Below are 60,948 nucleotides of genomic sequence, written 5' to 3'. Positions count from 1 at the left end.
CCAGCTTTTGCTGCAGTTCCAGCTGCCAGTCTTTTAGGGTCTGTCTCTACCAGCTTTGCACATCTACAGCCTGAAATCTTTGCCCATTCTTCTTTGCAAAACAGCTCCAGCTCAGTCAGATTAGATGGGCAGCGTTTGTGAACAGCAGTTTTCAGATCTTGCCACAGATTCTCGATTGGATTTAGACACCAGACAGGTCAGGGATAAAGTTACTGAGACATTTAAAGCAGGCTTAGGCTACAAAAAGGTTTCCCAAGCCTTGAACATCCTACGGAGCACTGTTCAAGCCATCATTCAGAAATGGAAGGAGTACAGCACAACTGTAAACCTACCAAGACAAGGCCGTCCACCTAAACTCACAGGCCGAACAAGGAGAGCGCTGATCAGAAATGCAGCCAAGAGGCCCATGGTGACTCTGGACGAGCTGCAGAGATCTACAGCTCAGGTGGGGGAATCTGTCCATAGGACAGCTATTAGTGGTGCACTGCACAAAGTTGGCCTTTATGGAAGAGTGGCAAGAAGAAAGCCATTGTTAACAGAAAACCATAAGAAGTCCAGTTTGCAGTTTGCCACAAGCCATGTGGGGGACACAGCAAACATGTGGAAGAAGCTGCTCTGGTCAGATGAGACCAACATGCAAAACACTATGTGTGGTGGAAAACTAACACTGCACATGACTCTGAACCATCCCCACTGTCAGATATGGTGGTGGCAGCATCATGCTCTGGGGGGGCTTCTCTTCAGCAGGGACAGGGAAGCTGGTCAGAGTTGATGGGAAGATGGATGGAGCCAAATACAGGGCAAGCTTGTAAGAAAACCTCTTGGAGTCTGCAAAAGACTTGAGACTGGGGCGGAGCTTCAGCTTCCAGCAGGACAACGACCCTGAACATAAAGCCAGGGCAACAATGGGACGGTTTAAAACCAAACATATCCATGTGTTAGACTGGCCCAGTCAAAGTCCAGATCTAAATCCAATCGAGTATCTGTGGCAAGATGTGAAAACTGCTGTTCACAAACGCTGCCCATCTAATCTGACTGAGCTTTCACCTGGAAGTCCAATAAAACTGATTCATGTTTGTGGCTGTAATGTGACAAAATGTGGAAAAGTTCAAGGGGGTCCAATACTTTTGCAAGCCGCTGTATTTTAAGAACACACTGCACACCATGCCCAAATATGCCAAGTTCTCTTTGGAAATTACCTTCTTGGTACACAAATACAATTTTATGCCTGTCAAACTGTGCTATCTTGGGTCTTTGATAAATTGCCTGTTAAGTCTAAACAGAGCACTGGTCCATCTTTTTATTTTTTGCTTTTTTTAAGCTTGAATGATTCATAGGTGAGTGTTAAATAACTAAACTGAATTGAAAATGAGCAAAAAGGCAGCCAGAAAAACTTTGAAAGACTTTCAGAAAGTCCAGAGAATTATTGCTCAGGACTGCTTTAAAAATTAAGACAGTGTGGCTCTTTGAAAGGAGAAATGTAAACAAAGGGTGGCTCAAGACGTTTGCAGATAAGTCGGATTATGACTTTAAAGAGTCAAACTATAGTTTAACCCTGTAAAGCCTGAACCATGAAATAATAATCCCAGAAAATTCAAATCTTTCAAAACTGTGTTTATTGAGCACGTAAAAAAGAGAAATTGATTTTGATATTCTTTTTACTATTTTTGCGACATTTGGTATTTGTGCAATTTATCATTTTAAAAATATATTGTGGGATTTATTCAGATTTTTCAAGAGAAAAAAAATAATGCAAACATCTCAAAAACCCCATGTATAAAACATGATAGACTTGGTGTTAATGATACAGGAAAGTTATCATTTATATGGACTTTCAGAATTTGCTAGTTAATTTTTTGAAGAAGAAGAAAAAAAACCACAGTAACTGCAACCAAGATCTGCTTGAAATAAGAAAAATCTGAACCCCAAACAAGTATTAGAGTTGGGAAGGTGTCCAACTTTATTTTTTCCACTAAGCAACAAAAATAAATATTGCCAACGCAACACAGTACTATTTATCTGGTCTAATAATACTGTATAGTCATCTCGCTGGGTTCTGAGCTTTTTAACTGTCTTTGCCTGAAATCCCTTTCAAAATAAAAGTCCACAAAGCTATTGTTAAGACCTTTTATTTCATCAATTTGAAAGAGACAAGTAAAAACAGTGTACAAAGTTTATATTATTGTTTACTAAAGCTGGTGTCCTCAGTCTCAGGAATACAGGAGGGCAGGTACAAAAAAAGAAAAAGAAAAAAAAATTGAAATTAAAAACAAAAGTACAAAATGAATTTCCCTATTTTCAGAAGGTGACAGCAAAGGGCGCGTGCATAGGAAAAAGTAAGATTCAAAAACCAAACAAAAGGTCTGCAAACGATTGAAGAGAAAACATAAAAACCATTACATTCAATAATGTATTATGCACTTTGAAGGAAAAAAAAAAAAAGAAGATTATCTGTCATCTTAAATATACTGAGGTGCTTTCGGAAACTGAGCATGCTTTTAAAAGAAGCCTGAGCCTTCTTTAAAAAGGAAGAAAAACAAAAACCAGACAAGCAAATCTGGTTTTATTTGCATTCACAAACATTTGAATCCATATTATAAAAAGAAGCAAATTTATTCTTTTCCGACCTTAAAGTACAAGTAAGAGTCCAAACGTAATCATTTGGGGGCAGAAAAAGTGCATGTCATTGGCACAGTACAACTTATTATAATCAATGCTGGTCTCATAAATAACTCAGAAGCTTGTGAAGGGATATAAGACCCCGAAAGGGGCGAATCAAAGATGACGGATCCCCTGAAGCCCTGTTTGTTTGCAAAGTATTCCTAAAAGACGTGTATTATGTTAAAGTGACCTCACTGAGGCTGCAGCGAATGCACTGGGTGGGGAAAACACCCAGTAGTGTACTGTACATGAAGGAAAAACCCAGAGGAGAGGATCAGAGACTCTGAGGAGGGTCGAAGCCAAGCGACCCTCACCAGAGGGAAACCAGGTGATGTTTGTGGCACAGCGTGGAGATAAAAAGGCATCAGGAACTATAAGCACTTACTTCAGGAGGAGGCTGCAGAGGCTATTTATTACCCTGAACAGGTAACCGGGGGTCTCCTCAATGACTCTGGTGTGCAAACAGCTACCAAAATAAGAAGAAAAAAAAAGGATTCACTGCAGGCCAGTTTGTGCCTTAATGATTAATCGCGCTGCATTCTTTGCACATTTGCCTTTCCTCGCATCAGACTGCTTTTCACAATCCGTTCACCAGACTTACCATGATGTGGCGTGACAGTACAACACACTGACAAGAGTTGGTTTTTCAGCAGTAGGAAAGTGTTAAAGATCATTTCCACATGATGGCATTTCAGTCTTAGGAGAATTAGCCATGTGTTACACACAAGTATGCAAGGATATTAACTTTATTTAATATGGTACATTCACTTATGAAGCAAAAAAAAAGTCTGAATGGACTAAAACATGGATTGATCACCCACTCAAACAATACTCTCTTCCCACATGATGTATTTGGTCCACAGTATGCCCATTTTCTAACTGACATGGTTATGGTGACATCAAATTGTGTTTAAAAAAAAAAAAAATCTGATTTACAGCAGTAGCGCAAGTTGTGCATAGCTACATCTCCCCATTCATTACGGTGTATGGTTTCCTGCTCAGTATAGTAATAAACAACCAGGAAATGAACAGTAGTGTTATCTCCGTGGTCAGTCTTCAAAGGCCACACAGGTATGTCGTCTCGGATTTCCTTCTTCCTGGAAAAAGTAATTTGGAGATGGCGACTGTTGCATCCAAAGACAGCTTCTGCAGACGATTGTTGGGAGGACGAGGGTTTGGGCCCCCAGTCTTCTGAGAGTGCAGTCAGGTGGGGAGAAGCGAGATGGTCGGACCGGAGGAATGGTTGAAAGTCGTTTAGGCCGTCCCACTGGCAGAGTAGGAGAATTGGGGAAAGTGGGGTCTCCGTTCACTGTCAAAGGACTCCATGCTGTCATCTGTCAATGAAGGGAGAAATAAATGGTCACTTTTTTTCAGGAGAAAATATATATATATATATGAAAGCTTACCAACTAGTACTTTCAATATCTAACAGTACAATACATCCATTTTTTTAAAATAACTGCCTGTCCATGTCAGGGTAATGGAGGCGTGTAAATTATACCAGCTCTGAAAAACATTTTCTACAGATATTCAAACGTCATTTTTTAGTAAGGGCAGCAGAATGGACCAGTGGTTAGCTGTTGTCTCACAGCGAGAAGGTCCTGGGTTTAAATCCACCAACAGGCTGGGCCCTCTCTGTGTGGAGTTTGCATGGGCCCTCTCGTGCAAAAACACGCATGGGTTGAATAATTCTAGGGTCCATAGGTATGAATAAAACTGACAGCGAGTCAACCTATCCAGAGTATACCACACCTTTTGTCCTATGGCACTATATGGTATATGCACATTTCTCAGCTTCATTTCTTGTTTATGTTTCAATAAATAAAATGTATGCATTTCATTTTTCCAGTATCATAGCTAGGAACCCATAATCACTCCATTGCCATCAATATACTAGCTGTCAGAAGTGCATCTGAGAATTTCATGAGGCACAACGCTGTGTTTTAATGGCCCTGACTCTCCAGGAGAGGGCAGGCTGCTCTCAAGGGAGCTAGTTATGCCTGCAGGAAGGTTTCTGCACTCACATTTATGAGCCCTCCTCCACTAAATGAAGCATTAGCACATGGATAGAGTACAAGACTCTAGGGAAAAACCTCTGTGGGTGAATGACTTCCAACTCTTCAAAAAAATACAAGTATAACCTTTTTAAACAGGTGAAGGAACCAGATATCTGCTTTCATCTTTATCAATTTAAAAGTCATAATTGGTACCAAAGTCAAACGAGGTGGTCAGGCTCAAATGCAAGGTCACACAATTGCACAGTAAATGAACAGATTTGATTTAATCATATTTCACAGTAGAAAACTCTGTATGGGTGCCCAGAGTGTGCGTGTTTAACGCTACCTTGTCCCGGTGGCGTAATCGTGATGGTTTGTGCTGTGAACTCCTCATCGAAATATCTCGTGTCCGTCTCCGATGTAACTTGGGGCTTAAATGGTGGGACCAGCTGTTGTGGAGGAGAAGACACACAAAAGAATCAGTACATTAGAGCCTTCAATCAGTTTGGTACCATTTGCCAGTCTGATGACAATCCATGTCATGCCTAAATGGGTGGTGTCACTTTATTGACTTTCGAGATAGCAATAGCTGACCAAGTTTGGTGTTCTTACAGAGACGACAGTCAGAGGAAGCTTTACAGAAACACACCTTCTTCTCATAAACATCTTGCCATTCAATGCTGGCAAAGAACTTGTGCTGCATGATTTCCTTGGCGTCATCAGGTCCTCCACCTAACCTGCAAACAAGTACAAACAGATCAAACCCAGACGCATGATGACAACATTAATTATGTAGATAATTCCAACCATTTTATATCATAGTAGGAACGCATATTTCCTTGCACAAACTCTAAATAGAAAGGTTGTCACCTTTGCTTTGGGTCTTTCTTCAGAAGACCAGAGAGCAGGGAGCGTGCTTCGAGGCCGAGGGTCCGGGGGAAGCGGATGTCTTCCATGAGGATTTGCTCAAATAGCTTCTCGTGGTCTTGGTTGTAGAAAGGCAGTCTGCCACACATCATCTCGTACATCACCACACCCAGACCCCACCAGTCCACAGCACGGCCATAGTCATTGTCTTCCAACACCTGTGTTGGGGAGAAAGGGGAGCAAGATTTTATTTCATTTTTCGGATGTTCGAGTCATTTTAACTTCCTGTCGCAGATTTATGATGTGCTATTATCTTAGAAGTAGTCCTTACACTTCTAATCAACCATAACTGGGTTAGGCATCAAAGGCTGTGAGAACTGCAGCTTTGTAAACCAAATACAATTACTGTAAGTAACTGGGCTGCCCCCGTACACCAACTCACTGCCACCCAACAAAAATCACCTGCTTTTCCCCCTGGTCTGGGCTTCTGAGGCAGCCCCAGCCAACACTGACTCACATCTCACATTAGGAGCAAGGATAGAGTTTCCCCCAGAGCCCTGCATATTTAATCACCACAGGGCCTTCCACACATACAGATCAGCAAGCAGCAGAGGTGTGGGTCGCTTATGTGTGGCACCAAACAGACAAGGGTCTTACAAACAAACCACTTCAATGAACGCAGCCAGAGTCTCAGAAAGAGAAATATTTAGTATTAGTCTTTCCATAAAGTGACTTTCTTGACAGTTCTTAATGAGACAAACTCCTCCAGTGTTGTGCTTAGTGAACAGCAAAACCTGTTGCATGACTAATGTGCTGCTGAGCGGAGTTGTTCCAAGGTCTCCGGGGACATGTACTGGATTCTACCTCACCAGGCGGATGTTGAAGGTGAAATCGAGACAAGGAGAACAGTCTGTTCTCTTAAACCTTCAGCAGTGTGATGCTAGGTAATTCCCACCCAAGAATAGAATCTTAAGTAAAAAGATGAGTGGATTAATAGAATTGGATATGGACGCAACCGTGTTGGACACAGAGGGTCCTGGAAAACAGATGGACGCATGTGTCCGTAAAAGGAACAAAACTACTTTGTATGTGCACGCGCAAGCCGAGTGCACGTGTCTGTGGGCAAACAGCCGGGTGCTGCGGTGAGCGGCGATCATCGAAGAGGACGGCTATGAGGACAGGGGCAGTAACGTGAAGCCGGTGCGGGGCTAGGATTACTGGGCCGTCTCTATTTCCAGCGCTGCTGTCGTGTGATTCACACCGTGCGACAGCTGGGCCTGCAGCTGCCCCATATATGTAGAAGAGCACCACAGCTGTGAAGCTGCCAGGAGCGCAGGAGCCAAGCTCATCCCTCATATACGTAACCAGGACTGTTTGCCTGCCTGCACCCCAGCCCCAAACTAATACTGTTACACTTCCCCAAAGGAGCAGAGATAGTGAGGAGAGAGAGGATAAAAAGCGCACACACTGCTGCTGCTTTGGAGCTCTGCTCTGTATACTGCACTTTTTCTGCTCAAAGCCATTAATTTTTTAAAGTGGTGACTCCAGATCAGTGTCAGTGGCTAGATTAAATCTGTTTACATTTTTCTTTGTAGCAGTTCCCTAAAAGCCAAATCCCAATAATAGTTTTCTATTACTTAATAAAAAGTGACTGAATGAGACTTTCCTACTCCTCACTGAAGAGAGAAACCGATCAGGCTTTTGCAGATCGGGTCTGTCCTCCACCCCCACCCCCTGCTCTGGGTGGAATATTCCCAGACGTTACAGCATTCCTGTGCAGCACACACAACAAGGTCATTGTTTACTGCAGAACAACCTGTAACACTGCCTGGCCCGCACTCCGCAGAGACGCTTGCCAGCGACCCCGTCGCCATGGCAATGCCCCCTGATGTCTCTCTGCTCTTGGTTGCCGAGGTTGGAGCTGTCATGGGCTATGCAACTCGGTGGTGGAGCGAAGTGGGTTAGGTTGAGCTTGGAACGGGCAGAAGTAATGTATGGAAAACGCACTTAAAGCTCAGACTTTTACCTGGTGCTGATGATTAGATGGGAGTTCCATCTGATTCGACAAGCAGCACAGGTACACGTTCCCGAGAGGCGCCCTGAAGCACTCTGTAATAGTGTCCTCACACACCAGCTCTGAGTCAGCCCAGGTCAGGTGAGGCACCCCAGGCAGCATCGGGGGCTGTGGCTCCCTTGGTGCCACACAACAGCTGTAGCCAATGTGGTCTGTCTGTCTGTCTTTCTTCTCTTTTCAGAGTGCGGAAGCTCACGTTTCCTGAAACGCTGCCAGCCACTTACCCTTCCTCCTCCCCCAACCAGAAAATTCCAAATGCAGACTAAAAACAACGATACAGCAACTGTGTCAACATGGACGCCTTCTCCTGGAAAACTTTTTTTCCCCTCTTCCCCTTAATGGCAGCAGGCAAGGGGCTCATGCAAACACACGTACTTAGTGACACCAACCCACCCAACCACCACAAACATTCACAATGAATTCTCGTGTTACACAACCCACTCCAACACTTGTCATACCTGCACGCAACAAGGGTAGCCACACCCCTTGCCATATAACATGAGAGCAGGCTGCCCTACCCTGAGCACACGGCATACTCATTAACACAACCTTAACTGGAGATTAGAAAGGCATTTCAGGATAACAGCCCTTTTCTTCTACTAATGTTCAACACCACACACCATTCCTTTCTCTACAAATGTCACATGCACCACGACTAGCATTCAATCCTGGGCTCCAGCTCATCTTATTCAGTTCAATCAAATACAATCATTTTGTTTTTATTTACTTTAAAGCAAGGTAGAGAGCTCTTGGCTCAGCACATCTGAAAAATATCACCAATATACACACATATTTAAAATTCAAACAGAAACTTGAATAAAAGACCAAAGAAAACCAAGAAATGCAGATTCCTTCCTGTTCTTTCAGTTAGTGAAAGAACAGCTGGACGAGTAAATTAGTCACCAAATGTCAACCCAAGTGAACACCATTAGACGATGTCTTCACCACCATCCAACACACACCAGATTTCAAAGCTGTTTGCAGCTCTAAAGTGGCCTGACACCAAATTATTGCTTCAGCTTCCTTTAATTTGTCACTGAACTATAGAGAACTACAGAAAGTGGGCTTTTCTGCACACACTAAGGTCACTTAAAGTCACCTGCAGGCTGAACCACTGTTGTGTTTTTACCTCAGGTGCAAGGTACTCTGGAGTCCCACAGAAGGTTTTCATAGTGGCGCCATCTTTGATCCCCTCCTTACACAGGCCGAAATCTGTGATCTTTATGTGTCCGTCTTTGTCCAGCATAAGATTTTCCAGCTGAGAAAAATTACTTCTTTGGTTAAACATCCCAAAAACGTGATGTTGATATAAATTATTAAATGATCAAACATATATTTATCTATCAGAAACAAGTCTTTTACAGGAATTTGTGGAAAAATAAAACATCAACTGGTGTCTGTAATTAATTAACTGAAAACTATTTAGTCATTAAACACCTTAGGCTGGAAGTAACTGCGTGTCATCCAAATAAGGCATCTCACGTGGAAGTAAATTACCAATTGCAACATTCACGGCCTTCTTCCTCCCCACTTCTTAGTCATTTGTGCTTTGTGGTGACATGTGATGGTAACTGATGGCTTACAAGAAAGTTTTTCCAGGTCAACCACGTGTGAGGGAAAGCAAAAAAAAAAATAAATTGATCTCTACACTTTAAATGTTCTTTTCTCAGTTCGATACATAAATATTGTGAAAATGCTCATAAAAAGCGTGAATATGGAAAGGTACCTGGTGATACACATACGCAGGTAAACCTGACTGAAAAACATGCACTATGCAGTGTCATGACTTGAGGTTACATGGCCTTTTAATATCAGCATGTCCTCACCCTCCCCTCGCTGTCTCTCTCCCTCAGTTAAAGTCACCTGGCAGCTGTAGCTCACACGTGGCCAGCAGCGCCCGGCCAGAGTCAGCACATCCTCCAATCCTGCTACCCTGGCATTTTCAGGAGAACCCTAGCAGGCTGGGAGCCTGGCTCATAAACCCAAGGGAGAGAGGGAGGAAAGGGAGGGGGGGAGGTAGGGAGTGCTATGCTGACCTGGCTGGTATAGTTTTATCAGCTGGAAGTATTAGGGCTTCAGAAGCCCACTGCAACTGATAACCTCCCCAAAGCCTTCTTAAACTCAAACATGCCTTATCAATTTGCAGCATCCATCTCCGATGTCATCTTCCCTCGCACACTTCTCTTTAGCTTTTAAACTCAAATGCAAAACAAGAAGCAGTTGGAAATCTCAAACTTCTTCATTCTGAGAAGATGTGTGGCTTTTTCCCCCTCCATTAAAGAAAACAGCTAACACAAAGAATGACGTCAATCTCACACACAGAGCGGTGATATCACCCACTGAGAACTTTGTGTGTACTATAATGACTGGTTGGTGGTGATCTGTTCAAAGGGGCCGTGGTAGTTATTTCTGTCTGGCTGCAGCAATGTACAGGCCGGACTTCCATCCAGCTGCAGTGAGGTCTGGAGTTTGATCTGGGGGAGGCAGATCAATAAGGCCTGGCCACTGCTCTAGATGGAGACAGATCCTATTTATATCCTGCCACGGGGAGGGAGAAAGAAAGTGAAGGGGAGGAGGGTGGAGAAAGGGAGGCTGACTACTAGGATGATAGGAAGTGAGGACACATTTCCCCGCCTACCTTGAGATCCCGATAAACCACGTTTCTTTCAGCATGCAGGTAGTCCAAAGCAGACACTATCTCTGCGCCGTAGAACCGCGCACGCTCCTCTGAAAACACCCGGTCTCTTGAAAGATGGAAGAAAAGCTGAGGGGATGTGGGAGAGATTGACAGGGACGCAGAGGACAAATAAGAGTGTTTTTCAGTCAAGAAGGAAGTGAGAAATGAACACACTCAACATCCAAAGTATTTACAGATGCACATTTAGCGATGATTAAACTAGTTTACCTCACCACCGTTTGCATACTCCATGACAAAGCACAGGCGGTCATGTGTTTGGAAGGAGTATTTCAGTCCCTGCAGATCAAAAAACAAAAACCTCAAAGCAGAACTTCATGTTTCAAACCAAGTCAAGCGGAAGCTGGCATTTAAACAGCTAATGGTAACATGAAATATCACAATACATGTTGCGGCTTTAGCTACATTTTCGAACATTTCGAAAGAAGAGGAGGAAAACCACAGCACAGACGATGTGTTGCCTTCACCCACCACTTAGATCTAAAATTTGGTACGAGCTTATCATTACAACCCACCTCAAAGCAAGGGTTAACTGATTAAAAAAAACAAACCCCACTCAACTCTAGCCTTTGTAAGCACAGCACTTCAAAACATTCCTGACAAAAACTGCCTCTTTTTTCTGAATGGATGCTTCTGGGTTAGACTGAAGAGGTCTGAGGATCTGTGCGAGTTAAAATAAGGTTTGGGTATATGGAGGAGCTCCTTACTGTCAAGAACGGATGCTTTGAATTCTGGAGGACTCTGTTCTCTGTGAGTGTGTGCGCCACTTCATCCTGGAGACAAGAAAGAAGAAAAAAAAAAAGACAGCATTTGTGCAACTCTCTCAATCACTATTTAGGTATCAGGCATTGGTTTCCCCCAGACTCCCAGTGCATTTTCACCCCTTCACTTGCTCATTGGCAGCCACTCACTTTTGCTACGATCACCTCCTTCTTTAGGATCTTCATGGCATAGTAGCGTCCTGTGGCCTTCTCCTTTACCAGAATAACTTTGCCAAAAGTGCCTTTTCCCAGGAGTTTGAGGTATTCAAAGTCGTGCATAGTCTGCAAGGCAATGGGGGAGAATACAGCATCTGGTTACAAACAGGAGCATTAACGAACTCAGACTCTAAACAGGACACGCAATCCCACTGACAACAACGCTGAAGCATTTAAGCCACCATCTCACCCACAGAGCAATTTCCACTCCTCTAATGGTTTGACCTATATACGTGGTTGTGTCTCAGTTAACCTTTGACCCCCAGCTCTGGAGAGAATGTTGAAAATGGTTGTGCGGGGGACATCTAATCCAGTGACATTGGACCTTTAAGTCATGACACATGTGGGGGGAGGGGGGCATGTGTGAAACCTAGTGGGCATGCTATCTGGTGCCAAGCCACCCACAACTGATGTTGGGAAAGAAGCTGTGCAAGTACAAATAAGCTGGGGAGGGTGAAGGAGGAGTAACTGTCAAATGAGGAGGGGACAAAAAAAAAAAAAAGCTGTACTAACAGCGAGGAGCAATCTCACTAGTTAAGAACGAGTGAGAGACATTTGTGAGGACATAACCGAACAAAGATACATTGAGTGTAAATGAGCTAGTACCACTTTGAGTCTGGGTTTGGTCAGGTAGACCTCCATGTCCATGGGGTCTGGGGAGGAGTCCATCATCTCCTCCTCTTGTTTCTGTAGGCCTTCAGCCACTGCCTGGATGGCTTTGGTCCATTCTTCCCTGAGGTAGACACAAGCAGCAGAGATTACAGCAGTCCGTTTGCCACCAAGCAACCCCAGCAGCCCAATCATGTAATTGTCTTCTTATCAACAGGAAGGCAATTTCAAGTGTGACCTCTGCCAAGAGCCAGTGCACAGGGTGAAGGTGTATAATGATGATTAAATATGTATGTTGGTTTACGCTTCTGCATGTTAGAAAAACTAAGCTCTTAAACTACTTTGTAGCATTCTGGGCCAAATCTTAGCATGCGGATGATTCGAGCTCAAGTGCTCTGTGAGCAGCGAGGGGTCTGCGTCTCACTTGCCTCTCCTCGGGGGTCTCCACGTGGAAGGTACGCTCGATGACAGTGGTCCACTGCAGGCAGCGGATGATGAATGTGTTGGGCTTGGGCCGTTCCGTCTTCATCAGCTGGCACTCTGACCACAGCCGGGGAGATGGAGACGAAGAGAAGGGCCAGTGTGTAGGAGAGCAGAGGGGAGAGACAGACCCGCAGTTATAGCCATTTATCTTTATCGCCGTCCTAACAGACAATCTCGGCCAATTTGGAAAAGAACAGGTGCACTTTGGTGGGAGAAAACAACTGATGCTTAAATCGTCAGTCCCTTTAAAAATAAAAATGCTTTGTATTAGTAGTGCTTTAAATCCAGCACATATTCCAATTCATTCCCTAACAGTTGTTCTAAAAAGCAACTCTTTACTAGTCATTTTCAGACTGTGATGAATCTGACAAAACACATGTTAAATTATTGGTCTGAATCATCGAGAAATCCCAAAACCCAAGGTCACATTTTGTTTTCTCAGAGCAGAACCTGAGATGATATCACATTTCCACTAAAATGAATCAGCTAAAGGAAACAGAACTTCAAACCAGGAAATGTTTAACTTGCCACGCTGGCACACACCCGGCTTAATCAGTCTTGTTCTTTAAGAATTTCATATCATGCACATCTTCACACCCTTCTTTTATTGCTTCTGCTGAAATTTTCCCACTTTTGGAGCAAATAATTGTCTTGTAAGCAGTTTGCAAAAACAATTACTCACAACAGTCTAATAACTGAATTTACAAAGCAGAGATTTCCATCTGCAGCTCCTTCGCAGTAACATCTGTTCCCAAATGAAACATGTCAGCAAATATGTCAGAACGTGACACAAAATGGCCTGCGTCTGATGGATGGAGGACTCTGAGTGGACCACCACTGAGATCCAACATGGCTCCATCAGGGTGAATATGTAATCCAGCTGCAGCGGCCCCGTCAGCAACGACACACCATGTGTCCTCTGCGGTGGGGTCACAGTGGTGACAAAAGCAAAGCCAGCGCTGATGGAGACAGAACCTCCGAGAGGAGCCCAGATAAATACTTGAAATCAGGCGGCTAATGGCCACGATAACTCAAGAGTGTCGGAGAGGAAACATTTTGTTAAACAAACAGTATGCCGTCTAATTGCTGTGTTCAGTCATCTGCACAGCTTATCGCAGCAACTTTCTCTGATGTGAAGATCGAGTGAGTCGAGCTGCTCTGGGCATTTTTTTGTTTTTGTTATTATCTGTCACAATGCAAACAAAGTTTTGGGGACTGCACAGAGAGAAGAGAGCTGCCATCTGATGCATTAATGTAAGGAGTCAAAACATCTTGCGTGCACGTTCAGTGGCGGAGCTCTCTTTGCTCGGAGCGGTCCTCCTACTGAAAACCGCGCCGCCGTTCTATTAAGATGACAACACAGCAATTTCTCTTTCTATTCAAAGTCATTTAGAAAGCTGCCAGATGAGTAAACGGAGGGGTTACTTGTTCAAAAAGGTCTTCCACATTTTTCCTTATACACTGTCAAACTGTTATTAACTTCTTTTCAGTGCGAAGAAGTATAAAAAACTTTTTTTTGTTTTTTTAAATCATGCATGCAAGTTAAGAAGAGCAGCAAACAAAATAGGGGTGAAAACAAGCTGCCAAGAAACAAGGGAAAAAATGTGGTGGTTTCTCTGAAGCAGATACTCACGTGCTACAGAGAAGTTATTTAAGGGGGTTTCCAGCTGGTCAACATCTTGCGGTCGCTCTTTGTAGCCAATGAATGTACCATCACTCTTCAGGAGAAAATACCTTGGCCTCCAGGTCTTGATGTATTCTCCTGATAAGAGAAAAAGATTGAAAAGGAGGTAAAATTAAACAGCATGTGACCAACTCCTTTTTCTTCCCCCCCTCCGGTGTTGTCTGTTCAAACCTTACTTGCTTTTACAGCCTCGAAAGCTGAGGAATAAACACTGACATTGTGAATGCAACATAACATTTTAGTGATTTCTTTTCATATTAGTTGTCAGCGGTATAACGCATTATTAAATTAGCACTGAAAGCACTAGGGCCTTCTTTTAGCGAGACTCAAAAGTGCTGTTTTTAAGGCAGGAGTCAGGACTCCTTCCCTCCACGTGGTACATCCTCTTTTTCAACAGTCATTTCCAATGTAGATAGTCACAGGATATTCAAACAAAACAAAAAACCTTGTCCCAACTTGTCCCGAGTTTGAGGATCTAAGTCGACTAATTTCACCAGGAAGGAGACTAGATTTCCCACCCACCCAAATTCCACTGTAGCCATTTTTACACAAGAAATCAAACGAATACGAGGAGAATGAGGAATGGGACATGGTTTCAAGTGGCCTTTTCTCACTTATAGCACACAATGGAGGAATGTAAGCTTCAAACACACTCTTCCCATTGGAAATATTCTTGTTTGAGAGCGTGCAGGATTCACTTGCCCTCTCTGAATTGTGACAGTTAGTTGATCGTGTCATTCTTCCAACAGCACAGCAGGAACGGTAAAAATCTAACGTACGGGTAAAGCACCAGTATCATTTTAATCATACAATTAAAATTCTGTAAATCACGTAAGCAAATATCCTCAGGCTTCTTACACTTTCAGAAAAAACTGCCTTTCATTTAAGCAACTTAAAACTGTATTTGCATACATCTTTAACAAGTAGAATTTTTAACTTCACTTTAAAACATTTTAATCTGCAGTCCAGCTTAACATTTCCTACAGTTCTTAACTCTGTAACGGTGGATGCCAACGCTTCAATTTGATTTTCATACAAAACTTTCCACACTCCTCGGTTTTCTAGACAACAGCCTTAAACTCAAGCCAAGCATGTCCATCCCATTCACTTAGACACACTGGCATCACACAAATGAATCTCTCTTAGGCAGACGAAACTCCATTTATTCCGGTGATGCTTCAGGAAATGTTGCGCCAGATGTTGTGCAGACGGTGAAGATGGGGGGGGGGGAATAAATAAAAAAAAAAATAGCTTACATACCATAACAAGGCAGTGGCACACAGCGGAGTGGAACTTGAATATTTATACAGGAAAACTGTAATTTATTTTTAATTACGGAGCCGCATATTAACCCCATGCAGTGCCATACCAAGCTGTCCTTAATTGCCCCATTTCCTCCAACACAGAAGCGCGGCGTGCGCACGTGTGTGTGTGTAAGAAGTAAAAGATCTGTCCTATGAGCTTCTGTTATTCACACATACACACTTCTGAGTAATGAAACTGATAGCAGATTAGACAGTGCAGAGCAAACATCAGCTTGTAATATCTACTCTATTTAGTGCACATTGTACTAAAATATTTAAAGAAATCACATGAATTATTAAAACTGGTTGAGTGTCATTTTTCAAGATTTGTCACTTGTAATCTGTCAAAATCATCAACTTGCCCTTCCTGCTTCTCGTCTACATTTTTTCCCCTCCCCACATAAAGCGACGACACGGGATGCCCTTCATAGCCTGCATACATAAAGCTGGACGGAGCCACTATGATAATAATATAATGCAGATTATAGAAGCCATGAGCTGGGAGTTCTGGCTGCTGAGGGACATTGTATGCTTTTTATTTAATGGGACTTTAGAGCAGCGATCGAGACATTAAAGTCATCAGGATGAGAGCGTGAGCTAACGGTAACTTTCTTTAGACTTCTATATAATCAGATTTGTTACTGCCACTGTGCAGGAATTGCAACCTGCCCATCAATAGAAAAGAAAAATGAAAATGTAGGTTTTAGCTAGAACTCAGTCGATACCAATATTCGGCATTTATGGAATTGGAATTTAAAAAGCTAATAGACTGGCTGATATTTTCCTCTTCTGCACACAACAAACATAAATGGATTTCCCTAACATAACATGTACTTAGCAGTTTGCACTAAGATAATCAGACAAAGCAGTTTAAAAATAATTTGTTTTCCTATCACAATAAGCTGTGGAACTCTTCACAGCTGAAGGGAGTTTCTCCCATTGCTTCTTTGCACGTTTCAAATCATTTTTATTCATTAAGCGCTATAAATGTTGATACCGACGGGATCTTAATGCATTCTGTATTTGCTTCGCTTTCAGATAACCGTCTAAGATTTTTTGGATCAGAAGAATGAAAAAGAGTGCTCGTTGGAAAGTTGGAAGTTATAGACTAGCATGTTTTATTAGCTCCATTTGGGATAGACTGTACAGGAAAATGAAATTGCAGTACGATGATGCAGATGTTTGTGTTACAGTTCTCGGTTTGTTAAACCTGAATCAAAACTTTTAAAAAAACAAAAACGAAACAAAAAACACCTGATTCACTGCTGGTGTGGTGGCACCAATCACCATACAAAAGGAAACAGCTGTCACTTGGCACAACAGAAGACATTAGTCTTCAATCCAGAGCAGATGTTTAATATGTTATTACATTTTTCTTTATTGTGCAAGGGGAGATTCTTCATCTCATTTGCTGCAGAGTAAGTGTTTTCACACCAAATAAAGCTCATTTAGAAATTAGCTCAACTTTGACAGGCGTCAGACTGCCGCCCTCACAGCTTTTCGACAAATCCGCTTATACTAGATGTGCTGCCCCAAGTGAAATAAGCAGAATACAGTTTGCTGCAGCTCCCTCGTGACCGCTTTACACACAACTGCAGTGATAAGATTTTTCCAAATACAAACCACACCAATCAACTTTAACAATCAATCATCCAAATACACGCCGATCTCCTGGGACTCCACGTCCGTAGGGTTATTTATCACAAGCCTTTAAGAGCACCAGACTTCCTTACTTCAGCACAATGGAGCTTAGAGACTTGTTTAGCATAAAATCTAAATAATAAAAGCACAAAAGACGTGGCATTTAAGAGTACACATAGTCATTAAGTGTCAGCTGCGAGTTCGCTGGAGAGCCTGTTCAATACATAATTTGGACAAATCTGCAGCCAGAAAGTCTCCTGAGCCCTTCATACCGGTCCTTGTTTTTATCTGCTGGGCCCCAGCTGGTGCTCCACTCTGTGGTCAGGTTTTGGCTGACCCATATCTCCCAACTATAAACCCATGCCAACCAACACTGAGGACAGTATGTGCACAATGCAGAGGCAGCATAATGAGTCCCCTACCTGACACCGCGACACGTGATGAAGGCTCAACGTATATACTTGTCTCGCCAGCAGGGCCTAAAGTTTCAGTTTAGAAGTTTTCGTTTGGCAGCGGGAACGCAGGCAAATCATTTCCAGACTGTGTAATGTTCTTACGTAGATTCAGATCCTGATGGGCAGAAACAGGTGTTTGTGTGTACACATGATTGTGCTTGTCTGTAAATACATTTGTGTATGCATGGCGCCTTGTAGGCACTGAAAGGTATTTGTGTGCAACAGATTACAACAAACAGTCAGTTTGAAAGGCTTTCTTGCCAGATCCACTGACGCATGGCACACACTAGTAGTTGCATGGGTGGTCATACGTGACGCAGCAGCACGGCGAGGCATGACATGGCATGTACTGGGGGAAAATCTGACACACTGGTGTGGAAGACACAGCCAGCTAAGCATCCTTAGTCACCATTATCCCCATTCTGACAATGGCAATTGTGATATTAAGAGGGACTTGTTCCACACAAAAAGGTAAATAAGGTCTAACCCACTGTAATAACGCAGTCTACTGTAACTGGAAAGTTAAAGTCTTTTCTGCAGGGGCACTCATCTTTGATGCCACCTCTGCAAAGGTTAAGCAACCCCACATCTGCATTGCACATCCCTCAACTAGTGCATGCTCCTTCTAGACAGGAGGACACTGCAACTTCCTCGTCTGTGACCACAAGCTCGATCACATGACAACTGTGGAAATGGCTATATCCGGTTGTCTGCGAGCGGGCGTCTCCGCCGCATTGAGAGCGGGCGGGGGGAGTGAAGGGGTTGCACTTGCAGTCTGCACTCTGAGCATAAACAACCAAGATGACCCTTGTCAGCTTCCTATTGACACACATTTCCCCTTCTGGTTTTATTCATTTGTACTTTCCACAGAGCGGCTTTTCTTAAGAACTGACAGAGTGAGAAAGTGAAAACTAATGCTGGGTTTTTTCCCCTTTTTTTAAATTGTATTGTCAAATATACAGTTACCGTTTAGAGTAAACATGGATACATTTATATGGTAATTATACACAGGGACTGTTATGCAGATGCAGAGAGGGAAAAAAAAATAAATTCTTCTGCACTACTTAAATCCAGTGCTTTGCATACTAGACCCCAAATACATCCTGTGTACACGGAGAAAAAGCGCAGACTGCTGACAAAGGACAATAGGCCTCAGAACAACACAGGAGAGCCTTCTGCTTTTAACTCACTTCATCATCACAGTGTTCCAGTAAACTAAAACCTTTTGATGTCAACATGTTCTCCAAAACAGGAAAGTGGCCAACAGACAGACTGACCACAACCTAGATAAGATAAAACCTGCTTCAAGTGTCTGGTTGACACACAGGCACACATGCATGCATGCACGCACAAACACACACTTTGCTCTGAGGAAATCCACTGCATTAACAGTCCCAGTAAGCTTTTCTAATAAAAGCATGACAGCCGACATGTGGCTCGTCTCAACCAAATTAGGGGAAGGACAGAAGAATGGGAAGACTGATTTGACAAAAGATGAGCGATGAGAGTACTGGAGGGGATGAGAAAGCAGTGTGTGAGGAGTTGTGCTGAACGGCGTGGTAGTGAGACAGATCACTACATATGTTCCCCACATATGTAGGAGTGTGAGTGGGGGGTGGGGGGTGTGAACGCAAGTGAAGTGTGCATGAGCCATGCGCACTGTGTGTGCAGGGGAGGAGCTGTCAGGGCCTGATAGAGTGTCTTTACATGACAAGCAGCTGCTGAGGGCTGGGATGCGCGCTGGGCAAAGTGGAAAATAATGAACGGAGAACCGCTGCCAAACAAAACAGAATTCATCTTTATTTGCCAACTGCTGCATGGCCCTGTGTGCGGACAGCTTCAGCATGCCACAGCCACGCCCCTCTACACCTCAAGCACGGTACAGGAGGAAAGAACGGGTTTGGCACAGCAGCTGGAGCATCTTTGCTTTTACCGAATTACAAGAAAAAAGGTACAACAACAACAACTCCTGAGGAGGGAATCACTTTAATCTAGATACTGAAATGATCAGGAAGTTTTAACATTATACATTTCAAATTTTCTCAACTTAATGACACTTCACGTCGACTTCCAAGAAATGACTCTTTATTTCACGTTAATCCTTTCTTTGGACAGTAAAGCCATGTGAAAGTCAACTTGGCTTAAGAGGCCCTAACACTAAGGGTTAGTCAGACAAGCTTATTGAAGATTCATTAAATAAAAGGAAGAGGGCGGGTGAATGAGGTTAGTGGCTGGTTCAGAGGAGCATCCTGCACTCTCCGTCTCTACGTGACAGCAACAGGAATGTTGAGAACCCAGCTGCTATAGTTTGTTGGCTAATAAGACACATCATGTAGTATTCATCAGTCTTTTTTTTTTAAATTACAAACGAAAGGAGAAGAAAAAGAAGCCACAATCTCCCAAACTAACAGCTGTATCCCAGCTCGTTCTATTTGTAAGGTTTTTAAATAACATTTCCAACACAGTAACTTTAAAAAGAAAAGAACACCTTTGTCACAAGCCACTAGATGACCCACACATGCACACTAATTAACAATGCAAGTGGGTAAATGATCTCACACAGAGTGAGAGGAACCAAAAGAGGGTCAGACAAAATGTGCCTCAGTGCTCACACCCAGTGGTTGGACTTCCTGAGAGGGCTGCTGTTGGGTTTTGTCCCCGTCTGGCCATTCATGGCTTGGGGATGAGAGGAAGGGAGCCAGTGTAACTGCATGAACTGTGCGTGTGTGTGAGTTTGAGTGGTGAGAATCGGATGAGGAGGAGGAGGTGGGGGTAGGCGGAGGTTGAGGATTAGGGAATTAGAACTCCAAAGCGTGGGAGGAGGGGGTAGGGGGGCTTCGCCTTTTGTTGGTTTTTCCTCAGCCGCCCCCGCCATCCCTTCGGCCCTTTTCTGCCGGGTTCTGCCTGTAGGCTGCAGCTGCGGCCTGCCGCCCTGTGCCCTGCATCTCAATGAGGCACAGACTGCCTGCTCTAAAAGAGTGGGGGCTCCCTGATGCAAGGGTCAACACTGAGCCCAGCAACCACAAACTCCACCCCCAAGACGCCCTGCTCTAAGCTGAGCTTCTCATGCTGACCGAACACCCATCTACATATTTGCCCGACTGCGACCGTATAAGGCAGCACCGGGTTCACATGGCATCTTAAACTATCCTGGAGTACGGACTCCTTTTCTTTCCTACTCTTTATGCCTTCTTGACCCCCCCAGCCCATACTCCCTTTTGTTGGCCTCATTCTCTCCATGCAGCTGGATTTGGGGGGGTTGCAGGAGGGGTGGGAGGTGCACCATTGCTGGGGCTTTGGCAGCAGCATCGACAGGTTCCGTTGAAGGGCCACCCCAACCCCAAATCTAGCCCTCCGTCTCTTCCCCTTCTCCCTCCCCCCCCGTCACTAGGGTTGCTACTGCTACCCTAAAAAGAAAAAAAAAAAAAAAAAGCAAGGGGGTGCGATGGAGGCTGCCCCGCTTTCTCACGCTCGTAAGAAAGCCCTCACTTCTTCTCTGTGGTGAGTGACACCTGCTGATTACCATAGAGACACTGTGGGAAGTTCCCCCCTGCCACACTGGGCTGAGATTTGCACCCTCTCCCTGGGTAAACAAGCAGTCCATGGATTAGTTAACTGGGTTACTGCATGGCAAACAAATAAACACACATTATTTAGAACATATTAGTGCCAATGAACTCTCAATGACCAGTAAAATTTAGCACCCTTAAACAAGCAACGATTACGCTCTACATCCCCCCCGCTCCATTTAGACAGGTACACTCCAGCTGTTGACATTTTTCAGGGGCACTACTTGTTAAAATGTTCTGTAAATAAATATAAATATGAAATATGCTCAGTAAGAGAAAATGTCAATATCATGGACGCCACATATCTGAGTCCCCAGGCGGCCAAGCATCCCTTTCGTTTCACTGTCTCTCTAACCCACCCTAAACTGAAGAGAGGTGCCAGTGATTTGATTGATGTCAAAGACTTTGAGCTTTTCGCCGGTCCATAGCCGCTTCCGCCATGGGTCTGAGTTGTCAGCTGGGTCATTATCCTAGCGACAGAGTGAGAAACGTGCGCTGGAAGTGGGGGAGGACTAAAAAGGGGATGAGCTTGTGAGGGCAAGGGAGAAAGGGGGACCATAAAAGACAAGAAAAAGTGTGCGAGTAAGAATGAAGGAGAACAAGCAGAAAGAGAGATGAGGACTGAGGAAATGACAGACAGAAAGGGTACACAGCAACAGCAACAGAGGCTGAGATCACTGCTGAGTACCACAGTTGTGGCGAGCAGGCGGACTCTGCACAGCAAAGTAAGCACACAGCGGGCTTGCTGCGAGAGGGGGCGAATGGTGGAGGTGCCACCTCCCTCAGCCTCCTGGTCCCCCCCACCATTCTAGCCAGCCTGCCTGCCGACAGCTGCACCCCAGTAATTTACTTCTCTCCACCACATTTAGCAGGAAGACTGCTTCCCATTACCCAGAGCAGGGGGTCCACGCTGACGGCCAGACACCCGGCCAGAGCAATGGCTTCCTGGTGTGACACCCTCTGCTGCTGGACCCTGCCTACAGGGGATCCACTCAAATCTGTCTGCCACTTCAACTTTCACTACTGCTGTTCATTTGGGCGTTTCCCCTCACAAAGTTCAGGCTGACTATTGTAAACTTATTGGAAAATAGCAAGAAAGGGTATACACCATTAGTTTCAGTCAAACTACTGAATTACCCACAGAGAGGGTCAGCTGTGGCTCAGGAGGTAGAGCAGGTTGTCTGCTAATTGGAAGGTCAGCGGTTTGATCCCCAGCTCCTCCAGTCCACAATCTGAGGTGTCCTCAGGCAAAATACTGAGCTCCAAATTGCTCCGGATGCTTGCATTGGGGTGTGACTGCGCCTCATCGAAAGCGCTTAAAGGAAAAGAATAAAGTGCTGCAGGAATGTGTGAATAAGGCTCGTAGCAAAAAGTGTTAAGTGCTAAGTAGAGTTGCAAAGTGCTATATAAGTAGCGGTCCAGTTACGGACAGGCACCTTCCATATTTGATTATCTTCTCTCTGGAAAATCCCTTTATCCATCACTTAACGTCTGTGCTAGGTATTTAATGTTAAAAATGTGTATGTATGTACTTGTCAGCTGTTGACAGGTGAAGTCAATATCTCATTACAGAGTTATTCCCCAGTGAAACTTTAGATCCTAAAAAACTGTGTGTTCAACAAGCCTGAGCCACAGAACCCCCCGAGGCCATTACTTGGCATATAAGATTATGGCTGAACAGCGCACGATGTACTAATAATAACACCGTCAACAGAACCAAGCTGGTAAAACACAGCATATTTGTAAAGGAGTTATTAATGCAGCATCACAAGTTTTGGTTCTGTTTATCTTTTTTTTTTTTATATTTAATCTTCACAATATATCAGCAAATTTGCACAACTATTCCCCACACTGTTGCAGTATGTGCGTACGTTTATGTGATTGTGTATTTGTAGCAGTATGCAATCCTTGACACCCATAATGAAGGTAGACCAGGCAAGGCCAGCAGCAGATTTGGCCGTGACTCAAAGGCCTTAAATCCTGAGACAGTCAGCAATGCAGTATCATGAGACATTCTTAATCAGGTGGGTTTGCAGGAAACACTGCATTCCCTTACTTAGATCTTACAGAACAAACTAATAGAAATGTGGGAAATGCTAGCTGAATTGTTGCAGGCCTGTTCACCAGATGCAGAAGGTACAAACATTCAAAAGAATGGAGGGGAAAAAAAAGTTAAAAAAAAATAAAAATCTACAGTTACTGTGTCTAGTGTTTTGTAACACCCCACCCCCAGACCACCAACAAGGTCTTGCATGGACGAGCAGCTCATGGGTGTCCTTCAGCCACATGACCAGCAAAAGGGCCAATCAGCTGACGAGGTCCAAACCAAACCACGAGAGTCTGTGGCACGTCGCACACAACATCAACCAGCTCTCCTCGGGCCGACTGGGTCACTGAGCAATGTTCTGGGAACATCACAAAGACGCTGCTCAACTTCTGTCCCCCCCTTCCTCACCATCTCTACTGCTGTGCTCTCTGCTTTCCCCTCCTTCCCCCACTCCACCCCTCCTCTCACAGGTTGGAGCCAGCTGAGCGTGCTACCCAAATCCAACAGTTGTTGTGGCCTTCGTTAGCCTAACGAGGGGGCCGGCTCTTTATACTTGTCAGGGAGCAAATGAGTCAAACAAACAAGAGCCAGGGAAGAAGGGAGGACAAGCAAGCGCTGTTCTGTTGAGCTTGACTGGGTTTTTGGCCACAGCGCTTCCCTGGAAACTAGGGAACCCACAATCTGCCTCTTTGATGTCAGATGATGCTCTGGCTTTGATGGAAACTTTGGAAAAACACTTGCAAAGAGAAATAACATGCTGTTTGGCCTCTGTGGCCACTAGAGGCCGTAGGCACATTCAAAGTGTGTGGGTGCACTCCATGAAGGATCTAAAAAGGAAGTACCATTTGGGGACACATAACAACTGGTTATGATAGTAACGACAAAGTTACAGTGTTTGTGCAGGCCTGTACTTGCTATGTGGTCTGTGCATAAGGGCAAAGGGTAATGTCCTGCTGGTAGTGTCAAAATAAATATGCTTCACTCTGTATATTAAACCACTCGCATTTGCATATCTAAACACACACACTCCATCCCACTCTTTGTCTCACATTCAAAAACAGATAACAAGCCCATCAACATCTCTCAATGGTGTCCACAATCCAGACGCATTACTGCAGCACAAGGCTTAAGAAGAAACTATGAAGGTGTGTCCTTCAGATTTAGATCATTTCACAGAGTGCAGCCTGTCTGGAACAACTGTACAGATCAATCCAAGGCTAAGAATCTGGAGCTTTAATGACAGATTAGCTCTACTGAGGGTGGGGGGGTTACAAGGTGCAGAGGCACAATCGCTTGCTTTACTTTCTCTCAGGCGTCTTGACTCAGTCTGCACGTGCATGCTGAAGATGACTAATCAGAAAGGAATCAAAGAGCTGCTTTGCGCCTGCAACTGGCCCACCGTGAAATTCAATCATCATGTGGAGCCAATAAATGGGCACTGCTAGAAGAGGAGGCTACTCAAACTGTACCTGCTTTTGTAAGAGAGTACTGCAGTGCAAGACCAGGTCCATGAAACAGACACAAACACGAAAGAAAAACAAGTGTTGATGGAAATATGAAGGTCAATCTGTTGTAAAACATCAAATTGGTGTTTTGAAAGCACACATGGGAGTAATGAGCATGGTGAACACACTCAGAGGTGGTACAAGCCATTTATTATAACGCCCACACGGAGATTTGAGTCACTTGGGTGGCGCCACCACACAAGCTGCACTCAAGGTGCGGGAAGATGGGAAGAGGTTTGTCGAGCACAGACTGCCTGGCTGACCGAGGTGATCGACAGAAAGACAGGGCTACTTGCAGGTTCACCTTCTGTGCACTGGCTCTGGGGCAAAGATTGCATGACAGTGATGCGACACTAAAAGCCTTCCTGTCAAGGAGGCAGGCGGATGCCCTCCAATCAAAACAGAGGCTCGGTGACATTTCACAGGGCACAGCTGCTGGGCTACGACAGCATGCCAACTCACTATTTCTGAAGGGTTGTTTGTTTAGTGTTCATGTCACAAATGGGGGGAGTATAGATGGAAGCTCAGCGCCACAACAGTGCACATGTGTGCGCACACACACACACACACACACACACACACACACACACACACACACACACACACACACACACACACACACACACACACACACACACACACACACACACACACACACACACACACACACACACACACACACACACACACACACACACACACACACACACACTTCTTTCCGGTCACTATTTTACTATTCTTATACTTCACACAGGCCGCCTGTTATGTTTCACTCTTATCTGTACTTGTGAAGGTGTGGAAAGATGGATGTGTGCCAGATTTTAATGGGCAAACAAACGTATTTCAGAGCGTGTACAAATTTACACACAGTCTCAACAGGGCAAACATATTATTCCCTTATACCAGGGAAGAGGTTCTCTCTAAAGAAAGCAGGTTCTGTTTTTTTCCCTAAACAGACCAAGACAAAAAAGCAGCACAATTTACTTCTGCAGACTTTATTTTACAACCAGCTAATCCTAAACTTTCAAGACCTGAACTTTATTACTTTCCGCAAATGAAATCCTAATGTAACTAACACGCTGCCCTTACATTAAACAGAAGACCAGAGGGGCATGATTGCATCATATGGGGTATGTTGAGCTGCCCATCAAACTAAACCGGAAACCTGCATTGTGTTAGCCCACAGTCCCCATTTTCAAGACTTGTGCTAACACAATGCAGGAACTCTTATAGTGACATACTCCCATCACCTTAGCCAATAATTGCAAGTCTTGGCGCTCTCTCTTCCAGAAAAAGGCCAGTTCCTTTTATTTCTGGGCCCAGGAGATTTCAGTGGTTTCTTATCCTATTTTGCCCCTGGTGGTGCAGGCAGTGGTGAAGTGGGCTCTGTGAGGCAGCCACAGCAGAAGGCAGAGTTAGTATGCGCACATAAAGCTGCTCAAAGCCAGCAGGTATGTGAGGAATGCCTTTTCGTCCAAACAACAGGACTCACGCCCGACAGTGAGCCATGCCACGCCACACAGCACTGTCAGAGCAGCTCCATGGGGCCCGTTGGGGATTCTGCAACTGGATGCCTCCTTATATTACATCTGGCATACTACTTCATTTTAAATGCCTTTACAAATTAATCAACCACTTGGCAAATAGTCTATATTGTTGTTGTTCATCATTTCTGCAACATTTAGAGGGTAGAAAAAAATAAAATGAAAAAATAAAGATTTGCTGCATCCACCAAGAAGTTGAGGCAATTTGTATAACGAATCCGTTTTTTTATGTCAAGTACAGTCCTAGTGTTACATAAACTGTACGCATGAACCAATTTGTTTTCTGACATGTATCAACAAGAGCGTTTGAAATCTTTGACATATTCTAGGGTCTTTACATAATGTGTGTTGCACAGTTAGGTTTGTTACAAGGTCATGACAACCAGACACCTCGCGGACAAAAACCTCAGCACACATCAAATGTTAGTTGTTTAAATGTTAATCCAGTTATCAAAAAATAAACAAAAGAAAAATAATATCGCACTTAATGGCACAAATTTACCTCTTTTGTGCAGCCATCCCTCCTTGACGATCACCACATTGGTCATGTTGGTGGCCAGGATGGAGGATCCAGGTTTCTCTCAGGGAGAGACGACTCTCAGTCCAAAGTTTCCTTCACTCAACCCTGCGCAGGAGCCTGGAGACGGGGTCCTGGAGTTTATAGCCGTCTTCTCGATGGTGGTTACCTATTAGTTAAAGAAAAGTAAAAATTAGCCCATTGTTAAGGTGAACAATTTTTTCCACTTGTCTGATTATTAACCGTCAGGTCAACGGGGCCGAGGGGAGGCAAGAGAACCGAGAAGAGCCTCGTGTTTTACGGCCCAGTTGGTGAGGGAAGGGTACAAGTACAGTGCAAGTGGAACCTGCAATATTTCAAGGTTCAAATATCTGTAAAGCTGTGGGTTTTGGCAATCAAAATGAAGTCTCCCGTATTGGAAAATTCCATGCTGTTCACTATTGAGGCAGCCGTTCTTGATAGACCAGGAGGTTCCCCCCACTCACGAACAGAGCTGCAGTGAGAAAATAATTATATCAAATAATTCTCAAACAGGATATCCATATAGATTTTCAAACTTTGTGCACAGCTGTTTAATGATTTTTCTAAATCTCAGTTTCACCAAGAAGAACAGATTACTAGGTTTCTACTCCGTGCACGGATGGCATCAAAGTTTAAATCTTGAAAAGGTCTAGTCAAGTTTTATGTTTTTGTGTGCCACATACTAGCCCAGAGGCCCTGTGCTGCAAAGCAGGATTACGGGCATAATGTAGTCACTTCAGGTTTAACCCAGGGTTTTTACTGTTACTAAGGTGGCTCACTTCCCCATGGTAACACATGGTGCAGACCTAACCTGCTCCACAGCAGGTTATGTTTGACTGTTTGACATTACATGTAGAAAATCACCAGCTACGGAACAATCAAATTCTCTGGAAAAATAAGAGTCACCTTTCCTGGAAGATCCCTTGAGCCTCTGTGAGCAGGGTCTAAATTTGATAAAGACCGACTAAAGTGTTTGCGTTTCCCTTACGAGCGTCAATAAGAAATATAAATTCTGGGAAGCAGCTTTATTTCTTGTTTTTTTCCCCAGTTCACTGAAAGTAATTTAAAATAATTTTATTGTTCTCTGAGCCTTAATATAGTCATATGATCTCAAGAAAGGGCACCCAAGCCTTACACTGACAAGGTCAAACTGTTAAACACAGCAGGGCTGCAGCTGAAAGAACATGAGGTTAAATGAGACTACCTTACTCACCTCTGAGTAACAATTGTAATTATGTGCCAGATCCTTCTGTGACTTAATGATAGAGCTGTAATACTGATGAGTCTACTAACTTACACAGTTGGCATTTTTGACAGCCAGGTGTATTGGATTCAAAGGCAAAATAAGGACAACAGCAGATGTGGCAGATCTAAAACATCTATACAGCATCTGAAAGTCATGTTCTTAAGAAATATGGAACATATTAATTTTAATTATTTATTTTTTGCAGGACCAAGAGCTCCAAAACAAAAATGACTCTACAGAAGTAGAGGCGCACCAACGTAATGGCTCCATAGTGTAGATGTTTATACGCCCGCTTCACAAGCTAAAGGTCGCTGGTTTGATGCCAACGGGATACACAAATCCCTTTTGAAGTTGTGTCAAGAAAGACATCTGGTGTAACTGTACCAAACCAAACATTCAGGGATGCCCACTGTGGTGATCCCTGTGGCAAGGGCCAATCATTGACAGTCACCTCACTGATTGCTGTGAGTCAATCAGCAAATAGGACGATACTCAATAAAGGCAGTGACTGATGTTTACCTGTTCTACTCCATCCCAGTCCTTATATCTGGGATCCATTTTCAGAAAATGGTTTGTGAATTTATACTCTTTAAAAAGATATAAATATATTCCAAGTACATAGTGTGACAAGGAACTGAAACACACTTAATCCCTCCTCACAGTATGCATTTATAGTGACAACTTCTGTGTTTGCAACTAAGACATCAAACTGGACTGACCTACCAACACACATATGCAATCTGCCAGTTGTTAGTTTCAATGTTGGCCCAGCATTTCAAAATTATTGCTTCCCTTATGCTTCCACCTATTTTTTCGCCCTACTGATCCAATTCATGGTTGTGGGGGTGCTGGAGCCCATCACTGCTGTCAAAGGGTGAAAAACAGGGTACAACCTGCACAGGTTCCCAATCGGGTTGAATCCAGGCTGGGGCTTTTTTGTGCAGATTTTGCATGCACTCCAGCTTCCTCCCACAGTCTGAAGACATGCGTGTTAGGTTAACTGGATTTTAAATTAACATCAATGTAATTTCCTTGTGAGTAAGAATGACTTTACACTGACAGTTGTTTTTAAAAAAAAAAAAAAAAAAAAAAAAGACCCCGCTGCCGTGCTCTAGCAAGAGATTTGCGCTAAAGCACACTTCTATGTGGTTGGATGGTATTAACCAACACGGAACTGTTTTGCTTAAAAACAAACAAACAAACAAACAAACAAGTGCTATATAACAGCTCAGATTCAAATATATTACAAGATTTTAAAAAAATAAAATAAAATAAAAAATTCCTAGTAAAAAGCTTCCTTGTAAATCCTAGGTAACTAGATTTGCTAAACGATAATATAACATTGATTATGTGATTTTTTTCTTTTTATACAAGAGTACCGTTGCAAGGTGGCAGATGATGGCGGTCATGTGATGTTGTCAAAACCCTTCAACAGTTACAGTGCTGCTCCTAAACAGACCTCCAGGTGAGACTGTTTTGACAACAGAACAAAGTGAATAAACTATGAGGTCAAGGTGTGCTTCTTATACAGGGAGTGCAGAATTATTAGGCAAATGAGTATTTTGTCCACATCATCCTCTTCATGCATGTTGTCTTACTCCAAGCTGTATAGGCTCGAAAGCCTACTACCAATTAAGCATATTAGGTGATGTGCATCTCTGTAATGAGAAGGGGTGTGGTCTAATGACATCAACACCCTATATCAGGTGTGCATAATTATTAGGCAACGTCCTTTCCTTTGGCAAAATGGGTCAAAAGAAGGACTTGACAGGCTCAGAAAAGTCAAAAATAGTGAGATATCTTGCAGAGGGATGCAGCAGTCTCAAAACTGCAAAGCTTCTGAAGTGTGATCATCGAACAATCAAGCGTTTCATTCAAAATAGTCAACAGGGTCGCAAGAAGCGTGTGGAAAAACCAAGGCGCAAAATAACTGCCCATGAACTGAGAAAAGTCAAGCGTGCAGCTGCCAAGATGCCACTTGCCACCAGTTTGACCATATTTCAGAGCTGCAACATCACTGGAGTGCCCAAAAGCACAAGGTGTGCAATACTCAGAGACATGGCCAAGGTAAGAAAGGCTGAAAGACGACCACCACTGAACAAGACACACAAGCTGAAACGTCAAGACTGGGCCAAGAAATATCTCAAGACTGGTTTTTCTAAGGTTTTATGGACTGATGAAATGAGAGTGAGTCTTGATGGGCCAGATGGATGGGCCCGTGGCTGGATTGGTAAAGGGCAGAGAGCTCCAGTCCCACTCAGACGCCAGCAAGGTGGAGGTGGAGTACTGGTTTGGGCTGGTATCATCAAAGATGAGCTTGTGGGGCCTTTTCGGGTTGAGGATGGAGTCAAGCTCAACTCCCAGTCCTACTGCCAGTTTCTGGAAGACACCTTCTTCAAGCAGTGGTACAGGAAGAAGTCTGCATCCTTCAAGAAAAACATGATTTTCATGCAGGACAATGCTCCATCACACGCGTCCAAGTACTCCACAGCGTGGCTGCAAGAAAGGGTATAAAAAAAGAAAAACTAATGACATGGCCACCTTGTTCACCTGATCTGAACCCCATTGAGAACCTGTGGTCCATCATCAAATGTGAGATTTACAAGGAGGGAAAACAGTACACCTCTCTGAACAGTGTCTGGGAGGCTGTGGTTGCTGCTGCACGCAATGTTGATGGTGAACAGATCAAAACACTGACAGAATCCATGGATGGCAGGCTTTTGAGTGTCCTTGCAAAGAAAGGTGGCTATATTGGTCGCTGATTTGTTTTTGTTTTGTTTTTGAATGTCAGAAATGTATATTTGTGAATGTGGAGATGTTATATTGGTTTCACTGGTAAAAATAAATCATTGAAATGGGTATATATTTGTTTTTTGTTAAGTTGCCTAATAATTATGCACAGTAATAGTCACCTGCACACACAGATATCCCCCTAAAATAGCTAAAACTAAAAACAAACTAAAAACTACTTCCAAAAACATTCAGCTTTGATATTAATGAGTTTTTTGGGTTCATTGAGAACATGGTTGTTGTTCAATAATAACATTATTCCTCAAAAATACAACTTGCCTAATAATTCTGCACTCCCTGTAGTGAAGATTGAGAGATGCACACACACTTGAGCACCTTCAAATAAAAGCATAGCCTCCAGCAGAAGAATTATCAAAGTGTTATTAGGTCTTAGGACAACTCAAAATACCAGAAATGGCCACAATACTATCCTGGTTACATAGTAAACACATGTAAAGGTATAAAGAAAAATGTATGACTAAAGGGCAGATAGTAAACCCAACTAAAAACCTAAATTTGGGAGAAAGATCACACTACAGTAGTAGCTGCAATAGCTCACTTGTTAAAGCAGAAGTCAAATAAGGCAGTAAAAACTGTACTAACAGTCATCCAAAAACTGTCAAGACTACCATTAGACTTCAAACCTGCAGGCTATCATAACCAAAGCACTTGACCCTTTCCTTCATTCAGTATTTCTTTGTGATATAAAGATAGCTTTGAATAAAGGGAAGCAGCCAAAAGATGATCAATTGCAATGCTTGTTCACATAAATGTCACATACTGCACCAGGCGATCCCTGACCATCGGCTGAAATCAATGTCCCTGCTGCTCCATCAGAGCCAGGCCATCAAAAGAGAGCTCTGTTTGAGTGGCCTCATCCAGCTAACTGGTGGGGACAACAACAGGAAGTGAATGTGACTATTGACAGACAACGAGTCATATCAGTACAGCCTCAGGCTCGAATACATCTGGCAGCGCGTGTGCAATCAACACCTTTTACTGCCACTCTGCTCCCCTCCATCAGTGAGCAAAAGTAAGTTTATGAAGCCAAAGTTTATTTTCGCTCAGTGTTTTTGTTTATTGCACTTGGGGTTGTGGTGGTTGTGTCACACAGCTGATGTTGGAAGGATCCTGGAGAGGGATTGGAGAGAAAAAAAAAAAAAAAAAGCACACAGAGTGCAATTCAAAGTAAGGATCACAAAACCCGTTGGATCCCATCGGCATCTTAGTGTGGACTCTGTGACACAGGCACGCACACATTATATACACCTCACAAACAAACTTGAGCGCACACACGCCGCAGCCAAAAAAGCAACACATGCACAAGTCCGGCTCTGGAGCCACAACAGAGCGCTGCTGTTTTAATGGGAGCGACCTGTTGCTACTGCGGCCTGTGTGTAAAAAGCTGGGCTGCTGCCAGCGCTGCAGCCAGCAGCCACTGAATGAACCCAGTACCCTGACAGCGGGTCACATGGTCCTCAGGCCTCTGGGCCACCGCCTGCCTGCCTGCCCTGATGTCAGGGCGGCTTTCAATCATTCATCTTTCTGGCTCCAACGCCGGGGGCCACCCCATTCAATGCAAATCAGTGTCATGCAGCAAAAGTTGCCACACACTGAGCTTGTCACTGAGCCAGAGAGGATAGTCCCATGTGTTTATAGCAGGAAGCAAGGGGGGAGAAGAAAAGAAAAAAAAAAAAAAAAAAAAAAATCAGGTCGACATCACCACGCTACTTCCTTCATCACAGATTCATAGATACCATTTTTTTTTTGCTTCAGTTTCTGCTCGGTTAACAGAAAAAACTACCACATGGTTTATGTTTCCAAAAGTAAAACATTACACTGAAAGTATTTAAAAACACAAGAAATGACATCACGCTAACCTGTTGCTGAAAAACAAGTCGCCAAAGCAACACTTTAGTTTGAGCTCAAATGCCACAGTGGAGCCAGTAGTACGGTGATCTACCAAGTTCCTCTTTCAAGTTCCCTGAAAGCACAACATTATTGATAAGAATATTGCGGGCAGCTTTAACTGAACACAAAACCGCAGTGACTGCAACCTTGAAAGGCAAGCAGAGTGGCCGCTTTAATCCTGCGATGACACGAACACCAACCACTTTATGACTCACGTTAATGTAATCATATTCAGGCTGTTCAGACAAGCTGTAAAAGCAACACAATGCTTAATTTATTCAAATCACACACACACACACACACACACACACACACACAGAAAAGCAAAAGGAAAACAAAAGTAATTTGTTTTCCAGGTTTTCAGTTTTTGTGACACAGATTGAGAATTGTGACGTCCAGGACACCGGTACGAGAACCATCTCTTTCTCAGTCTCAGTACATCCAGACTCTGGTGATGCGTCCAGGCCCCTGTCTGTCCGTTTTGGACAAAATTTCAAACAACATTCCTCAGATTCTGCATGTAACTGGTAGCAGATTTGCGTCAACTGAGCTGCTTTAGGGGATTGGGTGGGAGGTGGGTGGTTTTTTTCTAAACAGAACAGTGAGAGCCAAGCAGTCACTGGCTGCATCATTGCGCCAGCTTGTTGCGTCTTCCCCAGGTCACATGCCAAATCCCCTTGCGTACACACACACTGGACAGACGTAGTCTCATGACCGATAAAAACATTTTTTAACACTGAAGGCATGGTGGGTACAACACACCCGGGGACAATGTTCTCTTTTTAGTACATGCATGCACCCTGGGAGAAGGAGACAGACATATTATTAGCAAAATAAGTTTTAAACATGATTGCAAGCCTTGCATCCTGCAAGAATCCTTTTGAAATTTGAAAGCGCCATCAGATTTGTATGCCCTTGATATCTCTCAAACTTGATAAGAATACTATAATAATAATTAAAAAAAAACCTTTATGACAAAAAACTATTGAGTGCAGACCTACACAACTGTCATTACTGTAGGTGGGATGCTAGCAGTGAGGCCAGTGAAACCTATCAAAACACACTTATCCACAGGCATTATCCCGTTGTACTGATTACTGGGGGCGTTAAATTACACTGTTGGGACTTTTTCTTATGACGTCTGTGTCTAAATTGTGGACCAAAAAGTAAACGCGTGGCAACAAGTCACAACAGACTCATAACTTTTTCTTTTTTGGAAAGCAGCACTGTTTGTGGCCACAGCAGCTTCTCGGCAGGCAGGCAGCAAAGCTAATGGCTAAAGATAAGATGGCAATAAGTGCCTCACTCAAACAAGTAAACAAACGCGGTGGTAGTTCACAACAATGAATGAGCTGCTCTCTCTTGTTGAGCTCATTTGTTTTCATTTCCCTCCAGGACCATAAAGCACAGCGCAAAAAAACAAAACAACTTTTTTCCCGCAAAGAGGAGAACCGTTTGAAGCGACTTGACTGCAGATATTTTGGCCCGAGGGTTGTGTCTCAAAAGTGGTCATTGTCAAAAAAAAAATATTTAAAAAAAAAATGAATGGTTAACATCTTAAAGAGACGCACTGCTGTTTGTGGAAAAACCCCGAGCGTTAAGACTTCACTACAGGAAATTAATGAGTCGTCGACTTTTTTTCGTCATAAGACAACTTTTTACGGCGAAGTGAAGTCAGGAAAGTACCTCATTTCAGGTTTGCATCTAGCGCTAGAAAGGATATGGGGCCTAGCAGGGCAGCTTGGGTGAGAATAACCGCATCCCATGTAAGTACAATGGGGACCTACCCTGTCTAGCTGTCGAACTCTTGTAGTTAACCATGCGAAGGAAACGCGGACATTTACCTGGACAGGAATTCAACAATGTGTCCGTCTCATTATAGTGAGCTGTTTCGGCGGTGTTTTAAGTTGACGGGTCCTTCAACAATCTGGACAAAGTGCTCTCATTTACTCCGTTTCTCTTGCCTTTCTTCCACTACACCTCCCAAACGCGCTGTCTGCAATGCCTCTGTGGCAGCCGTCTCTCCCGGGTCCTAAAGCCGCCCTTAAATGAGTCACACTCACAGGAGGAGTAGTAGGCTGTCAGCGTCCCATTGAAGAAAAAAAAAACCTGCAGTGGTGCTTCTTCTGCATGGCCTTGTTGAACTCTCTGCTCTTTTATCTGTGCCGGTGGTTTCCAACATGGGTTTCGGGGACCTGCCGAGGACCTTGTATGTTTTTTAAGGGATCCTCGCTTCAATTAAGTGTACTTACGTGGGTTTTTTGACTTCCTGGAACAACCACAAGGGTAATGTAGGCTACAAGACGAGAATTACATTTTGGTACCGGCTCTACCTGCTCTGCAATGAGCTATATTAGGGTTCCAAAAGGTGCTTCTAGTCATCAATCATCTGTAATTATGTATTACTTTTTTTTTGTCTTTTTGATTACATTTTTTTTGTTCACAAAATATACACAAATATTCCCAGTTAGTCCAGATGTTGTATATTAGTGCCTTACAAAAGTTCAAAATTACAGTCTTGCAAAGTTTTCTATAAGAAAAGACTAAGAAAAACGTTTTTAGAGCTAAACTGGTTCATTTAGTGTATGTTATTGTTATTTTATCATTTCACATCTGCCCTGTTATTTAATAACCTTTAAAATTATATTACAATAAAATGTTTTATGTTCACAAAACTCCTTCTAGGGTTTTAAACAAGTTAAGCTGCAGCTGTATCTGAAAGAAAAGTACAAGTTTGTCACCGTGTCATTGTTTCAAGCAAGTTGTATTTGATGTGTAAACTTGTTAACATCGAAAATAAAGTTATAATAAGTCAAATTAGGTCAAAGTAAATAAAGCTTTATGCAAAATAAGGTCAACAAGCCAATCAAAACCACAAAAACAAAACAAAAGGTTATGCACCTTAAAACTGTGTAAAGAGCCGTGCTTCTAAAAGGTGAAGCTCTAGCTCTAGTTTCAGATATGGTTCTTTCAGACACATGTGTAGCCTTGTGTAATCTAGTAAAATTATATTAAAATCACTACTAAAGAAGAAACCATAAGCAGGATGTGCTGCTGCTTCCATTCTGTTGCACGTCAGTGCTAAAGCATCAGGCTCGGTGGTGGACTTTTACACGTTCGATCACCTGGTTCCAGTCGCATCTGCCAGTACCAAAAAGCAGCAACTTTCACAGCAACTTTCTCTTCAAGTTGCTGTGGAGGGGCCTCTGACATTTCCAGGAAATGCCAACTAAACATGAAGTGTGAGAATGTCTCAGTCTGACACACTTAAAACAAAATACTTCAATATGGGTAAAGCAGATGTGCTGAACACAAGAATGTGTTTGCAGAAGTGTATTTAGTCTGATTTATCCCTTGCCACTGATCTTTTTGTATTCATGCAGATACTCTCTTAAATTAACTGCATATACCAGATGAAACAGCTGAACGAGAAAGTAAAAATCTTGTGGATTGTTCATGATTACATGCCACACTTTTACCTGTTGTGGTAGATAAACCGTCATCTACAGCTACAGAGAACTCCACTGGAGAGGTAGGAGTTAAACCAGTTTTGGACAGGTACAGACAAGCCAGCTCAGTCTGCTTAAAAGAAGTCAGGGAGCCTATGTATCAAATGACGCCCTCAGATGACTGGGTTTACTTGATCAAAATGTTTCTAACTAGAAGTCTAAAACATTTTAGAGACCTCCCATTTTAACATTTCCATTATCTTGCTTTACGCCGTGATACTCCTGACCCTCTTCACGTACGTTTAGTCTTACCCCTTCATTATTTTTCTATCCCCAAGCATGGTGTAGTTGACTGCCTCAAAGTTGAATCAGCATTAGAAGTGCAGTAAAATATATGTATCACTTATAAAAGCAAGCATGTGACAGTTCCCGCAATAATGACTTAATAATATTAAAAGAAAAGGATAGCAGGGAAACGCTACCAATGTTTCCTCTGTGATGAAAAATTCATTGGCTTGTGCCCTCTGTCTCTCAGCCTCCTCTGCTGTCATTTCCCCTCTTTGTCACTCACGCTGTAATGTGTTTCTCACTGCTACCATGCGTCAGCCTCGCCAAGCTGTTCCTGTCATACAGGCAAAGCTGACTTAGGGTATCCCATATTTTCTCCAGTTGCTATTCATTGGTGCTCTCCTCCTCCTCCTCCTCCTCCACCCGCTGTCTCTGGCCTGTTGATGGGAATGCCCAATCTGTTGTTTTGCGGGATCAAACGTAACAGTAACAAGATTAAAAAGTCAAAGTGAGTTAATAGCATCTCTCCCATCAAAGGCTCATCCGATCTCTGATCCCTGTCTACTTGCAGTATCTGTCTAGAGTACAACAAACAGTACAGAACAGAACTTAATGGCCCGTTAAAGGAGAATAGATAACACGCGGTAACAACAATTAGACACAGAAGGGCAGAAGGGCCATAATAGGGAGGAGGTGATTGTGTGAATGGATACGTGGGGCGGTGGGGAAGCTGACCAAAACGGCATCTCCAGTCAACTACAAAGCAATAAACTGTTACACTATTAGATGAATGTAATATTAAAAAAAACAAAGCGAAAAAATCACACAACTATTGTTGTATAAATTGCGTGTAAAACAGCAGCATCAGGACAGATAGGTATAAGAGATACTAAAAGTATGTGAGTGATATAGGGGCACTTATTTTATTTAACCAGTGCAGCTGTTGTGATAAATCACCCCTAGAAGATATACACATCTGATTACCAGTCAGCCTTGCTTGTAAAAGCTGGCAAATGTTTTAATGTGATTCCAGCATGCTATTTCCAAAAAAGTTAGGGTCAACATAAGAAAAACCCTAAAACATCTGGTGGCTCATCTTACAGCTACAGTTAGGTTGACTGGCAACAGGTAAATGATATAATATATTGCTGTAAAGTTAGCCTCCTAGAGAGTGAAACATCCATGAAGGACTGCATGGGAAACTAATTGAAAAGTTTAAGGATTGCCACCTCGACTGTTTCTGCTAGATGTCTCTTCCTGTTAAAAGGGAGTTTTTCCTTCCCACTGTCGCCAAGTGCTTGCTCATAGAGGGTTGTCTGATTGTTGATGGTTTTTTTCTCTATTATTGTAGGAGGTTTACCTTACAATATAGAGTGCATTGAGGCGACTGATGTTGTGATTTGGTGCTATATAAATAAAACTGAATTGAATTAAATTTTGCAACTCATGAACTTGAGAATTTTCTTTGGTATGCAATATTATTAAAAGAGGTAGACATCGCAGGGAACTCTTTGTATGCAGAGGACTAGGCCAAAGACTAAGACTCACTGCATTGGAAACAAACACAATTCTGAAGTGAAAGTCTGAAGTAAAAATTCAAAAGGAACACTTTTGAAAACTATTTTAAGCAAACAGACAATCATTTATTGTTTTATTCAAAAATCCAAGTTAAACTCTGAATGGCAAAGGAAAAAAAATACTTATGAACAAGATGGAAAATTCTACTGCCTTCTCTGGGTCTGAAGGCCTTTATTATGCACTGAGTTAAAGTAAAAGACAAAACTACTGTGCTGTGGTTAAAAAGTTTTAATTCCTTTCAAAAACAATGGAAGACGTGTCCTCCCAGCTGAGAGAGAGTCCATCCAGATGATCTGCAAACAGTTCAGAAGCCAGCATCTGTGATAATGAGGAAGTGAATTTGTGCACAGGGTGCAGAGGGTACGGGTAACTTTCACATCTTTAAAATCACCATTAATTCTGAATGAATATATATGCAGGGTTTTAGAACATGTGCTACCATTCATGTATTTTTCAGGAGGATGGCACTAGACCATTTACTGGACATATTATAACAGCGGGGCTACAGTAAAAGAATCCAGGTGTTAAACCGATCCGACTTAACTCTGAAACTGGAAATGTGGAAAGTTACGGAACTAAAATGACAAAGCAGAAGGCTGCGAATGGCTAAAGAGCTGAAATCTTATATCAAACAAGCACGGAAATACATTTGGCTTACAAAACTGCAGTAATTGATCTCTCCGGTTTCACGACACCACAGTGGCAAACATCCTCCTATCCCACTTTTTCTTTAAAGACATAAGCATATATTTTTCAAATAAACAAAGGAAAACCATAACATCTCAGCTTTTTGTTTTGTTGCTGTTGTGCTATTATTAATTAAAATCTGGGTTAAAAGGTTTTGCAAAGCTTTGTTTTGAATTCTCTGTCAGTAACATAAAAGATGCACCTGTTTAAAAAAAAAAAAAGGTAATTTGTTTTAAATCTGCATGGCCAGTGAGAGTGAAAAAACATCACTCTCCCCAATATTAAAACCATTTCAAAAGAACATAAACTTTAGTGCCCTTATGGAGATGCATTAAAAACACCGTCAAACAGACACCACCAGCACAGCTTAAACCCACAGCTATGATCAGACTCTGGTCCAGCAGGGAGAGTGATGTGGTTCAACTGTGGCTGGTTGGCTGGTCAGGCTACATTGGAATGCAGGGTCTTTTGTTTGTCTGAGAGAGGAGTGGGTCAGGGAGAGAATGCCATTGATGATTGCAGAGAAGAAGAATGAACCTCCAGGAAGTGTTCTCTCTCTCTCCCTCTCCCGACTCCCCCGCTCTCATTCTCTCTGTCTCTCTTTCCCTATCTTTTTTTTTCTGTGTGTGAGAACCTTCACCGTGCCGAGCCTCTCTCTGCTGAGGCCACAGTCCCCAGGCACAACCACTGCTTTGTCTTGCCCTGTGAACACACACACACCCCTCCTCTACTGGGTGCCTACGTTTGCCAGGGCCAGGGAAACACAGGGCCACTGCTCCTATTCTTATCCACATCACTGCTCCTGCTTGGATGGAGTGTTTGTGTGGGCATCAGTGCTTGAATGGTGAATTGTTTTTTGTATGTGCCACACATCTGACTAAACATTTAGTTTGTCGGATGTTCAGCTAGAAATGAGAAATCATCCATTCTCTTGCCATCTTTTTTAGAGAGCGTGACAGCGTTTCCCTTACAATTATCTGGAGATGACCTCGGTGCAGATATCCTCCTGTTGTACCAGTAACAAATGAACTAAAAATGGAATAAAGCGGTAAGTGGATAAGAATCTAGCGAGTGGCCCCTTCTGACCAGTGGCTGCCACCTCCCGTCACATTGCTCATTCCCCTCTGTGTCAGAAGCGCTGTGAGGAGCTGCAAATGGCCCTTTCAAAACGCACGACAGCTGGAACACAGGGCAAAGGTGACCGAAGCTGTTGGGGGAGCACAGAGAGGGACAGGATTTTTTTTTTTGGGGGGGGGGCGCACATGATGAGCAGCTGCACCAGCGAGTTGTTCCTCCACCGTGCCACCATCTCTAATGATTAAAAGTGTCTGAAATAGATGACAAATTTTTAGAGTAAATCCTAGAAGTCACCTTACTTTTAAGACAGTTTAACCAAACACACACACACACATGTATATACACTCCTGGTTGTCTTGGGAAAAATAAATCCCCTGGGTGTTGGTTTGGTATCTGGAAATTCCAAAACTCAAGGCAGGCTTAGAGGATACTAAGTCCTTATAAGTTTCCCGCTCCCCCGAAAATACCACTGACCTTCTGTGCTACAATACATTTCTTTGATCACTTTATAGATACTTTTACAGATACCAATTCTGTTGGAGAAAGAAGTATTTCTTTTATTCACAACATGACCTGAAAGCCACAAAGAACATTTTTATGTGTGCTTGAGGTTTGCAAGTTAATTAATCACATTTTAAATCTGGAGCTTAACTTTAAACAGGCTCGAATACTCTTAAGAAAATCGTTTTTCTCCTATTAAACTGCTTCCTTGTAGCTTTACCGAACAAACAAACCAGTTTTAGTGTAAAAAAATGTCTACTGTGTCATGTGCAATTCCTCCATTTGTCCACTTCCATCATGCTGCCATACAAAAGGCGACACATCACAGTGCCCCCTCCCTCTTAATAGGACAGGTGTTTTAATAAGACAGCCAATTGATGCCCCCACCCTCCTCCTCCCAAGTATTCTGCTACTTGCTGCCGCTGTGTGAATTCGCGGAGTAGTACAGAACTTATTGTGGCGGCGCGATATCGCGAGATTTGTGCCATTATCAACCTGCTTGACACACAGCAGCGCTGAGTGCAGCCTGCCTTCCCAGGGTCGGGACTGGAGCTCAAGAAACGACAAGGAGAAGCGAACATCTGGCCGCACATCATGAAAGGACACCGGGGCTTATAGGGACAAAAAGACGACGAAGCGGGCAGAAATACGTGTGAGTACGGCGGGATATTTTTTCTGTGTGTGTGAGCTTTGAAACGAGGAAAGCGAAAGTTAAAAGAGTGTCCCCGCGCCGCTTCGTTCAGCGCAGTTGGCTTTTTACTGTGTGAGTTCCTCTGCTGTTTAAAAGGCTCCCAGCAATGCGTTTCCCAACGCGGACGTGAAGCTCGCTCCACTGCGCCCTTGGCCCCTTTTTTCCTGCGAACACTTTTCTTCATCTTAGAAAAAAAAATCTTAATTGCGTACAAAATCATAAGACTTCTACGCAGCTTAACTTTAACTTACTTTAACTTGCCGTATCCCTCTTTCTTCTTTAAACCGACCCATTTAAACACGGTTGTGTGCGCGCGAGTCTTATCAGGGAGCAAAAAAAACGCAACAAAGCCTTTTTACTGTAACCCACGGATGCGTGATAAATTACTTAGTTTTGAAGAAAAAAGTTGTAAATGCCGTGGAATCTCGTGACAACAGTAAATCTGCTCTCCCCCCTTGAGGTGTGTATTTTTTATCTTCTTTTTGGACTGTGTAGCCCGGAGTTAACATATGGCATAAAGGGGAGCACAGCTGGAGGTAGCGTTTCCATTGCGGTGATGTCAGAGCAGCTGACTCCACAGCTTGCAGTGTAATTAGCAAACAGAGCACCAGTTTACTCACTCTGCACCGGTCTTATTTTGCTCACGTTGCCTCCTTCCCCCGATGGTCGAGTGCTGTCGCTCCCAGTCCCGCTTTGCTTGTCCTGTAAACACCGCTGTGTGTGCGTGTGTGTGTGTGTGTGCGTGTGTGTGTGTGCGTGTGTGTGCACTTTGGCTATTTTTTTTTTTTTCGGAAGCGCGAGGGCTAGGCTGTCGGACTACACTACTACAGACCGGAATAATTTGGAGAGTGGATCCGTTTACACCGTGATACATGGGTGGGTGGGCGAGCGCAGCGCAGTGTGTCCTGCACCACTGGAAAGAATGTTGGATAAAGTTACTGATGCTGATCATTAGCTAGATGTTTAATCTTTCCCGATTAATTCCCGAAAAACCTTGTAAACTTGCATTTGAAAGCACTTTATCGTGTGTTTGCTGACACTTTTGCGCAATTTGGCTCAAGTTATTTCCTTGTGTATGGTTTTGCTTGCTTTATGTGTCCTTAGAAAAAAGAAACGGCAGCTCAACTGTGCCCTCATTTCGTTTATCCCGTATCCTGTTTTTCCTGTTTTTCATCAGGTTATGAAGGAAGAATGGAGTTCCCAGACCATAGCCGCCAGTTGCTGCAGTGTCTGAGTCAGCAGCGTCACCAAGGTTTCCTCTGTGACTGCACTGTTCTTGTTGGGGAGGCTCGATTCAAAGCGCACAGAGCCGTGCTGGCCTCCTGCAGCATGTACTTCCATCTCTTCTACAGGGACCAGCTAGACAAAAGGGACGTTGTGCATCTCAACAGTGACATTGTGACAGCCCCGGCTTTCAGTCTGCTCCTTGAATTTATGTATGAGGGGAAGTTGGAATTCAGCGCTCTGCCTGTGGAGGATGTCCTGGCAGCAGCCAGTTACCTCCACATGTACGATATAGTCAAAGTGTGCAAAGGCAAGCTTAAAGACAAGGAACTTTCCTCCCTGGATGAAAAAATGGGAGAGGGTTTGGGGCTCAGCTGTCTGGACAGGGAAAATTCCTCAGATGGTGAGCTGCACAGTAAGCAGCTCATTCAGCGACAGCCCCAGACACCGTCTCAGGGGCTTCACAGGGCCCCCCCGGCGGAAGAGTTTGACATGGACAACACTGAAGTCAGGCTGGCTGTCACAGATTGTGATAGGTCTATGCAGAGCAGGCAGAAGGCAAACGGTCACTCTGGCAGGTCCCCGGACCTTGTAGGTGTCAATTATGTGTCAGCAGAGGCCGAGCCCTGCGTCCAAACAGCTGGAAAAACAAAAGCTGATGTCAGTAGTTCCACCGTATTGCTGTCCCAGAGGTCCCGGGCTTCAGATGACATGGACTGTGCACTGGATTTGTCTTTCAAGCCTCTGTCTAGCAGAGATCCCTTACACCCCTCCTACGTCTCGGGACAGCTGGCCCTCGACAGCCAGCAGCAGGGCACTGAGCCACTTGTTAAAGACGAACACGACTTGCTGTCAGAGCAGGAGGACAGTGAGCCGATGAGCCCTGAGAGCCAGCGCTTTGGGAATAGTGCCAGGAGCTCAGTGGTGACAGGGTTCGCTGCCCTCTTCCCAGGCAACAACGGTTCCACAGCCGCCCTGCTCTCCCAGGAGGAGGACCTGATGGACGAGGAGGGGGAGGCCTGCAGAGGGAGGGAGAGCGCCCCAGGCAGGGAGGTGGATGGGAGGGGTAGACTGCTGGGGGACAGCGAGGAGGAGGAGGAAGACGACTTGGCCTCTTCAGACATTTCCACCTCCAGTGGAGTACTGCTGCCCCCGGGGCAACAGGTGTGCATGTGTCCCCTCTGCAGCAAAGTCTTCCCCAGCCCCCACGTGCTGCAACTGCACCTCAGCTCACACTTCCGCGAAAAGGACGGTGCCCGTTCCAAGCTGTCCCCCGACGGCTCGGTCCCCACCTGCATGCAGTGCAACAAGACCTTCTCTTGCATGTACACCCTTAAGCGTCACGAGCGCACACACTCTGGTGAGAAGCCATATACCTGTGGTCAGTGCGGCAAGAGCTTCCAGTACTCCCACAACTTAAGTCGGCACGCTGTAGTTCACACACGGGAGAAGCCTCACGCCTGCAAGTGGTGCGAGCGGCGCTTCACCCAGTCTGGGGACCTCTACCGCCACATCAGGAAGTTTCACTGTGGCCTTGTCAAGACTCTCGCCATCGGATAAAACGCCTCTCACCGGTGCCACGACACAAGACAGAATGTCTCTTTCATACACTGAATACTACTACTGATCAATTTTCCCATTACTATATAAACATGCTGGCAGTTTGTCTGAGACATATCTTTTGGATTCTACCCCCACGTGGCATTTCTCAAGTTAAACATGTAGCAACGTTTAAGCTGTTTCCTGTGCTGGACTGTCATCATAGCTGTACATGATGGTAAAAGACGGTTAGTCAGTGGCACAGGCTGATAAGCTTGACACGGATGCTGTTGAAAAACATCAGATCAGTGTCAATGAAGGCGAACAAATCAGATGATGCACTTGTTTTCCTGTCTTTTGTGTCAGTCTGAGATTATTTGAGGTGTGTATTTGCCGATAGATGAGGGGAAAAAAGCATCTTGCGTTCACACTCTGTGGGCAACTGGATGATAGCTAAAGCTAACATACGTTAATACAATCGTCAAAGTTTATTGGTGCACATGGGAGATCAGAACCGTCCGAGAGTAGCAATATATGATTATTTTTAACACCTACATTATTCTAATTATTTATTTGGGGGGATTTGTTTAGTCCTTAACAAGTAAACTTATCACAAGGCAGCAAAAGTAATGAAGTCTGACTACTGGAAGTATTCTTTCTTTCTTTCTTTTTGTGGAGGTAAAATGTTTGGTTTCATTGAAATGAAGTTTCTATGTTGTTTTTGTGAGAAGAGGCAAGCATACCATCGCACCAACACCACCTCTTTAGTTGTTCACGTGAGCGAGCGTAGAATACCCACTTAAAGAGGTTAAGAGTATTTTAAAGGTAACCCCTGTAACACTGGTGCCTACTGTAACGCTCAAAACTTCACTTAGTGTACTTACAAAGACAAGAATGAGATGACAATGTGATGCCTTTTGGTTAAATTCAGTTCAGCTGTCAGGCATCTAAAAAAAAAAAAAATAATAATCTGGATTACACTCCACATACCAGGTAGTAACAAAGGTAATCCTCTACTGTGGAAGCCAGTTAATCCGTGAGTGCCCTTAATAAAATTAGAATGTAATAAACCAAACTTATGTCAACCTTTTTGTCAAAAACGCACAGTTGTGAGTAAATACCTTCATTTCTTAGTTTAAAGGGTTTGCTGACAGTGTTCGGGACAGGCTCTTTAGCAGGCAGATGGGGGATGGAAGGAGACAGGTGGATGTCCAGTATCTTCTCTATTGTTACCATCAAAGCTGTGCCATTCAGCTTAATCTACTGACCTTTTCTTTTTCTTTCTTTCTTTTTCATAACCTTTTCACACAAATTTACTGGATGTGTTTTAAGTTGCTACTGAGGACGTTGGAGCCTTTAGCGATGCTGCTCTTGGATTTCTTCTGTCTGTTCATTTAGATGCTGTTTGGATTTATTACCAGGGGGTGTAGCACTAAAAGTTCATGATTTTTGTCTAATCTGTCCTGAGAAGACTTGATCGGAATTTATTTATTAGTCTGACTTGGTTCAGGGGTTTACTGTAGCGGTAGCTCTTATTTCTATAAGCTTGAAAGACATTGCATCTTGCCTAGCGATCTTGGTACTCATTAGCTGTTGTTTTTTGGGGCAGACTGTCCACTTTTTGTTTTGTTTTTTCTGTGCAAATTGAAGTTACTGTATTTGTATTTTAATATATGGTGTAGAAATCTCTACGGAGTATTCAAGATTTGTCAAACGGAATATAGAGAAGCACTTGATTTTAGCATGCATATAGTTTCAACACTATTGTCTAGGCTGCTATTTCCTACAATTTGTATATTTAATGTAAATATATATTATATTTATCAAATGATTTTTTTTTTTTTTTTCCATGTTACAACCCATTTAAGATTTGGATAGTCAGGTGTCATGTTTAAGGCTGGAGACTCTTGAGCGTCACATTTTCCCCGGGGGGCTGGAGGTTTGGCTCTTTTTCCATATTCTTCATTGACTTTATTGGACCCTGCCTCACCACAAATCAGAGCAGTAAATACTGCTAGGATGGCTGTTCTACCAGAAGAAACAGTTGTTCACAAGCACAGCCACACCAATACAGCACTGGGTACCTATAGAAATGACAATACAGGTATTGTCGTCGTCCCCCAAAAGCGGTTCAAGTCTCTCTTTGCACTTTCTGAATGGAGCCACTGGAATGTGAGAAATGTATTTAGCAAAGGGAGGCCAAGGAGATTGTAAACAGGTGTATTGTTTGGAGGCATCAAAGAACACCCCTACCCCCCTTTGTCATCCCGGCATGCAGTAGATAAATGCTTCATTGTTCCTCTGCATTGAGGAGATATCAGCGTCATTTGGTTGCGCATCAATCAAGAGTATTGCCCACCCCCTCCCCTCAGTGTTTAAAAAAAAAAAAAAAAAAAAAGAAAAGAGAAAAAGTTCAAATTTAAAATGCTTTTTCAGTCAGTACGACCTTTAAAAAAACAAAATATGCATATGAAATAATTTACTTTAGGTTTTCAGCAAGAAAAAAATGCCCCCCCCCCCCCCTCCCCTTTTTTTTTCTTTCTTTTAAATTCTACTCCCTGACCTGAAGTCAGCTACAGGGCGAGGTGGATGTACGCACTCCTGTTTGTCATGCTTGCATCACTTTAGTACCTTATCAGAACAGTAGATCTATTTCAGTTAGATGTGTCTTAGTGCTGATGACAGATTTCAATCAGAACACACAGCAGATGTAGATTCTGTGAGTCTGTTTTGGTTTTGTTTGTTAAAGGAACATTTGTACACGGTGCGAGTTGAATTTGTTCTCTAATGTACATGTGTAAAGAGGTAGAAAACTAACATCATGTAAAGGATTCTTTCTCTTGTTTCGAAGTCTTTATTTATAGCTCCAGGATGATCACCAAATGTGCCTTGTAGACACACGCATAGGTGTTGCATCTGGAGAAGCCCTGTTTTCTATACTGTACAGTTTTCGCCCTTGATGTGAAGGCAGCGGTGAAGTTGGTATCACAGCAACAGTGGCCCGCTGAAACATTACAAAAAAAAGGAGAAAAGAAAGAACCCTGCTGTTTTATGTTAAATCATATCAAAATGTCAACTTAAGACTAAAGTAAAATGTGGAAGTGCATTTCTTATAGCTGCTTTGCAAGAGATTACACTGAAGTTTTTGAAATGTGTGTGAATAAATTTTTGTTTCTGGACTTTTTTTGTGTTTTTTGGCTTTTATCAATAGCCAATACTACTGGGAGCTAACAACTTGTTCCACTTTTTTTTTTTTTACTGTCACTGTTGAATGTGAAACACAGTTTTTTTGTTTGTTTGTTTTTTTAAATGGATTGTTGACTTGAAACAGTGCTACTCTCAATCGAGGGCGGCGTTTGCCTAACTCGTTGCTGTATCATCCTTGGAGTCTAAAAACAACTGGAATTTTGTCCTCTGCAGGTTACAACTGTGAAATTGTGTATAATCATGAGAAATATTTATTGCATATGCTTCTTGTGCAACATTTTGACTGTCTTCAGTTTAATTTGGTTTAAAAGAAAAAAAGGAGGAAAAAACCTAAATGTCAAACAAATCTTTTTAATAGAATTTGTAGAAGTGCCATTAGAATTTAATATAATTTTTTAATAAGAAAGGTATATTTTATAGTAAAAAATTGCTTCAGTGTTAGTGGTGTAGAGATTAGAGGACAATCTTTAAGGAGAATTGACATGGCTTAGATATTGGGGCAATTTACGTTGATCTATAACTGTACGTGCATTTTCCTTTTTTTTCCGAGTGTGCTTGTGTGTGTGTGCTGTGGAAATGTGACAATCTTGATTTAGGTCTTTATTAAGATTAGAATTAAATGGAACAACTTTCTTTTTTGGTGTGGAGTTTGGTTATTTCTAGCTACTTTCCAGCTACTACTGACAAATTATCAAGGACATAAAAGTAGACTCTGACAACCCAAGAACGTTATCGAGGAGCCCTCGCCTGACACACAGGAGCAACAATCAGGCAGACGGTGTGTGTGGGCATCGCTGCAATGTGTACAGAGACAACACAATGTGATAATACTGCTGGTCTTACAGGCCCGATCCCTCTGAAACCATAAACTGAACTCAAGGACAGAGCAATTTCAGGATGGGGCCCCTATTGTTTTCTGACCTGTTGCCAGTACTCTCCAAAGGAGATAAACCTGGCATAAACAAACCCAGTTGACTCTCTTGTAATTATTACTTAAACTCAACTTGATTGTTCCCGCTACAACAAACTACACACACGTATGTGTATATAAACACATTAACCAATGTCTGTGTGTGTGTCTGCAAGGAACTTCATGCCAATTCACTGGACATTTTCAATGGCGAGAACTTTTAATTATTTCCCTGCTGCACCATGAAAGAAATCCAGCTGCTCTGCTACGTGATCCCAATAGGGATGTGCTCGGGTTCCCACCACCCTCCCCCAAATCCCATCTCACCCTTTCTGGGAACGCCATATAGACAAGGGCTGCATCCATCTGCCCCTGCCTCCACCCCCACAGTCCCCAAAACCATGGCCCCAAACCTCGGCCTCATCTCACCACTCTATTGTGCGCGTGGGTAGTAGCTCAGCCAGGCTATTGTCTGGCCCAGCTCCCCAGCACGTACTTTATGCACAAACAGACGACACAGCGGCGCTGGCCAGGCAGCTCCGACATAAAGAAAACAACGTCCTCCCAAGATCGTTTATAAACACCCCTCCTCTCCCCCCAAAAAGCTCCAGCCAGCTCACAGCAAATAAGGACCCTCTGCAACACGGTGGCCACCTCAACCTGTAAACATCCACAGCAGCGAGGCCTCGGAGCTCCCACTGGCACCAACATCTCGCATCTGCCAAACGAGAGCCAGGGCTTAAAACTGCCTGGTGACTGAATGTGTGTGTGTGTGTGTTATGGACCAAAACCTTCACATGGAAAGCAGGGGCCATGTGATAGGGCTTAGCTGCAGGGTGACGAGCTGGGATATGTGCAGTGTAACTCAATGGTGTAATAAAACATTCCTCTCTGAGGCTCAAAGCTTAGCTCATTTGCCTCCAAGAGCCTTTGCTTGTGTGCTTCTGTGTGTGCGCGTGGTGTTTAGAGATACTTGAGAGAAGTTGAGAGGAAAGTTGTAAGTGTCCACCACCTCAACAAGGCCAGCGGTGGGAGCCCTTGACCTCTGAAGGGACAGACTGCCAGGGACAGCTGGTGTGGCCTGTGTTTATTTATTTATTTCTTAACAAAAGACAGGTGGTCACACTTGAAAAGGGCACACAAACACAGTCACACATGCACTTGTGTACAGACAGCACGCACGCACACAAACACTTTTTCCACCCACCCGCTCCCTTTCCATATTAACACACACGCGCATCTTGTTATCATCCACTTAATTTTGAAGGAGCACGTTATTTCGACTTTCAGAAAAATCGAAACACTTTCCAGTAAAGAAATCTTCATTTACTCCCCAACTGACATGATTGGGGGGGGGTTAGGGTTAAAACCACTGCTTTTAAGCGTGGTTTGGTCCCACGCTTAAAAGCAGGATCGAAGGCATTAATAATAATCAGCAACCTAAACATCACACATCAGTTGCTGCAAAGTGCATAAATACATATCAACTAGTGCCCTCACAGTGGCTTTGCCTTTTTTGGACTCGCTCACCCTGACAGTGCCAAGACAGTGTGTCCTTGGTCCACTGTACAGCTGTCACTTACTCACACTCGTTGACGCATATTTATAGCAGCAGCATCACTGGGCTCAACGCTCAGCACACTCAGACCACAGCTGGTCCCCCAAAAAGAATGGGTGAAAGACAAAGCCACGTGCTCCCGCTGGCCGACCGCAGTCGGTCCTGTCTGGAGCGCTGTGGGTGACTGTGCGTAACCCCCCCTCGCTTCTTCTCCTCCTCGCAGTCGTGGACCATTCTTGGTGTGAGGAGAGCATGTCGTGACCTTGTTGTCATTTTTGGTGTCATGGATAGGGTTGTGCTGAAAACCTGAACAGCTGCACTCTTATGTTTTCAAGTTACATGAAGTCATCACACCATTATGGCATTAAACATGCAGGGTAGGGAAGCACCAGCATCCTCAACAACTAACGGGTATAGATACATCATGGAGAGATCTTCCAACTTTACGAGTACTGTATTTTGGGATTATATACATTTATCCAGCCTATTAAAGTAATTCATACCACCATCTATCCATCTGCTTTAAATGTAAGGATGTTTTGCACTGAATCTCATCTATAACTCAGTGCAGCTTCAAAAGCAACTCTCTTTCAAGTCTTTTATGTCCATCTCCGAGATTCTTAAAGCCTTATCAAGAAATGTGCAGACAACTTGACGCCTTGCTTGCCAGCAGCTGTCTGCTCACTCAGCCAGAAATCAAGCGGTGCCCTCGGACACCAACTGCAAGAGCTCCCCTAAGACCGGAGCCACAACTGGCCCGCTGAGCACGGGATGTGACTCAACAGCTCACAGAGCACATTCGCCACGAGCTCCAGGAAGCGCGCTCATCCAAGCTAATATCTGTAAAAACACGCCACATGATTGATTTCTGTAAAGACGCAGCGACCGCCAAGAACAATTACTCACGGCGCACAATACCTGACCCTGAAACCAGTCATCGTCAGTGACACGCAGCAGCCAAAGAGAAAGTGATGACTGCGCCTCAAGGTCGTGTCCAGCAGGGACGACTGCAGCCAAATCGTCTGCTGCAGAGGTCTGGTTCTGTTCAACCTCTGGGTCTTGTGTTTTAATAAATACATTTGATAGGAGATCCTCAAGGTCAGCTGTGAAGAAAAAAAAAAAAAAAAAAAAAGGAAGGCTGGATCAGAATCTCATTATCATTGCAGACAAAAACTTACATACTTTGACTAAAAGGTTGAAACTCTGCCTGTTTAGCACAGCGAGAGAAATGTGTTTGTCCACAGAGGATGTGCCCAGTCTGAGAGGAACTGATCCAAGTACTTGAAGTTTGCTGCCACCTGCTGATGGTTGTACCCACAAAACACAGACACCTGTGCAACCTGTGCGACTCTAGTTTTCGTTTGTCATGTCACATACTATAACACAATCCAGACACAAAGAGCTGTATACAAAAGTGTTAAAGTTTATTTCAGAATGAAATACATATTTACAAGACACCTGGTTCACATAAAAACACAAGGTATAAAAATTCAATCTCAGTAATATTTCATAAGAGACAACTACATATACAAACATCTGGTTCGTCCTCTGGTCTTCCCTTTACGTTGAGCAGCTGCAGCACAGTACTTCATCATATCGTCCGCTGTAACTGTGGAACAGAGAAAATGTACAATTTACACACAAGTCGAGCGTGTTCATACAGACCTACCCCTACAGCTGCACCATTGCACACCTTGTAAATGACTTGAAATCCAACCTGATGGAACATAGTAATGAGGAAAAAAAATCCCAACTTCAATGACTGTACTGAAAGCATTGTGACCTACACAACAGTCCCACAAAAAAAAACAAAAGACTATCCTGTTAAGCCCAATTTGCATGGGATCAGAATGACCGGGGAACCACAGATCTTACAATTATCCCCAACATGAGTTTCATAAAACACATTTGCATGTTTTAAAACAACTTGAAATTAATATTGGATTTCATCCATCAAATATTTTACTGCCCTCATTGATTTGTAGCTCTCTCTCTCTCTCTGAATCAGCTTCCTCAAATGTTTCCCCAAAACTTATAGAAACTTTCATGTTCCTCACCAGTGCAGCCTTTCTAGTTCTGTAGTGAGAACGAGGCAGAAGGAAGGTGTGAAGAAAGCAGAGACACTGCAAAAGCCTTGACAATGACAACAATTTTACAAAGTTCTGTAAACGTATTGAACATTAAAAGACTGAAACATGCCACTTGTATTAATATTTAGACTCCTTAATTACATGGTTGATCCGGTCTCGCCACCTCAACCGCCACTCCCTCTAAAATGTTCACCGAGTCGGAAACAACTAAAACAAAGAGAGCTTAGGTCCCGAAGACTGTAAGTAGGATGTGTACGTTTTCATTTATACTAAATCCAACTCTTTCAAAAAAATAAATAATTTCACAAATTTCATTGTAACATATGTGTGGACTGATGAGCAGTGGCTGAGGCTCATAAAGCAGAGCGGGTCATTCAATAATCACAAGGTCGGTGAACCGATTCCCAGCTGCAGAAATGTTGCATCACGATGACACTGAACTTTTATTGGTGTGCGAGAGCAAGAACGTGCTGTATGTCTAGAATAAAAGTACTGTACAAACATGTGTCTACAAGGGTAAATGCGGCATGCAGTGCAAAGCTCTTAGTGTGGTCAACAAGACTAGAGATGCGCAATGAAAATGCAATGCCTCGAGGAAACTGTTGTTGTGATTTGGCATTATACAAAAAACACTGAACTGAAATCATTTACCATGACGTGTCTTCAGTTCAGTGTGAACACAAAGGAAAGCCTTCAACAGATTGATAACAGCTTGAAGCCCACACATGTAAAGGCACATCTTCACTGCCATGGCAAGTGCTTTTCCAAAACACACCTAGTAACTACCTTGAGCATTTATACGAATTACATCTGAGCTGAGGATATCAGTCACGGATGCGCTTGGTTTTGGTAACTTTACTAGTTGCAGTTATATTATGACTTGTACATTTTATGTCTGGAAAGCAAACAAGCACGCTGTGAATCATAAGATAAAAACAGTGACTTAATTTTAAGGTTTTCAACTTAAACAATGGCTGACACATCTGACACTGAGCGAGAAGGAAAATCGACATGTGACTTACTCTATGATGGTGCAAACGGAGCAACAGAGGCTGGAGCACCCGGAGCACTGGCGGCTACAGGAGGAACACACCTGACGCTCACACTGGGAGCACCGTGTTCTGGACCCCTGGCTCTTCTGACAGACACAGCAACGTGTAGCAGGCACCGGTGCACCTAAATAGCAGAGACATCCGTACAGTACAGTGAAACAAAGCATTTAGGAAAACATGCAGGTTAAAAGCAACCAAAGTAAGCATCCAAACATGCAATAATGCTGACATCTGCTGGTAGAAAGCATGAACTGAACCGACTATCTGTCATTTCTTTGAACTCAGAAACTTCAATGTCACTTTTTAAAGAGACTCAAGCCTGATAGGATAACTTCTTCGACCTGGTAGATCTTTTGGCTGCTCCCTTTAGGAGTGACCACAGCCTCCATCTCACCCCATCTCCGGCTGTCACACCAACCCTCTGCATGTCCTCCTTTACTACATACATTAATTTTCTCTATGGTTTTCCCCATTTTCTTTCTGCCTGATAACTCCCTGTTCAACATCCTTTTGTCCAATATATCCACTATTCCTCCTCTGAACACGTCCAAACCATCTCAGTCTTACCTCTCAACTGTGTCTCCAGAATGACCTACACATTTCTAATCTGCTACATCCTGGATGCTTCCAATTAAAATCTTAATGTCTTTAACTCTGCCACCTCCAGCTTGGCCTTCTGTTTTTGTGCCAGTGCCATTGTCTTACAGCACAGTAGGTCTCAATGCCGTCTTGTAAACCTTCCCTTTCACTCTTGCTGTTATCCTTCTGTCATAAATAACCCAACAGTCCACCCTGCCTTCACACTCTTCTTCACCTTTCTTGTGCACTGTCCATTGCTTTGGATGGTTGACCCCAGGAATTTAAAGTCATCCACCTTCTATTTATTTTACAGGAATTTTGTTGGACAAGTCATCAATAACACCAACATAATAAATGGAGGTTAAGTAGAAGCATTTATGCACCTGCCCCTTTCCTTATTTCACAAAACACACTTTTAAAACATATTACAGCTGAGTTTAACTAAACTTTATTCTGGATCATCTATGTAGACACTTTTCTTTACAGATATCATGCAGTTTTCATTAGGTTATAGGTTCAAAAAGACCACATACATGGACTTTTACTTTTGTTCCATTTACAAGAGGTTCAGTGTGTCACTAGATGTCACTGTTTTCACATGTATTTTGTTTACCTTTTGCTCAATAATCATTTCTGCTTCCCATCTTATCATAAACTCTGGACTAAAGCACTCTGGCGATGGTCACACACCACACTGCACTGAAAACTGACTGGTTCGTCAGCTATCCTTGTTGGTTCAGTACTGAATAGTTTACTTTTCACACATTTAAACTAATTCTGCTTTTCATTTTTGCTTATCCTTTACTGGGTGCATCAACTACAGACTTCAAACTCTTCTTCATCTGTTTCAGTTCAGGCTCACCTTGTGCACCACTTGTTTTTGTGAGTCTGCCATCATGTCCAATCAGCGTCTGGCCCCTCAGAAGCGTATGGCTGCATGCAGGGGGCTCATGCTCTACGGACTTCTCCTCTCCGGTCCATATTTTGCCCACCACTGCCTTGGCACCGTTGAAGAGTAGGTTTTTCGTCTTTTCTATGAGAAAATGGAAGCGGGGGCACTTACAGTTGAACCCAAGAAGCTAATGTTCATAGCAACAACAGCAGGCAAAGTTAATGAACAATGTAGGATCGATAGTGTAGTTTAACTATACACTCAAATACAATCAAAGTGACCTACGCGATTTGAAAACTAATATAAAAGGACGATATACTTGAAGCTAACAGCGCAAGCTTACCTAACAGGTATGTGCGCAACGATGATGCTAGCATTGGCTAACGGTGCAGCGAAGCCACACAGTACCCAGAAAGGTGGACTTACCGTATATTTCTTGCCTGTATTTGTTCCCAAACACGCCGTAATTATTCAGCTCCTGTTGCCCAATGTGTATTTTGTATTGGGAAGAAAATGTTTCCGGAAAAGGACAAGCTCGTTTCGTCATTTTGGTTGCTAAAAGTGCTGTACCTTACTCCCACGGAGGACCACACTTGTTTGTTGCGGGAAAAATGAAACGGAGGCAGACAGGAGCCAATCACAAGGACGTTTTACCGTCACGTGGGTGCTCATCCCCGTTCCGGAAAGTGCGCCACTTTCCCACGTGACTAATGCTTTTCATGCTGCCTTCATGGACTGTCGTCAATGTTGTGTGTTACGGATTTTAATTTTAGAAATCAGAGTAAAAAAATCAATGTACAAATTAATTTATCTTTGTGATGGAGTCAATACAGTCCCAATGGACTCAGCTAACAGTAAATTAGTAATATATAGACAATTATATCATTTTTTGAAAACAGCAAGACTGGGCTCCAGAAATCAGATTATCATAAAACGTTTTCTTTATTGGATCATGGAAACACATCCACGTTTTTGATTTGCGATATGGCTATAAATGTATTTATAAATCCAATATTTTGACTCACAAAAACAGTGGGATATTTAACTACAACACAACAAACACAGTTAGCGTGGATCAAAGCTTATATGTTTGTTTATTATATAATGAAGTGAAGGTAACTTGGAGAAACATGCTTCAACATGACACACTGCCAGCGCTTCCATCAAGGGAAGGGGGTGGGATAAAGACTTAAAACATCTGGATCATGCACTCTCTGGACTTTCCAACGCCAACCCACTTGACTAAGAAGAGAGAAAAGAGCACAAAGAGTTTTGGTTATGTGTGAGAAAATTTATATTGAGATACACGAGTGTTATTTTCTCTCACACGTACTAGGAACTCCAATGTGGTTCTCAATGAAGCGGATGTAGTTTTGTGCCTTGACTGGGAGGTCATTCCACTTCCTAGCTGCTGAAGTGTCTGTCTTCCAACCTGGGAAGGTCTCATATTCAACCTCCACTTTCTGCAAAACGTCCATGTTGGCTTTGTGTTGAAAAGAAACCAGTTATTACCAACTCTTTAATCAGTCAGTCCTAAACAAAGACCATCAAATTAGGGAAATCGTTTACTCTTTTCCACAACCTGGAAAGTGGGGAATCCTCTTCCCGTTGAGTTTGTAGGCAACTCCAACTTTAATTTCATCCAGCACATCCAGAATGTCAAGTTTTGTCAAAGCAATGCTGTTGAATAGATGTCACATTTAACATGTGCGGTTAATCAGTGTCAGGCTGTGTGACGGTGCAGGAAAATGGCATGCTCGTGGGATAAAACACAAAAACCACAAAGCAGCAGATGAGCACCAGTCCTAATCACTCACGCAGTGAAACCATTAATCATGTGAGCATATCTGACGATGACCAGATCCAGCCAGCCGCAACGTCGCTTCCTTCCCGTGGTCACACCCACTTCGTGACCCCTCGTCTGCAGCAGCTCTCCTATTGCCTACAGAAATAAGCAAGAAATAAACATCTCTGCCTGTTATGATCCTAAAGATCTAAAAATAAATAAATAAAAATACATGCATATTAAGTACACACAGCCGAGTACAATAAAACATCACGAGTTGGAGGATGCCCTTTGAACATCTTGACCTTAGTCCCTATGGCCTGTTCCCGTTACAGGTAACATTAACCCCAGCACACACAGTAAATATATCCTTAACTAAGAGTCTGACCCTAAATTTATCCCTGCGAACATGTGATCTGGAAAAGAGGTAAAGAGCCGTCTCTCACAAAATTTGACAGCTGCACTCAGTGAGAATACCCCCCCCCCCTTCACACACAGGCCTGCCAGCCGTGCTGCCTGTGTGTCAGCTGGGGGATCACAAACAAACTGTATATGTCAAGCTGAATATCTGCGTGTTACATAACATGTCATGTGTCTCTTTTTACAATACACAGACCGTGAAGGCCAAAAGCCAAACGCGTGACAAGATTTGCCAAGTGCTGCTGCGATACCAGGCACTCACATTGAGCTGTTCGGTGGGGAAGGCTCCAATGCCGACTCTGGTCGTGTAGGCCTTCGCGACGCCAAACACGTCACCAATATTCATCGGAGGGATGCCGAGACCGGTGCATGCTCCTCCCACGGTGCAGTTTGATGATGTCACAAAAGGATATGTTCCTAGAGAGACAATTTTGTATATTACAGCAGCAGCGATTTCTTCCCTTTTCATCACCCATATCCAAAGTAAAGTGAAAAAAAAAGCAAAACAACAAAACTATTGCTATGGCTCCTACCAAAGTCGATGTCAAGCAGAGCAGCATTGGCCCCTTCAACCAGAATTTTCTTAGGGGGGCCATGAAGAGCTTCGTACATATAATAAACACCGTCTCTAACCATCGGCCGCAATCTCTCAGCGAATTCCTCCATGAAGCAAGAAAACAGAGATATGTCTCAGTGCTGGAAACAATAACAGACAGTCACTCAATAACATCACTCTTATCAGTTTCTACCTTTAGTTTTTTCAGCTGGTCCTCAACGTCAACCGTCAAGGATGGATACATGGACTGATACTGTTGGACGAGATTCTTGAATCTAAAGAGATTTACCAGAGGTGTTACCCATGACATATCACTGTATACAAATGGATTTGACTCCTCTGCCTGAGTTTTACACACCATTCCTACCTAGTAGAGAAGTCCTTGAAGTCACCCAGGAGATCACATACGCGTAGACCAGTGCGAGATGCTTTGCTGGAGTATGCAGGTCCAATGCCCTTCTTGGTAGTTCCAATGCTATTACGTAAAACAATGTGTGAGATCAGTGTTGTATTCAATAAATTATCGTGTTGCGTCCTTTGGGAAAGGGTCAGGCTGACTCTGAATGGTGTCCTGCCCTCCTCACTATCGCTACCCTTACTTCTTTCCTTCTTGCGCTTGTCTTTCAGTTTCCTGTAAGCCATCAACAACCTGGTGGAAATCGAACACTGTGGAGAGACAGAAAAAACGATCGATAAGATGCAACCTTGAAGAGATGAATTAAACGGGCTATATATATATATATATATATATTTAAACATGGAAACAAAGAACATCTTCATAGATGTACCGAGGTGAGCTCTGTCTGAGACAATGAGTCTCTTCTCCCAGCCTTTCAGACCTGGTCAGAGAATAGAAATCACATGATTACATGCTAATTTGAGTCCACACTAGTTTCACTCATTTCTGCTAAAAATACCTTTCTTGTCATTTTTATCCCCTTCTTCAAACAAACCAGGTAGATGTATAACTACTCCATTACCTAGAAGATGAAGGGAAAAAGCAAGTGAAGGTAAATATTTGAATAATAGCGCATCTCTGTAAATAATAGAAATTGAAGCCTTTACCAATAAGAGATATGCTTTTGGGGTTAATGATCCCACTGGGGAGAAGGTGGAAGTCGTACTCCTTCCCATCCACCACCACTGTGTGTCCTGCATTATTCCCGCCCTATGGATCAAAGAATGTTTATTATTAATAATTATAGTAACTGGCAATGAGCAAGACATACAATCAAACACCCAAGGCCACCTCATCACTTTTAGCCACACTAACATGCCCCGTCTGATTTTTATGATGAGTGATAAGTGCCCTCTTTCCTGAGCTTTTCGAGCATCTATTTTAACTAACAGACTTGGCTGTTGCTGGTGGATCCTCCACTCTGTTCCCCCCTGGATAAGACCTGGCCTTCTCATGTATCATGTCAGCCTGAGAATGTGACCCCTGGAGCCCGGTGGGTTGGGCTCTCAAGCCTTCAGAACACAGGGTTCTAGTCCTGTCAGTAGTACAACACTGCAGGCTGTTGACAGCCTTCTCCGTGCCTGCTGGAGCTGAAGAGACCTCTTGACCGTTATGTGTCTTATGCAAGGCCGGGTCACAGACTGACCTGTCTGGACCTGTTTTTATTGATGATTTAATGCAATCAGAAAGAGTCAGTCAGAGGAAATTTACCCGAGGTGTTAGGTCGATTACAAGCATTAAAAGAGTAGTCAGGGTTTCGAAAAAGTGCACTTATTCATGATGCCTGACAGTATTTAAGACATTCGTTTTGAGCTGTCACAGCTGCCGATTGCATATTTTAAATTCGTCACAAATATAAACACGTCGCTTTATTGTAGTGGGGAAAAATATCCACAGCTACACTCGCGTTAAATATACCGGAGGTGCGAGTGTTTTCGCTTTCGCACCTGTTGCACATTACCAGGCGCCAGCAAGTCACAGAATTTATCGTGAGATCACGAATTCATGCAAAAATACTCAGCAGCACCACTCACAGGCAAATCAAATCCACACGTTTACCTGACATCTGCAGACAATGTCAGCTTCGGTAGCCAGTAAATCCACGACCTTCCCTTTCCCCTCATCTCCCCATTGCGCACCGAGCACCACGGTCACTTTGTTCCCCGCGTCATTACGCGGTCGCTTCTGCCCGGTGGCAGCGGGTTGATTTGCGTTTTTTTGGTCTTTCCCCGACCAGCTGAGCGACATGGTGTTGCCTTGAGCCTGTCCGCCTCAAGAAGACCCAACTGTCTCCAAGAGCAGCATTGCCATATGTGTAACCGCATATCCGATGATGTCAGAGCCAGACGCACAGAAGTACGTAGCTGTGCTCAAACAAATCACCCCCAAAGCTGCTGAAGCACCGAGATAACAGTTTTTACACAACCGTCACGAAGGTGGAATTGCTTAAACATTACTTTTTGAGGCTTCTCTAACAGATTCAGATTGCCTCAATACCGCCATCTATGCGAATCAGACGATCAAAAACAGAACAGACGAACAGTATCTTCAATTTTATTAAAATATACCCAACATTAAAAGTTACAGTCCATTCTCGCTCTCCTTTATACGCATATATCCTGTCGCAGATCATTTGATTAACAAAGAAATTAAGACATAAGATTTGTATTATTTTATGATTCAATATCTCAAACCAAACACTGCATCTTTTTATGGGTGCTGCAAACATAAACAAAGCTTATAGCAAAAACACATTCACTGCATATTACAACAATTATACAAACATAAAGAACATTTAGCTTTTTTTCTCCCCCTCAAAATAGTCCTCATAAACACAAAAACCCTCCAGTTTACATAAAGTGACTCGGTAACGTGAAAACTAAGAGGAGAACTAAGGCTGATAGAGCTTTTGCCACTGTGGCACTCTCTTCCCCAAACATTAACTGCAGACTCAGTCGCTGTTTTAAAAAAAAAAAAAAAAACAACAACTCAAAACTCATCTTTTTAAAACTGCTTTTGGTTAATTTTTTGCCTGTTTTATTTTCTCTTTTTAAATCTTTTTATGACTTGTAATCTTATGTGCAGCACTTTGTGATTCTGTCTTGAAAGGTGCTATAGAAATAAACATTTATTGAAGAAAAAAAAAAAAATCCCAGCCTCAGATGTGGTCGCTCTTCTTGGTCAGGATGAGGCTTCACAGAAGACTTCCACATCCTCCAATCAACATTATGGAATCCCAATAAAATAAACTGTTCTGAACTCCTGCTCGGAAGTCAGCATTTTCTTTTCCCTCTCGATTTTCTTTTTCTGGAGTCACCTAGAGAGAACAAATGCTCAAATCAATAGTGCGAATGAAAGCGTGTACTTTAATACCTTTCACAGTTATTTCTGTAAGCGACACTGCCGGCTCAAAGGCCCTTGGCAGAGAGGCGCTTTGCTTGCAAACTATTATTGGCTTAGAGATGCCCAGAGTTTGAGTTAATTTTTTTTAATACATTTTATATCATGTACAGTATGTTTAATTAAAGTTTAATTAACAAAACAGCTTACAAGAAGCACACGAGACTGTTAGCAGGTTAAATCGTTGCAGATTCAGAGAATGGACAAGAATATATGGAGGAAGAAGAAGAGGACACAAAAGTGACAGCTTTCATGAAATAACTGTCCACAATGGCTTCACAGAGACTCCACAAACGGCGAGGCTGTTTGAGATCAGAAAACTTAATTTCAATAGATTAACCACTAATTAAAGATGAGTTATTATTGCACAAGACAATACTTTTATGTTGCCCCCCGGCTCAAGTTTAACAGATATCACAAACCCCAAGAGTTTAGCCCGACAACCAGCTAAACTGGGAGAGCGTTAAGAGAGACGGCCGTGTGTTAAAAGTCAGACAACACAGACAAATGAGATCCAGATTCCGGTTAGACCAACAGATGACGTGTTATTTGGAACAAAAGCTCTGACGATGATTGAGTTAATTTCCGGCTTACGGTTTGCCATCCCATCGACTTGACCTACCTCACTGCAACACACAGCCTGTTTTATGTTTAGTGTGTCCTTTCCCACTGTTACCTTGTGTTTCAGAACGGAAAACAGAACATTCAAACAAAAAGGGACCACAGGTTTTAAAAAATCCATTCAGTATTCAATCTTCAAGACAAATGCTGCACGCTGCATTCATACTATTTAATTTAAATGATATGTATTCATGTAAAATATTTATGCACATATAGTAAAATAGCCCATACATAAGATATAAAATGTTAAATGGAATAAAAACAACACTAACAGAGGATTCGCTTTAA

General features: G+C 43.2%; 5 protein-coding genes across 17 annotated transcripts in view; 1 reads left to right on the top strand and 4 right to left on the bottom strand.

The window, feature by feature from the left end:
* Positions 1-2,113: 2,113 nt before the first annotated feature.
* Positions 2,114-34,810, bottom strand: akt1 (AKT serine/threonine kinase 1). 5 transcript variants are annotated; one of them, XM_080294220.1, is made up of 15 exons: positions 34,442-34,647; positions 32,567-32,670; positions 26,615-26,798; positions 13,997-14,125; positions 12,309-12,420; positions 11,878-12,004; positions 11,206-11,337; positions 11,002-11,067; positions 10,505-10,573; positions 10,238-10,363; positions 8,729-8,857; positions 5,529-5,743; positions 5,308-5,395; positions 5,005-5,107; positions 2,114-3,995 (listed from the first exon to the last, which is right to left on the bottom strand). In XM_080294220.1, the coding sequence occupies exons 3-15, from the start codon at positions 26,658-26,660 to the stop codon at positions 3,916-3,918; spliced, it is 1,422 nt and encodes a 473-aa protein (XP_080150346.1). In that variant the 5' UTR covers positions 26,661-26,798; positions 32,567-32,670; positions 34,442-34,647; the 3' UTR covers positions 2,114-3,915. The 5 variants fall into 5 exon arrangements, with proteins under 5 accessions (XP_080150346.1, XP_026007565.1, XP_026007564.1 ...); XM_026151780.2 differs by lacking the exons at positions 32,567-32,670; positions 34,442-34,647 and adding an exon at positions 34,661-34,810; XM_026151779.2 differs by lacking the exon at positions 32,567-32,670 and having other exon boundaries at positions 34,442-34,786.
* A 5,853-nt stretch (positions 34,811-40,663) lies between these two features.
* Positions 40,664-47,471, top strand: zbtb42 (zinc finger and BTB domain containing 42). Its single transcript, XM_026152297.2, has 2 exons — positions 40,664-40,829; positions 42,046-47,471. Exon 2 carries the CDS (start codon positions 42,060-42,062, stop codon positions 43,650-43,652), a length of 1,593 nt encoding a protein of 530 aa, XP_026008082.1. The 5' UTR covers positions 40,664-40,829; positions 42,046-42,059; the 3' UTR covers positions 43,653-47,471.
* Positions 47,472-50,709: 3,238 nt separating this feature from the next.
* On the bottom strand, positions 50,710-54,600 carry siva1 (SIVA1, apoptosis-inducing factor). Its single transcript, XM_026151699.2, has 4 exons — positions 54,346-54,600; positions 53,890-54,060; positions 52,419-52,572; positions 50,710-50,915 (listed from the first exon to the last, which is right to left on the bottom strand). The coding sequence occupies exons 1-4, from the start codon at positions 54,464-54,466 to the stop codon at positions 50,867-50,869; spliced, it is 495 nt and encodes a 164-aa protein (XP_026007484.1). The 5' UTR covers positions 54,467-54,600; the 3' UTR covers positions 50,710-50,866.
* Positions 54,601-54,837: 237 nt separating this feature from the next.
* On the bottom strand, positions 54,838-59,057 carry adss1 (adenylosuccinate synthase 1). The gene is made up of 13 exons (XM_026151697.2): positions 58,699-59,057; positions 57,747-57,849; positions 57,599-57,661; positions 57,470-57,520; positions 57,281-57,347; positions 57,049-57,156; positions 56,875-56,956; positions 56,659-56,785; positions 56,388-56,542; positions 55,737-55,861; positions 55,502-55,599; positions 55,253-55,402; positions 54,838-55,161 (listed from the first exon to the last, which is right to left on the bottom strand). Exons 1-13 carry the CDS (start codon positions 58,885-58,887, stop codon positions 55,109-55,111), a joined length of 1,371 nt encoding a protein of 456 aa, XP_026007482.1. The 5' UTR covers positions 58,888-59,057; the 3' UTR covers positions 54,838-55,108.
* A 120-nt stretch (positions 59,058-59,177) lies between these two features.
* LOC113011878 (inverted formin-2) overlaps positions 59,178-60,948 on the bottom strand; it is a 14,513-nt gene continuing 12,742 nt past the window's right edge. For 5 of the 9 annotated variants that reach the window (XM_080294214.1, XM_080294217.1, XM_080294215.1 and 2 more), the window contains exon 21: positions 59,178-60,948. This exon is cut by the window's right edge and continues 885 nt beyond it. In XM_080294214.1, the coding sequence (XP_080150340.1) occupies positions 60,863-60,948 (86 nt within the window). In that variant the 3' untranslated portion in view covers positions 59,178-60,862. The other 4 variants (XR_013903936.1, XM_080294218.1, XR_013903935.1 and 1 more) reach the window with 3 other exon arrangements.

Source organism: Astatotilapia calliptera, chromosome 19 (assembly GCF_964374335.1).
Source record: "Astatotilapia calliptera chromosome 19, fAstCal68.1, whole genome shotgun sequence".
Taxonomy (NCBI): domain Eukaryota; kingdom Metazoa; phylum Chordata; class Actinopteri; order Cichliformes; family Cichlidae; genus Astatotilapia; species Astatotilapia calliptera.
This window is presented reverse-complemented; position numbering and strand designations above follow the sequence as displayed.

What these genes read in the sequence shown, in the direction of transcription:
- zbtb42 (XM_026152297.2), top strand. Translation starts at nt 42,060, where the DNA reads ATGGAGTTCCCAGACCATAGCCGCCAGTTGCTGCAGTGTCTGAGTCAG.
- adss1 (XM_026151697.2), bottom strand. Translation starts at nt 58,887, where the DNA reads ATGTCGCTCAGCTGGTCGGGGAAAGACCAAAAAAACGCAAATCAACCC. An exon ending in CTCAGACAGAGCTCACCTCG is followed by an intron (nt 57,348 to 57,469) that starts GTACATCTATGA and finishes GTCTCTCCACAG; the next exon opens with TGTTCGATTTCCACCAGGTT. An exon ending in ATGATTAATGGTTTCACTGC is followed by an intron (nt 55,600 to 55,736) that starts GTGAGTGATTAG and finishes TCTATTCAACAG; the next exon opens with CATTGCTTTGACAAAACTTG.
- siva1 (XM_026151699.2), bottom strand. Translation starts at nt 54,466, where the DNA reads ATGACGAAACGAGCTTGTCCTTTTCCGGAAACATTTTCTTCCCAATAC. An exon ending in ATACAGGCAAGAAATATACG is followed by an intron (nt 54,061 to 54,345) that starts GTAAGTCCACCT and finishes ATTTTCTCATAG; the next exon opens with AAAAGACGAAAAACCTACTC. An exon ending in AAAAACAAGTGGTGCACAAG is followed by an intron (nt 52,573 to 53,889) that starts GTGAGCCTGAAC and finishes TCTGCTATTTAG; the next exon opens with GTGCACCGGTGCCTGCTACA.
- akt1 (XM_026151780.2), bottom strand. Translation starts at nt 26,660, where the DNA reads ATGACCAATGTGGTGATCGTCAAGGAGGGATGGCTGCACAAAAGAG. An exon ending in AAATAACTTCTCTGTAGCAC is followed by an intron (nt 12,421 to 13,996) that starts GTGAGTATCTGC and finishes GGCTGTGGTCAG; the next exon opens with AGTGCCAGCTGATGAAGACG. An exon ending in CCAAACCCAGACTCAAAGTG is followed by an intron (nt 11,338 to 11,877) that starts GTACTAGCTCAT and finishes ATTGCCTTGCAG; the next exon opens with ACTATGCACGACTTTGAATA.